Below are 72,089 nucleotides of genomic sequence, written 5' to 3'. Positions count from 1 at the left end.
TTCTTAGAGAGAGTTCTGGAATTCTAGGTACTCAGTGTGTGGTCTAAAAAGACAGTCATGCATTCTGTGAGGTCAAGCATTCTGTTTGAGCAAGCATCCCAGGTTCTTTGTATTCCTAAACTTGTGCATGAAGGTGCAGCCACAAAAGAATGAAAATAATATGGGATTATATAAAATTCAGAGCTCAGAATAGGGTCATTATATTTTAACTAAGAGGATGAGATGGTTGGATGGCATCACTGACTCAATGGACATGAGTTCAGGTAAACTCCAGGAGTTGGTGATGGACAGGGAGGCCTGGTGTGCTGCAGTTCATGGGGTTGCAAAGAGTTGGACACAACTGAGAAACTGAATTGAAATGAAATGAACTGAACTGAACTGAATTGAAGAGTCATACTGGGAAAAACTTTGACCAATGCAATAGAGAGATGAAAGACAAATTTTCCCCACTCATTTTCCTAGACAAATGGCTCTGAAATCCATAAATAATACAGCCTCTGAAATTCAGAAGTTAAGCAGACACTAAGATGCTTGCTACTAAGTTGTAGCTAGCTTTTATACACATATTGGCTCTCCTTTTTTTCCTCACTTCACTCTTCTTTTTCCTAACTTAAGCTTGCCTGTGGTTGCATTTCCTAATTATATTATAGCAGATATTTTTGCCTCAGGCTCTGCTTTCTTAGGCCCCAAGCTAAACAAATTTTAGGCAAAGAATATCATAATCACATTTGTTTCCTAATGAGTAAATGCATTCATTTAGCGATTTAGCAAATATTTCCTGAGTACCTTGTAGGATAAAGCCAATGTGCAAGGCACTAAAGATAAATAAACAAGACAGATATGGCCTTAGCTTCATGAAGTATATAAGATAAGGGGGAAACAGAGCGCTTAACTGTCAGTCATGATAGAATGTGGTGTATACTACAGTGCAAAATTGCAAGACTCCACTGGAAGCATAAGGACACCTAACCTGTGTTTCTAGGCTGGTAACAAGTTTCCCAGAGGAAATAAGAAAATCTCTTGATTGTAAAGCCTGATAATTAATGACTGTTTTCTTTCATCACCCAACTAATTCCCTTGCTTCTTCTCCATTGATATTTACCTTTTGTTACCTCTTCCAATGTGCCAAGTTCTCTATCTTCCATATCTTTTCTTTGATCTGCAATATGTTTGTGTCACCCCCAACACCTATTAAATAATTTCAGCTCTTCTCTTTCATCTCTAAAGTGTAGATAGAAGATCCTAGAACAGATCCATGGACAGAGGCCATGTGATAGAGGAAGTTGTGAGCCAACATAAAGAGTTTGAATCAGAAGGGTGAATGAAATTATAAGACTAGGTTTGCACTTAGGAAAGTATTTTGGTTGCAGTATAGTGGATGGAATGTAATGAGATTAGCCTGGATGCAGATAGAGCCATTGAGAAAGAACATTAAGCAAGATTAGAGATTATGTCTTTGGATGATGATTCAGGTAGCAAGAAAATGAGAACTGAAGATATTTGAGAAAGAGTATGATGGTTTCAGCTATAGGAGGAATAGTTGAAATAAAGGAGGAGACGTGAAGGACTGAAAAAAGGCTAATAGTCACACTCAGTTTGTGCCTTAGGATTTGGGGGAGTTAGATGTGGTTTACAGTGTCAGATAAAATAATTTTGCTTGCTAAATCTGATATTTCTGAGGTAGGGAACATGAGCTAGTAATTTTCTCTACCAGAATTCTAAGATGTAAAGATCCCTAAGAACTAAATTCAAAGTAGAAAATTTGGAGAGTTTGGGGTTCTAATCACTCATCACTATTGAGTTTTAGTTAGCTAAGGACAAAATAAATCAACAAAAATTAAATGTGGCCTCTGGCTAACTTATGGAATAGTATAATGTCGTGCACAGTAAGGTTCCCTATGACAAGCAGTGAGGACCTAAAACCAAAAAAATGGAGCAGCTTCTAATCACCTTTTCACTCCCTCGTCATTTTCCCCACCAGCTGCAAGTGTAGGCCTTAGAATCCACTTGCACTGAGTTAGATCTATAGAGAAAAGTACTTACCCTTTCAGTAGCAAGGAAAATGAGCTCTATTGCTGGAAAGACACACAGACAAAAAGACAGGCAGCTTATCCAGACGCGCACTTATCCAGAATCAGATTTTTGCTATAAAAAATCACTATAGTCATGATGTAGATAATACTTTAGTGGAGAAAAAGGACTGGAAGAAGAGGACTTTTGCGGCCACCAAGATGGTGTCCAGAATAAAATTAACAGAGCAGAGAACACTAGACAGATTTGGTAAGAGTAGCCTTAGCAGGACTCAAGGTCTGGCTTAGAGAGCAGAGAGATGTCAGCCACAATGCCAAAGCTGAGTTGCAAATGGGGGTGTCATTCACTGAGAAATGTAACACAAGAGGAAAAGTTTGGGATTGAAGGCTAGAAGTCAGTTCTTATGGGACATGATACATATAAGGTGCATTAGTGACAGGCAAATGAAGACACCCAGGTAATATGCTGTGTGATCGTGAACATGAATGTTTATGTGTACGTGTGTATGAGTGTATAGACTAGAGTATGTGTATATATATAAAACATATGCAGGAAGATATCTATGTATCTACCTATCTACAGAGAAAGAAATATCGAGTGAATGAGATAGTTCAAGTGATACATCTAGAAGAGTAGAAGACATTGTAAATTAGCATTGAATCAAATAAAATATTGAAACTTATTTCTCCATTTCTGCCTCTGGTGTAGAATCTGTTCAAACTGAAACTTGAATTCTTGGCCTTTAAAAAAGATATGAAAGAGCACACTTATGGCCAGTGAAGCAGAAGCAAAATTCAAATCTTCCCTTCCTTCCTTCCATCATAATGCCCGAAGCTTGCACACTGAAATATGGATTTCAGGACAAAACACACACAAAAAGAAAAAGAAACGTTGAGAAAGTGCATCAACCTTGTTCTGGCTCCCTCTTTTACTTTATATTATATAATAATAACACAACATCAAAACAACATACTCCTGTTACTAAAGCCACTGTACCCAAAATGTTTGTAAGGGGTAAACAGAACTGCTAGAAAGAAAAAATGATTGAAGCCCTAGGAAGGGATGAAATTACCCATAGAGAGTCATAGAGTAAGATAAGACGATCTAAAGCATAATCCTGTGGGAATCAATACTTAAGAAAGAATCTAAATAAATAAATATACTAAACATATATACTAAATACATATATAATATACTATATATTATATATATATATACTAAACAAAGAAGTAGGAAGAAGATAGTAGAAAGTGGTACAACTGAATCCTAGGGAAGCAAGACATGAAGTGGGGAAGAGCCAAATGGTGAAGAGAGCTTGAGAAAGGAAATTCAAAGAGTCATTTCAATGTATGAGTTAGTAGTCCACTGGTAATCTTGTAAAGAGCAATTCCGGTGAAATACAGGTGGTGGGAAGTCATTTCACAGTAGTTTAACACATATGAATGGATGGTGAAGAAATAGAGAAAAAGAATATTCACATCCCTTTCAAACATTTTTCTTTGAAGAGGAGAAGGAAGTCGACTGTTGGGCCCTGAGCATTGTTGAGGACTATAAATCTGTCACTGCTATCAGCCACGGTCTCACTTACTGTTTATCCGAAGATGTCTTATCATTAATGATGGAATTATGAAAGATGAGATACCTCTTCTATTAGAAAAGAAAGGATGTTAATTTCAGGTATACAGCAAAGTGGATCAGCTATATATATATATATCTTTTCCCATATAGGCTATTACAGAGTATTAAGTAGAGTTCCCTGCGCTATACAGTAGGTCCTTATTGGTTATCTCTTTTATATATACTAGTATGTATATGTCAATCCTAATATCCCATGTATTCTTCCCCCTACTTTCCCCCTGGTAATCATAAGTTTGCTTTTTTACATCTGTAACTCTATTTCTGTTTTGAGATATGTTCATTGATACCCTTTGTAAATCAATTATACCCCAGTGAAAACTAAAATAAATAAATAAATAAAATTTTTAGAAGGAGAGGAAAAGAGGCTATTGATGCTGCTCTGCTCTAAGATGCCACAGGAACCTGAAGACCTTCCTTTGTTTAGAATGTGAAGGGAGGACATCTGAGAAGAACACTGTGGAAGTTGGAGAGAAAAGTAGTATGAAAATTGAGATTTGAAAGACAATCTTGAAAAAAAAAAAGCTCCTAGGAATGGGAATGTGAATTTCTGTATGTAGTTGAGAAGCTGATCAAAATTAGAGGGCACATAATTATAACATCAGCTGTCTATATAATCACAAACTTTTCTCTATCAGCAAATACTCACTATCCTAAATATGGTGAAGAGGTGGCTGGGCCCATCTGAGTTATTGTTCTGCAGTGTTGACTGGATGGAAGTGCACACTGGGGGCAGTAATGTTTAGAATATTACAAGAAAGTAGTAGTTGTTGTCACGGAATATACTATAGTGATTAAACCGGAGAAGAAGGACTAATAAGAGATGTGGATGACAACAGAAAAAAGTTGAGAGATGATGCCCATTGAATCACAATAAGTTTAAAGAACAGATGCAGTGGAATGAAAGCTAGTGAGAAAATAGGATATATAATAGGAAGGAGAGCACTTTTAGTATGAAAAATGACTTAATTTTTTTTTAAAAAAGAAGAAAAGAAATATCTTTATAACAGTCCTGAGACAAGGCTATGGTTGTCTAGGGACTGAGCAAACCTTTCCAGTGCTTTCTATTCATAATTAATTGATAATTTGTTATATGATTTTTTAAAAAGCTAAATACAAGTGAGAAGATTTGAGCTATATCTAGATTGTTCTTATTGATACACACAAACAATTAAATAAATTATTTCCCAGAAGTGCTTAGTTACTAACTTACTAGTACTACTTCACAGGTTTTTAGGTAAGATACCTACTTTTAATTAAATGATTACTCTCAAATTGACTTGCAGATTTGCATAGATTCACATTAAACATTCATGAAAAACCAAGTGTTGGCTATGGATAACCTTGAAATAGCTTATTTGGCACCTCGTAGGAAAAACTGCCTGATGATTTTTTACTTGGATGTTTTATTGTCATAGAAAGACAGCACCAGATAACTGTCTCGCCAGTCCTTGGTTTCCTCCAACACTTCCTTCTAATTACTGATAAGCATAGTCAAATAGAGAAGCAATTTGAGCCCAGCAAGACTGTTACTCTTCTATCAAACCAAGTTCACTTAGGAATAATTGCAGTTCTGACAGCTGCTATAGCTTTCCTTCACCCCCTGCAGTCACCTCTCTAGCATCTAGCTTCTCCAGCATTACCAAAATGTATTATCTTTTAACGAGAAAAAAAAAATCATTGATTTGTGAAAATATAGCCAATCTAAGCTTGTTTGAGAGCCAAGTGTTCCTTTCCACCCATTGTGCTAAGTCACTTCAGTCGTGTCCGACTCTGTGCGACCCCATAGACGGCAGCCCACCAGGCTCCCCTATCCCTGGGATTCTCCAGGCAAGAACACTGGAGTGGGTTGCCATTTCCTTGTCCAATGCAGGAAAGTGAAAAGTGAAGGTGAAATCGCTCAGTCATGCCCGACCCTCAGCGACCCCATGGACTGCAGCCTTCCAGGTTCCTCCATCCATGGGATTTTCCAGGCAAGAGTACTGGAGTGGGGTGCCATTGCTTTCACCCTTTACACACCTAGTATTTTATCAACGTAGCTACATCAAGACCTACAAATTTTGTGTCAAGGAGGGAAATCCACAGGATATGCCTCCCTGACTTTTTTTTTTGCTTCTAATGCTTTGGAAATTCACAGATTGAAAGTAACCCCCACGTGTGCGTCCTACACCTAAAAACCAGTCACTCTTTCCATAAAGAAGCTAAAGGGATTGGTACTGAGGCTTGTGTCATTGTAGTTTGGCAAAGAATTCAACAAATATTTGTTGGCCATGTAAGCCCAATTTTGAAGATTTTATTCACATCCTGTGCATATTAGATTATGTTTCCAATTAAGGATTAAGTTTGAGACATCAAACACTCCTTCTTTGACCAAAAATAGTATTAAATTGGCAAGTGCTCTGATCTCTTTTCTGATGCAAAGAGGCTAAAGTGCGGAATCTAATTATTTATTGTTGTTTAGTCACTAAGTTGTGTCGGACTCTTTTTTTGTTGTTTGTTTTGTTTTGTTTTAATTGGAGGTTAATTACTTTAAAATATTGTATTGGTTTTGCCATACATCAACATGAATTCGCCACAGGTATACACGTGTTCCCCATCCTGAACACCCCTCCCCCCTCCCTCCCCGTACGATCCCTCGGGGTCATCCCAGTGCACCAGCCCCAAGCATCCAGTATCATGCATCGAACCTGTTTGTGACCCGTGGACTGTAGCCCTCCAAGCTCCTCTATCCATGGGACTTCCCAAGCAAGAATACTGGAGTGTGTTGCCATTGCCCTCTCCAGGGGATCTTCCTGACCCAGGGATCAAACCTGAGTCTCCTGCTTGGCAGGTGGATTCTTTACCACTGAGCCACGTGGAAAGCCATAGTATTTGCATTACATAGTAAATGTCTATACTGTAGCAGCAATGTTTTATCTACAGTGGTATATATAGAAGAGATTCATCTGTTTTTATCAGAGATTTTAATGTGTTCTAAGTGAGAACAAATTTAAAATAGTTTAATTATATGTCTGATTTGATGTTTGGAAAATTCTATTCTTGTAATAGTATCATACTATTGGGGTCCCCCTTTATTTCTGCCACTTCTCACTGGTGCTATTTTTATCAATTTGCTGTATTAGGTTCTTAGTACCCATAGCAAAGAATGTTTATTTGAATTTCTTCTATTTAGTACATTTATTAAAAGTTATTTTAAAAATACAATAACTTATAAGAAAGGCTTTGGAGTCTCAATATTTAAGACATCTTTAAAACCATAGATGTTCACTGACTTTTCACTCGAAACAATCTATAAGACAGCATTTTTACAGCATCAAAGGAATGCATTAAATGAGTCAATTCTTCTGTTTGGTGTAAGGGAGAATTTCTTTTTAATCAGACATATATAACCATATTAGTATTTCAGTTCAGTTCAGTTCAGTCGCTTAGTTGTGTCCGATTCTTTGCAACCCCATGAACCACAGCATGCCAGGCCTCCCTGTCCATCAACATCTCCTGGAGTTTACCCAAACTCACGTCCATTGATTTGATGATGCCATCCAACCATCTCATCCTCTGTCACCCCCTTCTCCTCCTGCCCTCAATCTTTCCCAGCATCAGGGTATTTTCAAATGAGTCAGAAATTTAGCAGTTAGTGTGTAGTAGAAAGAGAGGAAAGGAACAGGCCGAGCTGACTCCGTCTTGAGAAAGAAGGAAACTCCATCTTGCACTTTCAGTAAGATGTGCCTGGTAGCCATGGGGATAACGTACCTACAGCCGAACTGGCCTCCCAACTGATAAACACCAGATCCATACCAAGATTTCCCATCGCCAAAAGCAATGTGATAATCCCCTGTGTAGTCAATCCCCTCTGTAATCTTTATGGCGCCCATTGGTGTAGGCTACAGTGTATAACCAGCTGACCCTTCTGATTATGAATCATGGCTATAACCTGACTGTATCTCCCTTTAACACTTTCCAGGCTAGGTTTAAGGAATTTGGGAATGTGGGCTTGAGCAGTACACTTCAGGTGCATAAGGTGTTCACAAAAGTCAGTTGGGGTCCTTGGCTAAGAGGAGACTCTGCCGTGGGCCCACCAGTGTAATAAACTGCACCCCGCCATCTACATTGTCCTGCTGGGTGAGTTTGTCTCCAGGAGCGCGTGACTACAGCAGTAGTAGTAGTGTTAGCCCCTCAGTCCTGTTCTGACTGTTTGTGACCCCATGGACTTTATGTAGCCTGCCAGGCTCCTCTGTCCGTGGGATTCTCCAGGCAAGAGTACTGGAGTGGGTAGCCATTCCCTTTTCCAAGGGATCTTCCCGAACCCAGGTCTCGTGCATTGCAGGCAGATTCTTTGCTAGCTGAGCCAACAGGGAAGCCCAGCATGACCATATTATATGTACTTGAATAAATAGCAAGCTGTTTTAATACCTACAAGAAAAAAAAAAGAAAAAACCTTCATTTTACCTTTATAGATATCAATACGAAATCCTCATTTCCTGAAAATCTAAAAATTAATATAGTAAAAGTTAAAAATCTCTATCAACCTAAATGAAGGAAAGAATAGCTCCTCCCCTAGTCCTTTTGTTTGAGGTACTTTGCAAAGCAAATAAATAAAGCCTAAGCTCATTCTCTTTGTCTTTTCAGTCTCACTGCACCTGGAGAGATAAAACAGAGCTTTCAGCCAATACTCTCCCAAATTCCAGGAACAATCACTTTATTCTCAAGGGTCTGTAAGAGGGGTGAAGGGGCTTTAAGCTTTCTCACTCACAACTGTGATGTGAATTCATAAAGCTTACATCTGTTGTACTTGTGACTGAGCTTGCTCTTTGTTTATCAATTACCCATTTTAAAGATGCAAACTAGAAGGCAACATGTTGTAAACAAAATAACACAAATGAATTAGCCAGTTTACCTAAATCCTTCCCTGGGAAAATGCATGTGAAGGAAATAACCTACACAGAGTGATTGTTTTTGCATTCACATCATTATAGTACTCTGTGCAACCAATGAAAATGAATTAAAACTGTCACTGTAGTACATTAAGAAGTGCTCTCAAATTGTGTATGTCAGTGGTTTGATGCATCTGTAGAGGAAGCATATACCACATGAGAATATTCTCATTTCTCAGAGAGGTAAAGTAGCGTATTCCCAATTTTGTCATTTGGCCGAGAAATGAAATATTTTTTTTCCTTCTTTTTTGAATAGTAAGGAAAGCTCAAACAACACTTTTCTCAAAACAAAAGGTAAAGGCCCTTGTAAATCGTAGCTCTGCATTAGAAAAGAATTTGTATGAATCAGACATCAGCTATTTTAAGTGACTCTACATATTATAACATCTATATAAACTTTACATTTTTTGCCCAGTTCTCTAAAAAAAAAAACTAAAAATTATAATATAATTTTTTTCAGTTCAGTTCAGTCGCTCTTTGTCCGACTCTTTGCGACCCCATGGACTGCAGCACGCAGGCTCCCCTGTCCATCACCAACTCCCAGAGCTTGCTCACACTCATGTCCATTGTGTCGGTGATGCCATCCAACCATCTCATCCTCTGTCGTCCCCTTCTCCTCCTGCTTTCAATCTTTCCCAGTATCAGGGTCTTTTCCAATGAGTCAGTTCTCATCAGGTGGGCAAAATATTGGAGTTTCAGCTTCAACATTAGTCCTTCCAATGAATATTCAGGACTGATTTTCTTTAGGAAGGACTGGTTGGATCTCCTTGCAAGTCCAAGGGACTCTCAAGAGTCTTCTCCAACAACACAGTTCTAAAGCATCAGTTCTTCCTCACTCAGCTTTCTTTATAGCCCAACTCTCACATCCATACATGACTACTGGAAAAATCATAGCTTTGACTAGACGGACCTTTGTTGGCAAAGTAATGTCTCTGCATTTTAGTATGTCTAGGTTGGTCATAACTTTTCTTCTAAGGAGCAAGTGTCTTTTAATTTCATGGCTGCAGTCATCATCTGCAATGAGTTTGGAGCCCCCTAAAATAAAGTCTGTCACTGTTTCCATTGTTTCCCCATCTATTTGCCATGAAGTGATGGGATTGGATGCCATGATCTTAGTTTTCTGAATGTTGAATTTTAAGCCAACTTTTTGCTCCTCTTTCTCATTCATCAAGAGGCTCTTTTTCCAGGAATGGGCTTCATATAAAAGCATGTCACCTGCAATGTTTGCTATCTTGCCAAGACAGGAACTGACACACAAAGTTTAATCTATATTGGAGTTTTATTTGGTCATAATTACTATTTATAAATGGCTATTGAAGTTTTCATTTTATTATATGAAAACCATTTATTTCAGGAAATCATATAGAAATGGGTTTAATGTATTCATGCTTTGATAGCTAACTCTTTTTAAACTTGTTGCCATATTTCTCCTAAGAGGGTGTGCACTTTCCTCCCCCATTTTTTCCTGAAAGAGTTTATGTTTTAACTTAACCATCCACACATCCCACTGTCCTATAATAGAACTCTGGGTGACTCAGTGCATTCCTTCCTTACCAAAAGCAATTCATGACATAACTAATATCCCTATGGAAGCATTAAGAAAGACTTAAAAAGATGGAGCTGCTAAATATTTAATCTTGACTAATAGCTGCACTAGGGTAAAACAATTAGTGCATTTTTTGTCAGGGTTCAATCTACATGTTTGTTTTTAAAGAACAGTCTTTGTGAGCATATAATTTCTTTGTTACAGAGGTCATGGTATGGAAGTAGTGACAAAAGAGGGTTTCTTCTATGAAATTCAAGGCTATGAAATTCTAAAACACTTGTACAGATCAATTTGTTTTCATTTTTAGAGCTACTAATGACCTTGATCAAATTGGTGCATTTTAATAAAAACAAACGTTTTACATCAATAACAAAAGCATGAAAAGAATCATCATTCATGTCCATCCTAATTATTCTTTCCTAATTTGGACATGTGCTAATAATCTGACCTTTTAGAGTTGATGTTTTATTGCCCTAATATCTTATGACCTAAGAATATTGTTATCCTTTAATAAATCAAATGAAAGTGTTATTTTCTTGCCCTTTAATCCTCAACGTCATGTTTAGTGACTCAGTGTCCAGCTCTTTGCAACCCTTTGGACTGCAGCCCCTCAGGCTCCTCTGTCCATGGGATTCTCCAGGCAAGAATACTGGAGTGGGTTGCCATGCTTTCTTGGTAAGTGTATCATTATCATAAACTATTAATTATAAAATGAGACTGTACAGAGTGAGTTTTTTCAGTATAATAGATACAAATAATCTCTTACTACATCTATTTCACAAAAAATAGCCTCGTGAGGACTATTTACTGAAATGATAGCATTGTACTCTTAGGAAATTTATACCCTAGGCATATAGGTATGGACCATGGCAAATGTACATAGACAACATGTGTGTGTCTGTGTCTATAACAGCAAAGAGACTGCTTAAGCTACATATGTTTCAAATTTTTCTCTTGGTTTTCACTCTTCTAGAGTTGTGACTATTATATCTGTGTAGGGACCTAAACATGATGGAATATACAGGTTTATTGATCTAAGCAAAATTGTGCTCAGGGTGTCTGTTATAGCCCCATGGAGATAAGGAGTTTCTCTTTGAAAGTAATTCCTTTAGTGACTAACACTGTACCTGGAATCAAGGAATTTCCTACTGACTCTGCCAAAGAAGATGATGCAAGCTGAATCAAAAACTAAGGAAGAAGTATGAAGGAAGAATGGCAGATATAAAGCAGCTTGCCACAGTGTTCAGACCTCATGCTTCCAAGACACAGTGCTACCCTAAACAACAGATGACTTGTTCCCAAAAGTCAAAATAGTAGACGAGGGATATGCTCACAGTCAGAATCACACAGGGTTGAAATAAAATTCTGCTTTCCAAAATAGGGGGATGTATTTTAAAGGGTGATTTACCTTGTGAAAAATAAACATTAAATTGAAAAATAATGTTATCTAACATATTTTTCTTTCTCAGTAAAATGAAGCTTCTTGGAAGGAGCATTCTCATGAGCCTCTTGACCAATAAATGAAATTGTATTTTACTGAGAAACTTAGAAAAGCATAAGATTTACTCTTCACTGCATCATTTAAATTGCAGGAGTAAAAATAAATGATTCATTTTCAAGTGTTTGGGACAGCTAGCTGAAAGCTCTACTAAACATAAAAAATATAATATATTTGAATTATATTCACTGTCAAGGGAGTGTTGTCTGGAAGTTTCATATGTTAAATACGAGTTTAATTTGAGCATTTCCATTTTTCCAATTTAGGTTGAGATAAGTATTCTTATGACAATTTATGTTAATGAAGATAAACCCCAAAGAGTTTATTCAATGAACCTTGAAGCAGTGAGAGAGATGATGTCATAAGTGACATTGATTACTATTGCTTTCTCTGGTGTCTGGAATTTTACTGGTTATTTGTCTAAGTGCACAATAATTTTTAGTATTCCTGAATTATTTATTATATGAATGTTGACTTCAGAAATCTTTTCTGAGATATTGCATAGAATTTCACAGCAATACTCTGAAATCACATTGGAAATTGATACTTATATGCTGATCTATATGACTTCTAATACATTATCTCTTGCTGCCTCCAAACATTCCATTTAAACAAGCATTATAATACACTCAAAAGCCATAAAGGCAGTGACAGCTCTATAGTACAGAGTCCTCCTCCTTAAACACAGATTTTACAATCAAGACTGTATGCCTTCAAAATCAGCCACAGAGATTTTAGATCACAAATCACAGTTTTGTTGATGCTTACTGCAAGTGAGCGATTTAATAATGGAAGTAAACCACATGATTTTGCCAAGCGATAATATAATTTGTTGTTCAGTCGCTAAGTCATGTCTGACTCTTTGACAATACTTTATATAATGTTTGTCTAATACATAATATAACATATATTGAATATATATATATAACATTATAGAAAAGACATTTTATATATCAACTTCAGATTTTATAGTTGTAAAGAATCTAATCTAACTCTGTGGCAATTCTTTTTACTGTTATTACTTTTTTTTTTAAATAATAAAACAGTTGTCTTAAAGTAGAAGAGACTTTAATATCTTAAGAATGAATTTAGGGCATAAATATTTGATATTTTAAAAAAGCAAATAATATGCAGAGAGAGGCACTTTAATTTACTGGTATTCATTTCCTTAATTTTATCTTGCATCTATATTTACTTTCTACCTCACCCAACAAGATTTTCATTTTTCTTTGAGAAACAAATCTAGCAACTCTATTTTGGGTCCAAAAAGAGACCATAATTTCCATTAGAAAAAAAAAAAATGGGTTAAAGAGAGGGAAACAAAATTCTCAACAAAGTTATTCTTTTCTACTTTTGCTTCTAGGAAAAAAAAAAAAAACACTTCCTTTGCTATGTGATTTTGTCTATGAAATAGTCATCTTCAGCTTCTTACAGAATGAAAGGTTAGGGTAAAACCAATGTCCCCTCCCAAGAAAAGGGCCAGCAGCTGGTTTTGCTGGAAGCTCCACAACTGTGATTTAGGCTTCCTGTTTTATAAGACCACTGTGAGTCATGACATCTCCTATGGGTCCCGTGGGTCTCACAGAGCTTTCATTTCTACCTTGGTTTCTCTAAGAGCCTCTCTTTATTTACTGTTCCCGTCTGCTCTGAGAATCAGCACTTGGGGAGTTTGGCTTCCCTGCTTGTTCGGGCAGAACTGACAAAAGGAAGACCATTTTATAGATCTTGACAATTTTTGGACATCTAGCTGTGGATACTTGAGCTGTGAAACTGAATGTGTGTACTTACTTTGCAAAGCACAAATAAAAGCTGGTTCTCCAAATTGTCATTAAGACACCAAGATTTTCTAGTGAACTGTATTCTTAAAATATGGATAGTTTATCTTTTGAGAGTTGATGGTTGCTTTTATTTAGTAAATATCATTTCCTCATTCCATTTCTTTCTGTCACATTATTCAAGATAATAAATACTCTATGGCAGAAACTGTTCCTAAGGGAAGTCTGTTTAAACCCAATTGGGAAAATGTTGAACTTTATATATTCAGAAGCTCTCTATCACCCAACATTGTACTGTCTTGACTGATTCTTGTGAATTATGTGTTCCTTATACCTTAAAAAGGTGCTAGGCAAAAGTCTATTTGAGAGCATGTCACATTTCATGTATTAGGAAATCTAAACATTTTGCCAAACTTTGTTATTTTTTTTAAATATCAGACTTAACAAATATAGGTGTTCCCAGACAGGATGAAAATGTACAAATTCACATCTTCTATATTCCTTAGTTAGCAGCTTTTCTGGTCATTAAACATTCTTTACTGACCTTTATGCTTTTACCCTGAGTGTAAATGGACAGTGAACTGAAAAATCCATCATTTCCATGAAATAAATTAACTACGCAAATAGGAGTAAAAAACTCATGGATCATTATAGTGGTTCTTCTCCTTTACCTATGATGTAAATTGGTACTTTTGATTACAGTGTTGTGAATGATACATTCTAAAAGTAAAAAGAAACCAAATGCATGCATGCTAAATCCCTTCAGTCATGTCTGACTCTTTGCAACCCTATGGACTGTAGCCCTCCAAGCTCTTCTGTCCATGGGATTCTCCAGGCGAGAATACTGGAGTGGGTTGCCACACTTTCCTCCAGGGAATCTTCCTTACTCAGGGATCGAACGTGTCTCCTGTCTTTGGCATTGCAGGTGGATTCTTTCCGCTAAGCCACCAGGGAAGCCCCAGTAATCAGATCACCAACCAATCAAAAGAATAACTGTGCGTATGTGTTTACAGTAATATAAAGATTGAAACTGAAAACAAAGAAATGCTTTTGGAAGAGACCCTCTAGTCTTGTGAGCTAATTGCCTGCTACTGCCCTTAGCCTGTTTTTATAAGGTTTGGAAAATCACAAAGATGAAATTAAACATATAAGAGTGACCACGAACTACCAGGACCAAAGCCCAGGACTGGTGATATTCCAACAATTTGCAAATGTAGATTGATCTTATTCCCAATTTATAATTTTGCAATGTGAGGGTGAAACTGTTGTTTGTGGCAGAGAAATGCACTGAATATGAATCCAGAATATTAGAGTTGGGAAGAACCTTAGAGGTCATCTGATCTAACTCAGTGATAATTCTCGTTCTGCAAAGCCATATAAAATTGGCAGAAATGGTGCACTACCCAGGTGGCGCTAGTGGTAAAGGACCTGCCTGCCAATGCAGCAGGTAAGACATGTAGATTAGATCCCTGGGTCAGGAAGATCCTCTGGAGGAGGGCCTGGCAACCAACTCCAGTATTCTTGCCTGGAGAATCCCATGGACAGAGGATCCTGGTAGGTTACAGTCCAGAGGATCACAGAGTTGGACTCGACTGAAGCAACTTAGCACACACACAGGCTAACAGAAAATATTGCCTTGCTCTTAAATTTATTACTTATTCAAAAATTACTTTGAAACAGTTTCTCAGCATACCAACAGGTATCTGAACAGGTGCTAAAATTCGCTAGTCATTAGGGAGATGCAAATTAGAACCATAATGAGTTATGTACCTTACGCCTGTTAGAATGACTATGATCGGAAGACAAGAGGTAACCAATGCTGGCATAGATGCAGACTAGCTGGAACCTTTGTGCACTGTTGGCAGGAACCGTAACCTGGTGCAGCTACTGCAACCGCATGGTGGCGCCACAAAAAATTAAAAATAGAATTATTTTTAATCCAGCAATTCCATTTCTGGAACTATGGACAAGGGAAACAAAAACAACAACTAGAGAAGATGTATGCACTCCCATGTTCATAGCAGCATTATTTATAGTAAACAAGATAGGAAAACAAGTGTCTTCAATGAATGAATGGATAAAGAACTCATACACACACACACACATACACACAATGGAATATCATTCAACCATAAAAATAAGAAAATCCTACAATTTGTGGCAACATTGATGGACCCTGAAGACATTAAGCTAAGTGAAATATCAGACAGAAAAAGAAAAATACTGTGTGATTTCACTTACATGTGTAATCTAATTAAAAAAAAAAGAAACTGATGGAAAAATATATCTGATTGGTGACTACCATAATACAGAAAAGAGCATTGGTGGGAGGGGGACTTGAAATATGATAATAAAAATGTACAAACTTCCAGTATAAAATAAATAAGCACTATGAATATAATGTATGAGATGGTTAGACAGCATCACTGACTCAATGGATGTGAATTTGAGCAAACTCCCAGGACATAGTGAAAGACAGGGGAGCCCAATATGCTGCAGTCCAAGGGGTTGGAAAGAGTTGGACACGACTTAGAGACTGAACAACAACAATGAATGTAATGTACGACATGACAACTGTAGTTAGCACTACAGTTGCACCGTATACAACGCTACTTGCATTGTATATAGCAAGGTTATTGAGAGTAGTCCTTAAGAATTCTCATCACAAGGAGAAAAATTTTTTTATTCTGTTCTTCTAACTGTATCTAAATGAGATACGTGGGTGTCAACAAAATGTATTGTCGTAATATTATTTCACAACATATGTAAATCAATCCATGATTCTGTGTACCTTAAACTTACACAGTGATGTATGTTAATTATTTCTCAATAAACTTGGAAAAAAATTTTTAATAATAAAAAAACAGCCACTACCAAGTAGGCTCTCAACATGAAACATCCCATCAGTCAACCTCATTCCCAGCCTCCCTGGTGGGTTGCTCACTGGACAATATACAGAATAAAATTCAGCAGAAAAGATACTATAAATGGGCTCCACAGCATGCCCTACTCACTAAAGTTGATTTTTCCTCTATTACTGTTGAGTATGCAGCCTGCCAATACCTGTCCCTCCCGAAAATAACATTATTTCCTAGGAAGACTAGCCAACTAATTGCTGGCATCTTACCAACTTTGGAACCTTGTTTCCTGGGTAGCAGTGATATGTCCTTTTAGAAAAACACTTATTCTGGGCAGAGTTGTCTTCACTGCCTTTTGTTTTTCTGAGCATCATCACTCATGGACTTATAGAATGCTTTATTTACCAAAATAGTGGACTACACAAATATTGCTTCTGCTTAAGAAATGTGGCAAAGGGTTTAAAATCATAACATTCATTTAGCTTATCAAATAACCTCATTGCACAGAGATAGGTGACCTGATAGAATAATAGAATAAAGTTCTGAAAACTGTTACAATGCAACTAAGAGAAAACACTGCAGTGTTTGGAGTGTTGTCTGATTGGATACAGTATATGCTTTGATTCACCAAGAAATGTGTGGAGCAGATCCTCCCACAGGCAGAGCACAAAAATCTCAGAACAAGGGTTGGCAGTAGCTGTTTTCACATCTGGATCTAGTAACCCTCTTGAAGAATCCTGGGTTCTCATTCCTGTGACTTTGAGCTGTTAGTTCTCAGGGAAGTTTTCATGGAGGGTCACAGCAATGTTGCCATTGAATTGGAAGTTGAGACTGCCAAGAACTTCTCTTGGTATAGGACGAACTAGATAAAGGAAAGATGACCTGTTGTATTGTAAGGCTAGGGTAATTAGTTCTGTAAATAAATCTACTACTAAGGAAAAATAAGGTCACTACCACACAATGGGTCAAGAAAAATTATGTTTTAAACCCAAGGTATTTATTAGGGCACCTCTGCAACTTCCAATCCACCAGGAAAACCTAATGGAAGACTGTAGACACTGAAGACTACTAAAGACTTCAAACATTAAGAGTTCTCTTTTAGGTTAAGAGTACTGCCTTTCCCATCAAAATTGGTTTCTGAATATCTTACAAACTGGGAGTTCCTAAAGAAGAATGAGTGATGGGAACAAGGAAGAAGCCAGAATACATCTTACAGAACTCTCTGCTTCTGATGTTCTTTCACAAGATGTTGTGTCTCCTCCAAGAAGTCCAGCTCCCACTGAGCAGTATTTGTTGTAGATGTTGTAGATGCATTGCTTTTGATTCCAGTGATAAACTTAGCTCCTTTATTTCCAAATATTATGGTGATCTCCTCCTATGAATTGCTAATCCCCAAATAAACACACTATTTACTGTTATGCTTTTAAGGTCTCGATATTTTAGGACTATCTGTGGCTGAGGTGGTAAAAAATCTGTCTGCAATGCAAGAGACCTGGGTTCAACCCGTGGGTCAGGAGGATTCCCCCAGAGAAGAGAATGGCAACCCACTCCAGTATTCTTGCCTGGAGAGTTCCATGGACAGAGGAGCCTGGTGATGTCAGTCCATGGGGTCACAAACAGTCAGACATGACATTAAATTTCACCTCAGTTATTCAGCACACTCTGAAGTATTCCTTTCTGAAATTTTACTGATAAAGATTTAGAGGTAGGAGCACTCTCATGTTCTTTAAGCAAAAAACTCAATTCTTTAACTTTATCCAGTGGCATCCGGTCCCATCACTTCATGGCAAATAGATGGGGAAACAGTGGAAACAGTGGCTGACTTATTTTTCTGGGCTCCAAAATCACTGTGGATGGTGATTGCAGCCATGAAATTAAAAAACACTCACTCCTTGGAAGGAAGGTTATGACCAACCTACACAGCATATTAAAAAGCAGAGACATTACTTTGCCAACAAAGGTCCGTCTGGTCAAGGCTATGGTTTTTCCAGTGGTCATGTATGGATGTGAGAGTTGGACTATAAAGAAAGCTGAGTGTGGAAGAATTGATGCTTTTGAACTGTGGTGTTGGAGAAGACTCTTGAGAGTCCCTTGGACTGAGAGGAGATCCAACCAGTCCATCCTAAAGGAGATCAGTCCTGGGTGTTCATTGACAGGACTAATGTTGAAGCTGAAACTCCGATACTTTGACCACCTTTTGTGAAGAGCTGACTCATTTGAAAAGACCCTGATGCTGGGAAAGACTGAGAGCAGGAGGAGAAGAGGGACGACAGCAGATGAGATGGTTGGATGGCATCACCCACACAATGGACATGTGTTTGTGTGGATTCCAGGAGTTGGTAATAGACAGGGAGGCCTGGCGAGCTGCAATTCACGGGGTCACAAAGAGTCGGACATGACTGAGTGACTGAACTGAACTGAGTGCCTTACAGTTGGTACTGGCATTCTCCTAATATATCGTTGGCACTTTGATTCACATTTTCAAATGGCCTTTTTGTATTTGCTGACTTGGTAGGGAATACTGAAGGGGCAGAAGATGAGTGGTAGGAATCAGAAATCAAAACCTAACTTCAAGCCCAGTCTTTAAAAGTGATGATTATAATGATTCTGCAGTTACATAGAAAACTACTTAAGATATAATACTCAAGGGAATAAAATAACCAAAAAGTTAAACATATCGTATGATTCCAACATAAGAATTAGAATTCCTTAAATAATACTTAAAGTATTTAAGTAATGAAACCAAATGGTATACTATGGCAAGAATGTAATAGAATTATGGATATTATTTCATACTTTGATTTTCAAATTTTTTCTATGTATCATACTACATTTTAAAATATTTTTATCAAAATACATCAATAAAGGCTTTCAACTTTTCAGCATTTTCATATGCATAACATATCTGTATTTATTTGTATAAGTATTTTTTTGCTCTATTATTTTAGTTTTCTTAAAAAGATTATAAGTTACAGGCATGGTTAAGTCACATTGGTTATAACGTTTTATTTATACTATTTTGTTTTCATATAATTTGAATAAATTCTACTCAGTGTTTAAAATATCAATAAACTTGTTGTTGATAGCATAGTTATTACATCATAACTAGTTGTAACTATTGTTGTCTGAAATCTTGAATCTGCAGAATTTTAGCTATAGACTCTATATTTTACAAAAAAATTCAAAATTTCACTGCTATGTATTCTTGTAGATAAGAATTTAGAATAGATTCTATGAAGAATATATCTTTTATTAGAAAAAATTAAAAACATCTTTAGCTTTGAGAATGATTTATTTCCTTCAACTACCGTTTGTAGTAATTTAGATTTTCATAATATAAAAATAAAAAATATAATTCCCTTTGTTTCGAATAAATTCAATATAAACATAATAATACAGTTTGAGCAATGTACTGTTAATTGGAGCAATTATAAGTAGCTATTATATTTTAAGAATGTTATCTGAATGTGTGTTCACTGTATATTAGGCACGGTGGTTTACTTCGTGGTGTGTGTGTGTGTGTGTGTGTAGTCTCTAACTTGTGTTTGATTCTTTGAGACTCTATGGACTATAACCCTCTAGGGTCCTCTGTCCATGGGATTTCCTAGGCAAGAATATTGTATTGGGTTGTCATTTCCCTCTTCAAAGGATCTTCCCAACACAAGGATTGAGCCCACATCTCCTGCATTGCAAATGGATTCTTTATTGCTGAGTCACCAGGGTAGCATTCTTCTAAATATTGCATAAAGGAAATAAAAAGATCAGATATTTTCATAAAAGGTTAAATATCTATAAGAAATTAATATTAAAATATATTCTTGTGCCACTAAATAAAGTACCCATCAAATGCAAATTCACCTCCTTCTAGAGATGGCATTCAGCCAAATTGATATTCAAATTCTAGCTTAATATTCATAATAAATATTAATGTATCTATGAAATGATAAATGATAGAGAAATAAGATATGACCACATGCTGCTTATTGGCATTTGGTAAGCTACAGAATAAACAGCCTAAAAGTCATTACTTACAGTTCCTTTCCCCATCATAAAAACACACAAAATACATATCCCAAGTATAATCAAAGTCAAAAGAATTTCATAATATTAACTTACAAAACTCACAATTTTAAACTTGAAATTCAATTATACATCTTCTTCCTGTGTTTCTCCAAGACTGTTTTAGTTTATATGAGCAGTTAAAATTTTGACTGTTTGAACACTTTTTCATCCCAGAAGATTCTATATAAATAATTTCCATATTGGCAGCATTATATTAAATGCAAATTTTTGGAAAACTAAATTATTGAAGAAATATGATGCTAAGACATGGAGAAGGAAATGGCAACCCATTCCAGTAAGTATTCTTGCCTAGAAAATCCTGTGGAAAGAGGAGCTTGGCTGGCTACCGTTAATGGGGTCACAAAGGATTCAAACATGACTTAGCAACTAAACAACAAGAACAACGCTAAGATAAATACAATGTATATCCTAACTATTTGCAAAGTAATTGTAGTTTCCAATACCTTGTCATTTATATGGATATTATTTCTTTTTCTTTTGGTTCTGTGTACTTGCTTTACTTTGCATTTATATTTTTAATTTTTTTTTTGACTGTTAAAAATAATCAGTATTTCAACTTTGTCTTATAGTCTGAGTTGACAGCCTGGAAATTATATTGGTATACTTTTGCTTTGTTTGTAGTCAGTTGACTATTTTCAAACATAATTCTCTGAAGAAACCAAATTCATCTCAAATTGAAAATATATGTTTGGAGCCACATATAAGTGAAATAATATTCTTCTGTGTATTACTGAGTGACAAACCAGTTCAAAACGTAGTGGCATAAAATAGCAGCTGTTGGTCAGAAATGTAGATAAGACCCTGCGGAAGCAGCTTGTCTCTGTTCCATGATGTCTAGGCCCCAAGCAGAAAGAGCAGCACTGTCTGGATGATGTTGATTTCGTGATGAAGGATGCCACTGTGTAATTCATGTTACTGGGAAAAATCCACCTTCATTGGGGAGGGAGCATATGCATTATTCCGGCAGGAGCACTGCTAGCTACTCGATCACATCTTAACATCTGTATTTTTAAATCTCTCCAGATAATTCTTAAAACTACAGAGACTTGAAGGCTACAGTTCTAGGCTCAAACTCTAATACAGTATTGTAAAGTAAAATAAAGTCAAAAAAAATAAATAAAATAATAAACAAACTAAAAAGAAATCACAGATTGTATTTTAGAAAGCATTTCTTTGAGCCAACTCCATTTGCTATCTAAATGATATCCACCGATTCATGAGTAAGCCTTTGACAACAAAAACAATAACACACAAATTATAAATCTTCCAGAATGGAAAATGATGACTGGTGTTGATTTCCATACTCACCTCTCAGATCAAACTGGCAATTACCAAACAGCTCTCAGTGCACTAGCGGTTTTCAGAGGGAGAAACTGTGTGTGTGTGTGTGTGTTTAAACAAACATTTATTTGTGGCTATGTACTTTAATTGCAGCTGCTTATTCTTGACAAGTGGTTGTTCAACTGAAAGGCGGAGGAAGGGTTGCAGGGATGAAGAGTGTCCAACTCTCTGAGAATGTGTAACGTAGAAATGTAAAGTATTCCTCACATTGAATAATGATGATCTAATGAAAGAGACCAGTGGTGAGATTGTCCGCATATTGTTTGGTTATCATTAACAAATCACATTACTTCCTCTTTCTCAGTAGCAATCAGTCTCCTGAAGCAAACTACATGGTAAATTCTTTTGACAGAAGAAAGTTCCTTTTCTTCATTTCCTCCTTGACTCTATAATGAAATCCTAATGAATACTAAAGGTTTCTGTGAGTAGTATGATAATCGTCTATTGTATTACTGATTGAAAAGAACTTGCTGCATATTCAGAGAGATATAAAGGATCTGATTTTCAAACAAATAGTTTTGATAGACAGATTCAGGACAAATCTAAATTGTATTTAATTATGCTACTGTGCAGTGTTTTTATAATGCTTTTTCACATGTCAAGTTAATATCTTTAAAATCTTTAAGAACTATTCTAATGTGTAAAGTCTATTTCCTGATTAGCTACATCCATTTTAATATTATTTCTACATCTTAGCACTCTGGGAATAATGACATAATGGTAATTTGGGAAGTCAAAATATTGTCCTAAATTAAACCTTTAGGAATAACATTTTGGGACATGTATGCTTACAGGGAGAGGTGGTCTTCTAGATTAATTTGATGGCCTTTCTAAGAATTAAAATATTGTTTTGTTTTCATGCACACAATTGCCTAAAGGTTTAAACTCAGTTTTGTAAAGGAAACACATACATATTGTGAAAAATGTGCTGTTTCAAGTATGTTTATTATAGCATCCCAGCCTAATAAATGGCTTGCTATAGCCAAGAGCTTGAGGCCCCCAACCTGAACACATGTACCAACACTTCATCATGTGTGATCACTGTATCTTTACATCATTAACAGAGAAAAATATGAGTGTATTCAAGAAGTTTGACCTAGAAGATGAAACAGAAGTGATTTTTAAAATTTAAGTTTCAAAATAAACTCAGTTGAAACATTATTGCTATGTGGCACACAACATGTGAACTAGTAGTTAACTGAAAATTTTGACTTAATTGCATTCTGTGTCTTGACAGTTCAGTAGCCTCAAAATGTAATTTTCTTGGGACCTACCTGGTGGTCCAGTGGCTAAGACTATGTGTTCCCAATGCTGTTGGCCCAAGTTTGATCCATGGTCAGGGAACTAGATCCCACATGCCACAACTAATGATTCACATGCCACAAACAAGAGCCAGTACAAATAACTAAATAAATTAAAAATATTTTTAAATGAAATTTTCTTGAATTATTCACCTTTTGGTATTATTTTCATTTTTTCTTATTTGCTGTTTTAATGCATATGGTATCTATGACTAAAAATATCTTTGGTTCCCCCTTAGCCTGGCATGAAAAGCTACCTTTTTTCCCAAACAGTCAGAAAACTTTAACAAGACTTGGTGAAAAAATAAAATAGGACAAGTGAGTAATAAAAGATTTTTCATTTGGGCTACATAATATTTTTGTTGTTGTTCAGTCACTAAGCCATGTCCAGCTTTTCGGTAACCCATGAACTGCAGCACACTGTCCTTCACTATCTCCCAGAATTTGCTCACACTCATGTCCATTGAATCAGTGAGGCCATCTAACCATCTCATCCTCTGTCACCTCCTTCTCCTCCTGCGCTCAATCTTTCCCAGCATCAGGGTCTTTTCTAATGAGCCGGCTCTTGATATCAGGTGGCAAAAATATTGGCTCTTCAGCTTCAGCATCAGTCCTTCCAATGAATATTCAGGGTTGATTTCCTTTAGGATTGACTGGTTTGATCACCTTGCTGTCCAAGGGATTTTCAAGTCTTCCCCAGCAACACAGTTCAAAAGCATCAATTCTTTTGTGCTCAGCCTTCTTTATGGTCCAACTCTCACATCCATACATGACTACTGGAAAAGCCATAGTTTTGACTGTACAGACCTTTGTCATCAAAGTGATGCCTCTGCTTTTTTAATACGCTGTCTAGGTTTGTCACAGCTTTTCTTCCAAGGAGCAAGCATCTTTTAATTTTCCAGCTAGTTACCATCCACAGTGATTTTGTAGCCCAAGAAAATAAAATCTGTCACTGTTTCCACTTTTCCCCCATCTGGTTGCCTTGCAGTAATGAACCAGGTGCCAGGATTTTCATTTTTTGAATGTTGAGCTTTAAGCCAGCTTTTTTCGCCCTACTCTTTTACCTCCATCAGGCTCTTTAATTCTTCTTCTCTCTCTGCTATTAAAGTGGTATTATTTTACTATTTCACATTTGTTAGTTTCTTTAAATTGCAAAATGAATAATGTTGAACTTTAGTTCAGCTATTGATATAGTTTATCAATACCTTTTTAACTTGGTTTTGTGAATAATCTACTATCTTGAAATCACAGGTCATTCATTTAAAGTTTTTTATTTTTATTTTTTTTTAATTTTTTGGTTGCATTCTGTGACATGTGGGACATTGGTTCCCTGAGCAGGGATCAGATCTGCACCTTCTTCATGGGAAACACAGAGTCTTAACCACTGAACCGCCGGGCTATACCACACTTAAAGTTTTAAGTGGCGTATCTTCTGTGATTACTGTGATTTGATTCCAAAACTGACAAATCCTAAGGTTGATAGAATCAATATAGGAAAAAATGCATATAATGTTCTTTTCAAAACCATTTCTTGTAAATTGTCTTACCAAATTTGTATACTTGTGAAGGACATGGCTGACTGTGGTCCATAGGGTCACATAGAGTCAGACATGATTGAAGTGACTTAGCACAGGCACATAGGACAAAAACATAATATACAGCAACAAATAACTATAAGGTACACTTTGAGGAAACAATGGTATCTCATACAATTACTAAGAATGGAGTTAAAATGAGCCCTCTCAAGTTGGTCTTGGATTTTGAAGGGGTAAAACTCAGTATACAAATACATTAATTATCAGATACTCATGAAAGAAGAGGTTAATCATCTTTAAAACATCTTTAAAGGTGTGTCTGAAAACTACATAAACACTGAAATATAATCAAGGTGATGTGGGAATACTCTCCTACAGTCATTGCTAGAAAATGATTGCAGTTAAACAAGGTGGAATCCAATCCATTATGTTATACACTGTCAACGGAAAGAAAGTATTTAGAGTTAAATACACGAAAATATAATTTAGAGAAGTGAAAATACAAATAATAAAGTTTCAAGTTCATATAGTAACTTAACAATTAAAACAATAATTGAAAGGTTGTTGCTGAACCATGAAAGACACCGGGATTCTTGGCCTCTGGAGGAGAAGAATTCAATCGGGGGCCAGAGACGAGGCTTGATTGCGCAGAGCTTTTGTGTAATAAAGTTTTATTGGAGTATAAAAGAGATAAAGAAAGCTTCTGACATAGACATCAGAAGGGTCAGAAAGAGTACCCTTCTGCTAGTCTTTAGCCAGATTTTATATAGCTACTAAGTGTAAGTAAGTGTTAGTTCCCCAGTTGTGCCCGACTCTTTGCAACCCCAAGGACTGCAGCCCCACCAGGCTCTTCTGCTCATGAGATTTTCCAGACAAGGATACTGTAGTGGGTTGCTATTTCCTTCTCCAGGGGATCTTCCCGACCCAGGGATCGAACCTGGGTCTTCTGCACTGCAGGCAGATTCTTTACCGACTGAGCTACAAGGGAGGACTTTATAGCAGTCTGCTAATTGAAGAAAGGAAATGTCTCAAAACTCAGAGAATGGCACCAGGCCCCTCACCCACAACATGCATTTTGAGATAACGTTGGCACTGGGTGAGTCATCCCGGGCCACAAAAGAATTGACTTGAATCTTGAAGAAAGGCAGATTTTGATACAAATATATAGAAGAACAATATATGAGTAAAACATACCAGTTTGTCAAGTTGGTTTTGAGCCTTTAGGTGGAAAGACTTGAAGACAGAGTCTAGGGTAAATACATAGTACATTAACATAGCTTAAGACAAATATTTCCATTAAAAAAAAATGCATTGGTTAGCTCAAGATTTGAGAAAAATTAAGTTCAGATGGAATCAGGTGTCATTATGGCAACAGAGAATTTTAAGAAAAACCTCTTTTTAAATTTATATAGAGAAGGAAAAAAAATAAGACTAGTTTGTTTCCTCCTACTGCTGGAGAGAGAGAAAAATCTTCTGGCACTTGCAGCCTATTTCCTCCGTTTGGAGATCCCTGGCCTTCCTGCCTGTTACCCTCTCATAATGAGATCTCTTTTTTACCTATCAAATTATCAAAGGTTATTAAAGAGTAATATCAAATGTTTGCAAATATTCAACAAGGAAATTTATCTCATGCATTTCTGGAGGAATGCAAATTTTTGCAACTTTTGAGAAGCTATTCTATGAGTGTCCTAAAGATGTATGATGACAATAAAATATATAAGTAATAATAGTGCCAGGGGAGTGTAATCTCTTCCGTTCTGTCTCATCTCAACAAAAATTTGAAGCGACGGACGTTAAAGCCCTTGGCGCATCACAGCTCTTGAACAGTCCGTGTCATAGTTCTTGGACAGATCAGTTTTATTTAGAAAATAAAGAAAAATACATCCTCAAAGCATGAGGGCATTTCGACCCTGAAGATGCGAAGAGAATAGAGACAGACAGACAGAGACACAGAGAGAGAGAGAGAAAGAGAGTGTGTGCGCGCGTATGAGAGAGACCCCCCCCCCCCCCAACCCCGGCCCTTTGGCTCCTCTTTTTATGTGTTTTTCCTCCCCCAGGGCCTGTCCTATGTTAACTGGGCTAGCCAGGAGTGCGGTTTGTTCTACCCAAGGTCCTCACTCCAGTCCTGGGACCTTCCTTTGTTCTATTTTCACGGGCTTTTCCCTTCCTTGTCTTTTAGCCACCGCCATTCTGGACTCCTTTTTCCTATTCTAACTACCTAACAATAGTATCAAAAATAAGAAACTTTACAACATGTTAAATAAGAAAAGCAGTGTGTAAAAATATGCACGTGTTGTTCAATTATGTTTTCTGTTACATTCATCTTTATGCATGGAAAAAAATGGTAGAAGGTATTACTAAAATGCTAAAAGTTGTATTTATATTCTGAAATTGCAGTTAATATTAATTATTACCATATAGAGGTATTATATGGGCTTCCCTGCTGGCTCAGATGGTAAAGAATCTGCCTACAATGCAAGAGATGGGGGTCAAATCCTTGGGTCAGGAAGATCCCCTGAGGAAAAGGCTACCCACTCCATTTTTCTTACCTGGAGAATTCCATGGAGAGAGGAGTCTGGCAGGCTACAGTCCATGGGGTTACAGTCAGGCATGACTGAGCAACTAACACACACACACACACACACACATATAAAATGCTTAGGCAATAATGACTTACATTTGCTTGGTATTCTTTACTGACAAGTTTCCAAACTTTATGTAGATGTCTGGGACTCTATTTTTTTTAATAACAATGGTACTATAATTTAATCATATTGTTGCAAATAATTATGGTTCTTCTCTTTTACTGTTCATTCTAGTTTGGGGTTTGTTTTTTTTTTTCTTTCTTTCTTTTTTTTTGGGGGGGGGGGGTATAATAACCATCCAAAAATTTATTGGCTTCAAAGTACAATCACATATGAACTCACTTTTCTGTGGGTCAATAACAGGCTGAGCTCCAACAGGCAGTACTTAATTCAGATCTCACAGTGCACACACACATAAATGCAGCTGCAGTTTTATTTGGAGTGTGTATGTTCTAGTGGTATGCCTTACTTGTATGTTGATGGTACTGGTAGCTAGTAGGTGATGGCAGTCAGCTCAGGGTGACAGAGTTAACTAGAACTGATGTCTCCAGCAGGTTAGCCTGGGCTTAAACACAGTAACAGTTACAGGTTTCTACAGGAAGCAACTTTAAGTTTCTGCTTATATCACATTTGCTATCATCTTATTGGTTAAAGCACATGGCTCAGAATCATCATGTAAAATTACTAAACAAGGACATGATTTTAAGGAAGAATAGACAAAATTAGGTACCATTACTGATAAAATGTACCATACTCTTCAAATTTACTTCATATATACCACGAATTACATATTCATTATTCTGTTGACACATATTTAAAGGGGTTTCTGGATTTGTTGCTATCAATGCCATAATTAGAAATGCTTTTATGTATGTCTCTGTTCATAGGCACAATAAATTCTTAGAACTCTAACTAAGAGGGGAATTGCCAGAGAAGTATGCAAATGGTCAGATGTATGAGATAATACTATCTCTTCCCCCAAGTATGCTCTCACTGGCAATGGGCAGGACAGAAAATTGAAACACATCATCACCAACAGCCATTGCAGTTGAAAAAAATAAGATTATTTTGTCTTCAATGTTTAAAAATAACAATTAAATTATAATATAAAAGGATAATTTTACTTATATAGGAATACGCTTTGTAAAACAGAGGATATGAATGTTAAAGTATATAATTGTTTGCTCAGTTATTATTTATTCATTCACAAAGATCTATTAAGTATATAACAGAACACTGGACAAAGGTATATATTTTTTAAAAAGTAAAGCTCCTTGCCTTCAAGAATGTAATGGTTAATTTTATGTGTCAATTTGGCCATAGGACACCTAGATTAAATATTATTTCTAGGGTGTGTCTATTAGGGTGTTTCCAGATGAGATCAGCAATTGAATACAAGGCAAATTTCCTCCCCTATGTTGAGTGGGCATCATCCAATCCACTGAGGGCCTGAATAGAACAAAAACTGGAAGAATAAAGAATTTATCCTTTTTGCTTCCTATTTGCTGATTGGGTTAGAACACCTCACATTAAAGTCTCTAGCCCTCATAACGGTTATTTTTAGAACCACTTTGACAACGATTTTATTCATGCTGTTTCCAGGAGGAGGACTTGCACCACCTTTCCTGAGTCTCCAGCTTGCAGATAGCAGATAGTAAGACTTCTTAGCTTCCACAGTCACATGAGCCAAAGCCTCATAATAAATCTCCATACTATGAGTTCTGTTTCTTTGGAGAACCCTGACTAATGTAAAGAGCTTGTGGATTTAAGCATTTTGAAAAACTAAACATTGACAGCAACAGCTGACACTTACACAGAACTTTCTCTATATCCGATGTATAGTATAAATACATACACACAGACATATCCACACTCAGGTATTGTACCTGAATATCAAAGATCTAATATATACAGTAAAGAGACTAATGAAAAAAGAAATTCTTATAAATTAATATTTAAGGTCAGAATGATACATTTTGTAAAGCAACATAAGTATGATAAGAATTAAGGAAAATGTCCTGTGCTTAGAAGATAGAATTAGGATATAAGTGTGGAAAAGAAAAAAAAAAAAAGAGCTGAAGACAAAATGGAGAATAATTACCAGGAAAGTTCAAAGAAAGATTCATAGAAACATTCCTTGTAAATTATCTCTGTTTTGATTATCTGATAATTCTTATTCTGTCACATGGATTACAGAGCTAGAAGAAAGGTGAGGGGAAAAAAAGAAGTACCAGACACTTAAATTATAACCCAGCAAAAAGGTCAAAGAAATGCTAGCTAACACTTTACTTCTTAGGGTAGATGAAATATAAAAAGAACTAAAAGCTCAAAAAGAGAAAAATCAGCCTTTGCCATGTAAGGGTCAAAGTTAAATGGGTGCCCAGAGGAATAATTTAAAATGTCTTTCTTTTATCAAGCACAAAGAAAATTTCAGAAATAAAGCTTAATAATACAAATAGAAAACAGCCATCAGCATGACTCAGTGTTCATTTTGTGGGCTTGCTTCATCTGTTGTTATGTTTTCCAATCAGTTATAGTGTTAAATATCACCCAGCAGATGAGAATTCAGTGGAACAATTCCAACTGACTTGAAATTAGTCGTGATAATGAAGAGAAAGAAGCTTCTGGACAGATCCCAAGCTTCATTCATCTGTAAGTTCTAAATTTTTGAATCAAAACTTTGTAAGGGCTAAAAGCGCTTTTAAAAAGAAGAAGCATATTTCACAATTTAAAAAACTTACCTATTGCTTGTATAATATAGATACAGAGGAGTAACAAAAAGTTAAATCATAGGGGTTGGAAAGAGAAATGAAAAGGAAACATATCTGAATATCTGTGCAGTGACCAAATATCTAATTTTCTCCATATAATGCTTGTACCAGTCAGTGTAAGCCAGCTTCACCAATAAAACAACTCTGCCACAATCTCAGTGGCTTAAACTATAAAAGCTTATTCTCCTGTGCATGTCTACTAAAGGTTTGCTGAGGTTTCTGCTCTGTGTGATCCTTATGATGAAACTCCTACTAGAACACTGCCAGTAAGCAAGACAAGAGAAACAGAAGGTTGGAAATCATGCAGGTAACATATAACATTTTTGCCTATATTTTATTGGCCAAACTAGACATATGGCTACACCTAACTTCTCAAGAACGGAGACATGCAATCCAATCGAGAGCATAAGAAGAAAATAGAAATACTTGCTGGATAAAAAGAGCAAACCCCACAATGCTCATAAAACCCATTTCAGTGATGAAACTAAGCCTCAAGGAGGTCAAATAACTACTCAATGACACTTGTTAGTAGAATGAGCAGTTTTGAAATCCAGGTGTTTCTTTTTTTTTTTTAAATAAATTTATTTATTTTAATTGGGTGTTTCTGACTGAAGAATGTGAATTGAGAAATGGGCAGGATGAATGCTTGATTAATTTAATGTTACAAAGCCCTCGGTACTGGAAGTTGCCCTGTCTGTGGAAGAGCAACATCACCTAAGAATTTAGTAGAAATACACAACCTCAGCCTCACCCAAGATCTTGAATCAGAATCTGCCTTTTAATAAGGTCTCTTGGTAATTTGCCTCAAGAGAAGTGCTGTCTTAGTCTCACTGGAAATAACCTATAGCTGTCCCCTGCTCCAAGCATGCATCTATCACTTAGGAATTATAATACCTCCCCCCAAGTTTCCCATCACCAATACCCAAGCATTTCTGGGACTCCTATGTAGGAATGTGATGGATACACCAGTCTCTGCTCAACAGTAATACTCGTCTGTTTAAACTCCCCACAGTCTCTCTCCAGGCACAGTGAACTCTCTTTCCCGCCTCTGCTAGCCCTCAGGATAACACATAAGTCCTATGTTCTGAGCTACAGCTGAGGAAATGGGTAGAGTGGACCTCTCTGGAAATCACATCACAAATAACTAACTGGGCCTATAAGTAGCACTGCTTATGCCCCAAATCAAACACATTCATATATGTACACAGTTTCTACAGCCAACACTTTGCAAATGACTCAAGATCAATCTATTAACCCAATATAGAAAATGGTGAAAGGATGACAGATAACTTTCTCTCATCTCTGTTGTGCTCATAGCTCTCTTTTATCTTCCTAAGAATATCAGCCCCAAAGAACTACGCACCATACATCCACTTCAGCCAAAAAAATTAAATTCATACATACTAGTAATCATGTAAATAACACTTGGCATAAGGGGAACTTCAGATCAGCAGGAATTATCTCTTATAATTAACATATCATATCTAAGATACTAAATAGAAAATAATCATTTTGAATCAGTCTAAAGGCTCTCTTATTTTGATAAGTGGTATTGCTTCATACTCCTTTCTACTCAAATAATTAGCATAGAGAATGTTATCCTCAAGTGTCTTGGAATCTTTCTGTTGTTAAAAATTGGACAACAGGTCCCAAATGGAGTGCTTATGCTAAGTCTCACATGGCCACCAAGACTTAATTACAATTTTTGCTCTACCAGAAATATAATTTTAAATTAATCAACTAGGAATTGCCTGATCTGCACTAGTTAAATAATCTACTTGTTTAGACCCCTGCCACTCCTAAAAGAAAGTAACTTTGTCATAATCAATCACTTCTGTGCCTGCCAGAAGCCAGCATGAGAAACTCTGCCCATGGCAAAGGTCATGAGGAAGGAGGCTTCAGCATACGAAAAGGCGGGATCGAGCCTCAGGAAACCCCCTGTTCTCGAGCATCAACCCCCAAAACCAGAGTCTACCTACCTTATTGTTTCATGCTCTCACCTACACCTAGGACTTTATGGGGGGCTGTTCCTCACTGGTTCTCTCGGAGAAGGAGTAAACTTGCAGCTCCAGTCAATAAAAATTCCTGGGCGGGACGAGGATGTCTCAGGTCAAACGTCTCTGCTGGCAGACTAGCTTGTGTGACAGGATTATCCACACTCCTGCCACTATGCACATGATTGTTTACTACCTCTGAACCATAACCAGCACAGAGAGTTTGGAGAATTTTGAAAATCTTAATTGGCTCGATAAAGGACAGAAATGGTATGGATCTAACAGAAGCAGAAGATATTAAGAAGAGATGGCAAGAATATATAGAACTGTACAAAAAAGATCTTCATGACCCAGATAATCACGATGGTGTGAGCACTCATCTAGAGCCAGACATCTTTGAATGTGAATACAAGTGGGCCTTAGAAAGTATCACTGAGAACAAAGCTACTGGAGGTGATGGAATTCCAGTTGAGCTGTTTCAAATCCTGAAAAATGATGCTGTGAAAATGCTGCACTCAATATGCCAACAAATTTGGAAAACTCAGCAGTGGCCACAGGACTGGAAAAGGTCAGTTTTCATTCCAATCCCAAAGAAAGGCAATGCCAAAGTATGCTCAAACTACTGCACAACTGCACTCTTCTCACACGTTAGTAAAGTAATGCTCAAAATTCTCCAAGCCAGGCTTCAGCAATACATGAACCGTGAACTTCCTGATGTTCAAGCTGGTTTTAGAAAAGGCAGAGGAACCAGAGATCAAATTGCCAACATCCACTGGATCATGGAAAAAGCAAGAGAGTTCCAGAAAAACATCTATCTCTGCTTGATTGACTATGCCAAAGCCTTTGACTGTGTGGATCACAAGAAACTGTGGAATATTCTGAAAGAGATGGGAATACCAGACCACCTGACCTGCCTCTGGAGAAATCTGTATGCAGGCTAGGAAGCAACAGTTAGAACTGGACATGGAACAACAGACTGGTTCCAAATAGGAAAAGGAGTAGGTCAAGGCTGTGTATTGTCACCCTGCTTATTTAACTTCTATGCAGAGTACATCATGAGAAACGCTGGACTGGAAGAAACACAAGCTGGAATCAAGATTGCTGGGAGAAATATCAATCACCTCAGATATGCAGATGACACCACCCTTATGGCAGAAAGTGAAGAGGAGCTAAAAAGCCTCTTGATGAAAGTAAAAGAGGAGAGTGAAAAAGTTGGCTTAAAGCTCAACATTCAGGAAACAAAGATCATGGCATCCGGTCCCATCACTTCATGGGAAATAGATGGGGAAACAGTGTAAACAGTGTCAGACTTCATTTTTCTGGGCTCCAAAATCGCTGCAGATGATGATTTCAGCCATGAAATTAAAAGACGCTTACTTCTTGGAAGAAAAGTTATGAGCAGCCTAGATAGTATATTCAAAAGCAGAGACATTACTTTGCCGACTAAGGTCCGTCTAGTCAAGGCTATGGTTTTTCCAGTGGTCATGTATGGATGTGAGAGTTGGACTGTAAAGAAAGCTGAGTGCCGAAGAACTGATGCTTTTGAACTGTGGTGTTGGAGAAGACTCTTGGACTGCAAGGAGATCCAACCAGTCCATTCTGAAGGAGATCAACCCTGGGATTTCTTTGGAAGGAATGATGCTAAAGCTGAAACTCCAGTACTTTGGCCACCTCATGAGAAGAGTTGGCTCATTGGAAAAGACTCTGATGCTGGGAGGGATTGGGGGCAGGAGGAGAAGGGAACGACAGAGGATGAGATGGCTGGATGGAATCACAGACTCGATGGATGTGAGTGTGAGTGAACTCCGGGAGATGGTGATGGACAGGGAGGCCTGGCATGGTGCGATTCATGGGGTCGCAAAGAGTCGGACACGACTGAGCGATTGAACTGAACTGAACTTTCTCATTGTTGAGTCAATGATTGCCACAAGGCCTCCATATCCTTAGGCACCTGGGAATATGTTAATGTATTTGGGATATAGAAAAGGAAATATAGTAGTTTTTGATGTTAGCAATACTAGACTTTTTGAGTTAATGAATTTTCTCTTTTGTTATAGATCACTGTGCTTTGTTATAAATCACTATGTCTTTGCTATGTAAAAATGTAACTTTATCACTATCTTAAGACTAAATAGATCTTAAGGGGAACATTGGTGAAGGGTTTTCATTTGTTGGGCTGATGTTTGCTGCCAAATCTCCATATTCCCTGCCCTTAAAATGAATATAACTAGATGGGATAAAGATGGCGGAGGAATAGGACGGGAAGACCACTTTCTCCCTCACAAATTCCTCAAAAGAACATTTCAACGCCGAGCAAACTCCACAAAACAACTTCTGTAGGCTGGCAGAGGTCATCAGGCAACCAGAAAAGCAGACCATTGTCTTCAAAAACAGGTAGGAAAAAATATAAAAGACGAAAAAGGAGACAAAGGAGGTGGGGAGGGAGCTCCGTCCCGGGAAGGGAAGTCCGTCCCGGGAAGGGAATTTTAAGAAGACAGGTTTCCAAACACCAGGAAACACTGTCCCTGCCGAGTCGGTGGCGAGTCTTGGAAACACAGAGGGCAACATAACAGGAAGGAAAAATAAAGAAATAATTAAGACCAAGAGATTACAAGCCCAACAGTAACTCCCCCAGCGGAAAAGCGGCACAGATGCCTGCATCCGCCATTGGGAAGTGGGGGCAGGGCAGGGACGCGCGGGAGGCGCGGGCTGCAGTGCTTTGTAAGAATCGGGCAGGAACGCCCCACACGCAACCAGAACGATCTAACTTGGGCTAGCAAACCAGACTGTGGGATAGCTACCGCCCGAAAAGCTCGAACATAAGACACCGCCAGGACCGAGCACAGAACAAAGGACGGAACGGAAAAAGCCGGCTGCAGACCATCCCCCGCCGGGGACAGGCAGCCAGAGCCATAAGGACTGGAAAGGGGCAATTGCAGACCCGGAGAGACTTTACTTACCTAACTGCAAGCAGGCCTCTTTGCTAAGACTTCTGGGGGTGCTGGACACTCACAATCTGCCTCACGGGGGACGCCAGCGGTCCACCCAGAAAGCTGAGCAGCAGCGGCAGAAAAGGTGACACGCCGTGGCGATCGCGCTCGCCAAACTCCTGAGCTACTCGGACCTGGGAAGGGCACAAAACGCAGTCCCAGCCGAATCTGTGCCTCTGAGGGCGGCCTGAGCGGCTTGGACGGGGGAAGTGCACGCAGCCTAGGGCCGGCCCCAGACGGTTCCCGGCTGAGCATCGTAGAGCCGGAGCGGTTTGTACGCCGCAAGAAGGGACAAGTCAGGTGGGGCTGAGACACTGTGCACACGACAGTGCTATTTGTTTGCAGCATCCCCCCTCCCCACAGCGCGACTGAACTAGTGAGCCTAAAAAACCAGCAAACAGAAGAAGTTAAACAGAGGGAACCACCTTGGAAGTGATCCCACACGGCCCAAAACATCAGAGAACGGCCAGATATATTTTTAATAATTTTAAAATCATTCCTTTTTTTTTTTTCTTTTTTTTCTTCTTTTTTTCTAACTATTTTTTTAATTGTTAAGTCTTCTATTTATCCTATAATTTTTATTTCTATAACCTACTATTACTATTTAAAAAAAAAAAAGACTTTTTTTTTTTTTTTTAAGGCAAACACCATATATAGCCTTTGGATGGTTGTTGGTGGTTTTTTGGTTTTTTTTGGTTTGTTTTGTTTTTATGTTTGTTTGTTTTTTAAATAATTCTTGTGTGTTTTTTTTCTTTCTTCCTTTTTCCTTCTGCTTCTTTTCTTTAATATTGTATTTTTTAAAATCCAACCTCTACTCTAGATTTTTAATCTTTGCTCTTAGGTTTCTGTTGTCAATTTTGTACATTTAAAAACCCAAACTTCACTACCCAAGTTTACCTGAGAGCGAGATTACTGGCTTGACCACTCTCTCCTCCTTTGGACTCTCCTTTTTCTCCACCAGGTTGCCTCTGTCTCTTTTCTCCCCCATCTCTTCTCTATGCAACTCTGTGAATCTCTGTGTGTTCCAGACAGCGGAGAACACCTAAGGAACTGGTTACTGGCAGGATTTGTCTCTCTCCGTCTCATTCCTCTCTCTTATCCTCCTGGTCACCTCTGTCTACTTCCTCCCTCTCCTCTTCCCCGTATAACTCCGTAAATACCTCTGAGCGGTCCAGACTATAGAGCACACATAAGGAAGTGACTACTGGCTAGCTTGCTCTCTCCTCTTTTGATCTCACCACATCTAATTCCAGTTACCTCTAACTACCCCCTCCATCTTCTCTTCTCCTTGTAACTCAGTGAACCTCTCTGAGTGTCCCTCAATGTGGAGAAACTTTTCATCTTTAACCTAGATGTTTTATCATCGGTGCTGTATAGATGGAGAAGTCTAGAGGCTACTGTAAAAATAAAACTGAAAACCAGAAGCAGGAGGCTTAAATCCAAAGCCTGAAAACATTAGAGAACTCTTGAATTCAGGGAACATTAAGCAATAGGAGCTCATCAAATGCCTTCATACCTACACTGAAACCAAGCTCCACCCAAGGGCCAACAAGTTCCAAAACAAGACATACCACTCAAATTCTCCAGCAACACAGGAACACTCCCCTGAGCTTCAATATACAGGCAGCTCAAAATTATTCCAAAACCCTTGATGTCTCATAACCCATTACTGGTCACTCCACTGCACTCCAGAGAGAAGAAACCCAGCTCCACCCACCAGAACTCCAACACAAGCCTCCCTAACCAGGAAACCTTGACAAGCCACTGATAAAACCCCACCCACAGTGAGGAAGCTCCATAATAAAGAAAACTCCACAAACTACCAGAATATAAAAAGGCCACCCCAAACCCAGCAATATAACCAAGATGAAGAGACAGAGGAATACTCAGCAGGTAAAGGAACAGGAGAGTTACCCACCAAACCAAACAAAAGAGGAAGAAGTAGGGAATCTACCTGAGAAGGAATTCCGAATATTGATAGTGAAAATGATCCAAAATCTTGAAATCAAAATAGAATCACAGATAAATAGTCTAGAGACAAGGATTGAGAAGATGCAAGAAAGGTTTAACAAGGACCTAGAAGAAATAAAAAAGAGTCAAAATATGATGAATAACGCAATAAATGAGATCAGAAACACTCTGGAGGCAACAAATAGTAGAATAACAGAGGCAGAAGATAGGATTAGTGAAATAGAAGATAGAATGGTAGAAATAAATGAATCAGAGAGGAAACAAGAAAAACGAATTAAAAGAAACGAGGACAATCTCAGAGACCTCCAGGACAATATGAAACGCTCCAACATTCGAATTATAGGAGTCCCAGAAGAAGAAGACAGAAAGAAAGATCATGAGAAAATCCTTGAGGAGATAATAGTTGAAAACTTCCCTAAAATGGGGAAGGAAATAATCACCCAAGTCCAAGAAACACAGAGAGTTCCAAATAGGATAAACCCAAGGCGAAACACCCCAAGACACATATTAATCAAATTAACAAAGATCAAACACAAAGAACAAATATTAAAAGCAGCAAGGGAAAAACAACAAATAACACACAAGGGGATTCCCATAAGGATAACAGCTGATCTTTCAATAGAAACTCTTCAGGCCAGGAGGGAATGGCAAGACATACTTAAAGTGATGAAAGACAATAACCTACATCCCAGATTACTGTACCCAGCAAGGATCTCATTCAAATACGAAGGAGAAATCAAAAGCTTTACAGAGAAGCAAAAGCTGAGAGAATTCAGCACCACCAAACCAGCTCTCCAACAAATTCTAAAGGATATTCTCTAGACAGGAAACACAAAAAGGGTGTATAAACCCGAACCCAAAACAATAAAGTAAATGATAACGGGATCATACTTATCAATAATTACCTTAAACGTAAATGGGTTGAACGCCCCAACCAAAAGGCAAAGACTGGCCGAATGGATACAAAAACAAGACCTGTCTATATGCTGCTTACAAGAGACCCACTTCAAAACAAGGGACACATACAGACTGAAAGTGAAGGGCTGGAAAAAGATATACCACGCAAATAGAGACCAAAAGAAAGCAGGAGTGGCAATACTCATATCCGATAAAATAGACTTTAAAACAAAGGCTGTGAAAAGAGACAAAGAAGGCCACTACATAATGATCAAAGGATCAATCCAAGAAGAAGATATAACAATTATAAATATATATGCACCCAACATAGGAGCACCGCAATATGTAAGACAAATGCTAACAAGTATGAAAGGGGAAATCAACAATAACACAATAATAGTGGGAGACTTTAATACCCCACTCACACCTATGGACAGATCAACTAAACAGAAAATTAACAAAGAAACGCAAACTTTAAATGATACATTAGATCAATTAGACCTAATTGATATCTATAGGACATTTCACCCCAAAACAATGAATTTCACCTTTTTCTCAAGTGCTCATGGAACCTTCTCCAGGATAGATCACATCCTGGGCCATAAATCTAAACTTGATAAATTCAAAAAAATCGAAATCATTCCAAGCATCTTTTCTGACCATAATGCATTAAGATTAGATCTCAATTACAGGAGAAAAACTACTAAAAATTCCAACATATGGAGGTTGAACAACACACTTCTGAATAACCAACAAATCACAGAAGAAATCAAAAAAGAAATCAAAATATGCATAGAAACTAATGAAAATGAAAACACAACAACCCAAAACCTGTGGGACACTATAAAAGCAGTGCTAAGAGGAAAGTTCATAGCAATACAGGCATACCTCAAGAAACAAGAAAAAAGTCAAATAAATAACCTAACTCTACACTTAAAGCAACTAGAAAAGGAAGAATTGGAGAACCCCAGAGTTAGTAGAAGGAAAGAAATCTTAAAAATTAGGGCAGAAATAAATGCAAAAGAAACAAAAGAGACCATAGCAAAAATCAACAAAGCCAAAAGCTGGTTCTTTGAAAGGATAAATAAAATTGACAAACCATTAGCCAGACTCATCAAGAAGCAAAGAGAGAAAAATCAAATCAATAAAATTAGAAATGAAAATGGAGAGATCACAACAGACAACACAGAAATACAAAGGATCATAAGAGACTACTATCAGCAGTTGTATGCCAATAAAATGGACAACGTGGAAGAAATGGACAAATTCTTAGAAAAGTACAACTTTCCAAAACTGAACCAGGAAGAAATAGAAAATCTTAACAGACCCATCACAAGCATGGAAATTGAAACTGTAATCAGAAATCTTCCAGCAAACAAAAGCCCAGGTCCAGATGGCTTCACAGCTGAATTCTACCAAAAATTTCGAGAAGAGCTAACACCTATCCTACTCAAACTCTTCCAGAAAATTGCAGAGGAAGGTAAACTTCCAAACTCATTCTATGAGGCCACCATCACTCTAATACCAAAACCTGACAAAGATGTCACAAAAAAAGAAAACTACAGGCCAATATCACTGATGAACATAGATGCAAAAATCCTCAACAAAATTCTAGCAATCAGAATCCAACAACACATTAAAAAGATCATACACCATGACCAAGTGGGCTTTATCCCAGGGATGCAAGGATTCTTCAATATCCACAAATCAATCAATGTAATTCACCACATTAACAAATTGAAAAATAAAAACCATATGATTATCTCAATAGATGCAGAGAAGGCCTTTGACAAAATTTAACATCCATTTATGATTAAAAACTCTCCAGAAAGCAGGAATAGAAGGAACATACCTCAACATAATAAAAGCTATACATGACAAACCCACAGCAAACATTATCCTCAATGGTGAAAAATTGAAAGCATTTCCCCTAAAGTCAGGAACAAGACAAGGGTGTCCACTTTCACCGCTACTATTCAACATAGTTCTGGAAGTTTTGGCCACAGCAATCAGAGCAGAAAAAGAAATAAAAGGAATCCAAATTGGAAAAGAAGAAGTAAAACTCTCACTGTTTGCAGATGACATGATCCTCTACATAGAAAACCCTAAAGACTCCACCAGAAAATTACTAGAGCTCATCAATGAATATAGTAAAGTTGCAGGATATAAAATCAACACACAGAAATCCCTTGCATTCCTATACACCAATAATGAGAAAGTAGAAAAAGCAATTAAGGAAACAATTCCATTCACCATTGCAACAAAAAGAATAAAATACTTAGGAATATATCTACCCAAAGAAACTAAAGACCTATATATAGAAAACTATAAAACACTGATGAAAGAAATCAAAGAGGACACTAATAGATGGAGAGATATACCATGTTCATGGATCGGAAGAATCAATATAGTGAAAATGAGTATACTACCCAAAGCAATTTACAAATTCAATGCAATCCCTATCAAGCTACCAGCCATATTTTTCACAGAACTAGAACAAATAATTTCAACATTTGTATGGAAATACAAAAAACCTCGAATTGCCAAAGCAATCTTGAGAAAGAAGAATGGAACTGGAGGAATCAACTTGCCTGACTTCAGGCTCTACTACAAAGCCACAGTCATCAAAACAGTATGGTACTGGCACAAAGACAGACATATAGATCAATGGAACAAAATAGAAAGCCCAGAGATAAATCCACACACATATGGACACCTTATCTTTGACAAAGGAGGCAAGAATATACAATGGAGTAAAGACAATCTCTTTAACAAGTGGTGCTGGGAAAACTGGTCAACCACTTGTAAAAGAATGAAACTAGATCACTTTCTAACACCGCACACAAAAATAAACTCAAAATGGATTAAACATCTAAATGTAAGACCAGAAACTATAAAACTCCTAGAGGAGAACATAGGCAAAACACTCTCTGACATAAATCACAGCAGGATCCTCTATGATCCACCTTCCAGAATTCTGGAAATAAAAGCAAAAATAAACAAATGGGATCTAATTAGAATTAAAAGCTTCTGCACAACAAAGGAAAATATCAGCAAGGTGAAAAGACAGCCTTCTGAATGGGAGAAAATAATAGCAAATGAAGCAACTGACAAACAACTAATCTCAAAAATATACAAGCAACTTATGCAGCTCAATTCCAGAAAAATAAACGACCCAATCAAAAAATGGGCCAAAGAACTAAATAGACATTTCTCCAAAGAAGACATACGGATGGCTAACAAACACATGAAAAGATGCTCAACATCACTCATTATCAGAGAAATGCAAATCAAAACCACAATGAGGTACCACTTCACCCCAGTCAGAATGGCTGCGATCCAAAAATCTGCAAGCAATAAATGCTGGAGAGGGTGTGGAGAAAAGGGAACCCTCCTACACTGTTGGTGGGAATGCAAACTAGTACAGCCACTATGGAGAACAGTGTGGAGATTCCTTAAAAATTTGCAAATAGAACTCCCTTATGACCCAGCAATCCCACTGCAGGGCATACACACCGAGGAAACCAGAATTGAAAGAGACACATGTACCCCAATGTTCATCGCAGTACTGATTATAATAGCCAGGACATGGAAACAACCTAGATGTCCATCAGCAGATGAATGGATAAGAAAGCTGTGGTACATATACACAATGGAGTATTACTCAGCCGTTAAAAAGAATACATTTGAATCAGTTCTGATGAGATGGACGAAACTGGAGCCGATTATACAGAGTGAAGTAAGCCAGAAAGAAAAACACCAATACAGTATACTAACACATATATATGGAATTTAGAAAGATGGCAATGATGACCCTGTATGCAAGACAGGAAAAAAGACGCAGCTGTGTATAACGGACTTTTGGACTCAGAGGGAGAGGGAGAGGGTGGGATGATATGGGAGAATGGCATTCTATCATGTATACTATCATGTAAGAATTGAATCGCTAGTCTATGTCTGACGCAGGATACAGCATGCTTGGGGCTGGTGCATGGGGATGACCCACAGAGATGTTATGGGGAGGGAGGTGGGAGGGGGGTTCATGTTTGGGAACACATGTAAGAATTAAAGATTTTAAAATTAAAAAAAAATTAAAAATAAATAAAAATTTAAAAAAATGAATATAACTAGCATATAGGAGAAATAAGTATTAACCTTTAAGATTAATCAGGTTAACCTTAGGTTAATTAAATTCCTTTCTTAGTTGTAACCCACTACACCCTCACCTTACAGGAATGCAACTTTATCTGCTACCTTCAGAGGGTGGAGCCTGGTTTAAGAAAAAACACCCTTGGAAAAAATAAGTTTTCTGGTTAACTGACCATTATCAGAAAGAAAGAGTCATAAAATGTCAGCAGGCCTCATGGCCAGAAGATGATGTAAAACCCCTAAGACCTTTTTTTATATACATTTATGTGAAGCACCTGATTTTGATAAAGGTCAGGACTGCTGACCCTTGCATGACTTTAAAATTTCCATTTGTCTCTATGTGTAACAAAAGGTATATAAGCAAACCTAAAAAATAAAGAAATCAGATCAGTTTCTGGAAAGACTGATTCCCTCGTGTCATTCTTTCTTTCCCTGAATTCCCACCTAGAGCGTGGGTGCTCACCAAGCCTACTAATTTTGCCCTGGCTTTTTAAGATCCACTCGAGAGGGAGCCCAAGGAGGGGCACCCTCCGATATTCAAGTGGGCGCTGGTGGCCCAACGTAGATGGCGCAAATTCCTTGTCTTGGAGTTTTGTTGGTATCCCACGTAAACCAAGTTATTCAGCCTCTTTTTCTCCACTAATATTTCCTACTACACTATCCGTTTCTAATCTCTCTGTATATCTGTAATTAAATAAATTTTTTCCTAGGACGCCAATTCCATCTCCCCTTCTAATTACCCTGGATCCACTGGGGCTGGACCCTGGCATTTGCCCAGTATAACTTCCTTGTTCTTGCTTCCTTCTTCCTATTTTTGTACCGCTTCTCATTTTGTACAGCTTCTCAGAACTCCTTTCTATTTTCTAGTTTCAACATTATCTCCTTGAAATTTTTTTAGTCCGATAAAAACCCTTAAAAGTCTTAACATGACTCATAAAGTTTATCTTTTAACATTGCTATTGTGCTAAGTCACTTCAGTTGTGTCTGACTCTTTGTGACCCTGTGGACTATAGCCCACCAGGCTCCTCTGTCCATAGGATTCTCCAGGCAAGAATATTGGAATGGGTTACCATGCCCTATTCCAGGGCATCTTCCCAAGCTATAGACAATAATAAATAAAAACTTTAAAGAATAAAGAATAAATTCCTTAAAGAATAAAGGAATAATGATAGAGAATGAAAAAGGAAACCCTCAATAATAAATATACTCCCAAAGGACAGAGTGTACTTCATGAAATATAATCAGACTTGGGTTTTCCTAAATAAGACTGCCCTTGTCCATTAAAATTATCAATAATTGTGCCGTGAATGAACCTTATTGGCTACAATACTGCCACTGTGGAAAACTTTCCCTTATTCATTTTAGAGCCTAACTCCTCCTGCTACAAATAATGATTGGGTGATTTAGCTACTAAGTCATATTCTACTCTTGCAACCCCTTGGACTGTAGCCTGCCAGGCTCCTCTGTCCATGGGATTCTCCAGGCAAGAATACTGGAGTGGATTGCCATTTCCTTCTCCAAGTGATTGGGATGCCTACCTAAATATAACATTTCTCAAATCATGTGAATAAGTGTTAACCAATGGCATGTGAGCAACTTTAAGGTCACATTCTTAAAAGGAAGCTACTTGTCTTTCACTTATTCTTTTCACCCTTCCTAGGCCTAGGAAATAGCAACAACTGGAGTGGTCACCTTAGATCCAGGGATGGAATCTCTGCTGACAATGTAGAAGCACCTCTTCCAAATCCCACTATGTACAATCCTAGGCAGCAGAGATGCAAATCTTCTGTCATGATTAAGTCACTGCTAATTGGTCTTTGGATCCATATTTAACTAATACAACCTATCATAAACATTATTTTCAGCAAAATCTAGCCTCTTATACAATACCTATGTTACTGAAGATACTGCTTTGCCTGTTGAGTGAGAACTAGAAATAACACAATTATTAGAAAATAACAGAAGAAAAAGACAGCTGTATTTAACTTTAGAGAGGTAGGGAGTTTGGGATTGACATGTAAACATTGCTATATTTAAAATAAATAACCAACAAGGAAAAAAAAATATTAAGTGGGATCATACAGTTAAAAAAGGTAAATATTCTTATTTTTAAAAATTAATTTGGAAGAGTTTAAAATTTTCATAGATATAATATCAAATTTACTTGCAAAATATTTTGGATGAAGTATGAAACGCTCTCGATGTCTACACATTTTATGTTTTTATTCTATTAAGTACAGCATATGAATTGTCCTATTTCTGCAAATAAACTCATCATTTCCCCTGGTTCCCAGCCATCTTGCCAGGCTTGCTTCCTCCCTCTTCTGCCATTATGTTAGTCTCTTCTTCCTTTGTTGTAGAGCCTCTCATATGAATTTCTTCTCTTTTATGTAACTGTTGTATCCAAATCATTAATACTTCTTCCAGGGTTCTTGAAACTCTCTAAGTGGCTATTGCTGCAGCTGCTTCTAACCCCTTGTCCTTGTATTCTACCAGCTCAAAACTTCTGAAGAAAAAAAAAAATTATATCTTCCTTGTGCAAGTCATTCTTTTGAAATCCTTTGAAAAGTTACCATATAAATTTCAAACTTCTTCAACATTTTGTTTAAGCTCCATCCATTGTTATTTCCTAAGTACAAAACACATAGTCCATTTTCTCAGTCCACACTCTCCCTAAAAATTGTTTTTCATACAAAACCTCCTAAGGCCTATTCTTCCTTCAAAGCTTACATCTTGGACTGCCCTTTGTTTAAGATCATCAACTCTCCTGGGGGCTCAGCCTCTCTTCTGAATCCGTTTGTATGTTTTAGTTGCTTAGCCATGTCTGACTGTTTGTGACCCCATGGACTATAGCCCACCAGGCTTCTCTTTCCATGGAATTCTCCAGGCAAGAATACTGGAGTAGGTTGCCATTTCCTTCTCCAGGGCATCTTCCTGACCCAGGTCTCCTGTATTGTAGGCAGGTGATTTACCATTGAAGCTACTAGGGAAGCTTTATCTGTTGCAATAATCTGGACCCTCTACTGTATCTTCTCTTTCAAGGGCCACCAGAAAACACTAATCAATTGAAATAGATATCTAACCTACTGCACAGGTGGCACCGTGCTTCACAGTGGGAATTCAAAAAGGAGATATAATAACTGCTCCATCTGAAAGGCTCACAGACAATTCGGAAAGACCCATCATAAAAATTTAAAAAGTAAATACAAGTTTACACAGAGCTCCTAGAAGTCAGAATTCAGACACATTTAAGGCTGTGGCTCTTACTCCAGTCTCTGAGATTTATCACCTTATTTTGTCATTCTTCTCCCCAAAATTAATTTGTTTTAAAAATACTCCAAGAACTTGAGAGGGGAAGAAGAAGGCAGAGGAGTAGGTGGACATGGAGTATAACTCTCTCCACAGATACATCAGAAATAAACCTTCAGACACAGAAGTGCATGCAGAACAGTGGCTGACAGTAAACAAGAAGAACTAACCAGTGGAAAAGAATATATAGAACCATGCAAAACTCGGTAGGTTGAAGGAACTGGGGGAAAAAACAGGAGTGTTAGTAGGACTGGACCTGACCTCAGTAGGTGGGGGAATTGAAGCCATGGTCCAGTCCCCATATCAGTGTAATTGTCTGAATCAGAGGAGAAATATTTAAGGCTGAGAGTGAAAGAACTGGTCTCTGGCAGCCTAAATGGAATAAGAATCAGACAGTCCTTGCCGCAGCCACACATACCTGACAGGGATGCAGGTCACCTGGAAGATGCAGTGGCTGGGAGCTAGACTTTAGGGATTGTGGAGTGATCCCAGGGTGAGGGCTGCTGTTGACCGTGGAGAGACGGATCGAGGGGATGTGAGAGAGGAGACTGTGGTGGGAAATGCCTGTGGAGGAGAGCCGGGCAGCCATGGAAGCAAGGTGATACTGCTGAATCACACGTAGGGGGTGGAGCCATTGCCATAGCCTCTCTCGCCACATACCAGCATCAGCAGCTGAACAATAGAGAGGCTGGCCCATCAACCCCCTGCTGCACTGATCTACAGAGCAGGACCCCAGCCAAGGGGGCCCCTCTATGTGCCTGACACACTGAACAGCAGAGAAGGACCCCAAGCAAAAGAGGCCTCTAAGTGCCTGAATGGGTGGAACTACAGAGAAAAACTGGCCAAAGAGGCCTTCTGATCGCCAGCTAAAGGGGCTTGAATAAAGACTCTGATAGGGCCATAGCTAAAAAAACAAACAAACAAACAAACTAGTCTGATAGGGCCATAACTCCTGCAGCGGAGGCAGTCTGTCCCTGCACGTTTGGTGCTGCCCAGGGTCCCCGCAAGCCAAGCAGCTGTGCCACCTTCACGCTCAATTCTCACTGGAGCAGAGTTTTGTGTCTATGTGTGCAGGGTTGCTTCAGTCATGTCCAACTCTTTGTGACCCTGTAGACTGTGGCCTGCCAGGCTTTTCTGTCAGGGACGGAGGGTCTCTATGCAAGAGTATTGGAGCATATTGGCCAATACTGGTCACCATACCCTTCTAGAGCACTATATTTCCTGCTGCCCTAGCCACCAACTCCCCTGAGTACCTGGTGCTGCCAGAACCCCTGTGACTCAAGCAGCTGCACCACCTCCACACCTGGCCCTCACAGGGGCAAGCCCAAGCCCTCCAGGATAGCCTCAGGAGCAAAGCCTAGTGGAGGATCCACATGTATAGGTGGAAATAAAATCACAATTTCAACCCAGGGGCAGTGTAGCTAAGGAAGAAGACCCAAAACTTTCCCACTACCTATACAAGCTGCAGATCAAATCCACACAATCAACTAGGCAGACTCTGCGTGTATGGAATATATAAGAAGTCATTGAGAGCTCCCACAAAAGAAAACCCACTAGTTCTGATAGCTTTGGACATTAGAGGCAAGAACACACAGGACTAGGACCAGATTAGAACCTGAGCTGTGCCCACAGCAGGTCCAGAGATCAGTGCAATGTTGGAGAGCATCCTACGGAGGTGAGGTGGACTGCAATTACCTGTGAGGAAAAGGACTCTAACAGCAGTAACTCAAGAAAAACATATATTATTCTTATGGTTTGACTTGTTCTGTAGATTCTTTGTATTTTCTTTCTTTCTTTGCCTTTTTTTTTTTTTTTTTTGGTCCTTTCTCCCCCCTCTGTTCTTGTAGTTGTCGATTTTATTGACATTATGAAATCTAATTAAGCTTTTGAGCTTTTTTCTTTTTTTCTCCTCTGCCACATTTTCTACTGTTATAAACCTCTGCCTCTATGTTGCACTTTTGCTGTTCTGTGGAGTTTTCCTTTTTTTTTTTTTTAAATTTTGTCTTCTTTTTATTTTAATTTTTAAGCCTATTATTATTTTTTACACATTTATTCCTTTGTTTGCTTTTCCTACTGTTCTTTTCCCTTTGCAGTTAATCTTTAATGTATATAAATCTATTTCATCTATCTATATTTAACTTTGCATATCTGTTCTTTTTTCTTTTCTTTCTTTCCTCTCAACATATGTGTTAGTTTTGTTTTCGTTACTTTATTCAATTGGTACCTCATTTTAGTTTGGTTTCCCAGTTTGTGCTTCAGTTAGTTTTGTTCTTAACTGCTAGGTATAATTTTTGGTTTCAATCTATTGTGCTTTATCTTTGTTGGACTGTTTTGATTTTGTTTATGGGTGTATATGTATATGTGAATATTCAGTCACAATTTCTACGGTTGTTATAAACCACTGCCTCTACGTTGGGCTTTTGCAGTTCTATGGAGTTTTTCTTTTTTCTTCCTTTTTTCCCCCTTGTATTTCCTTTCTCTTTTTTATATTTTTAATTTTTAAACCTATTATATTTTTTCTACATTTATTCCTTTGCCTTTCCTACTGTTCTTTCCCCCTTGCACATAATCTTTAATGTGTATAAATCTTCCTCTACCTCTATCTAACTTTGCATATCTATTATTTCTTTCTTTCCTTTCCTCCTAGCATACATGTTAGTTTTGTTTTCATTGCTTTATTCCTCACTTGGCACCTTTGTTTAGTTTTGGTTTGCAGTTTGTGTTTCAGTTAGTTTTGTTCTTAATTGGTAAATATAATTTTTTATTTCCTTTGTTCACCAGATCAAGCTACTGTACTTTATTTTTGTACTTTACTTTTTATTTTGACTTTGCTCATGGATATATATATATATATAAATGTTTATTCCATTATTTTAGTTATTATTTGCCTGATTTTGTAACTGCCATTTGTCTGGGGTTTCATCTTTGGTTTCTGGTTTTAGGTTATTTGTTACCCTTAATGCTATAGCAAACCACTTGTGGGCTCTTATTTCCTGACAAGAGGTCAGGCCCTGAGCCTTTGGAGTAGTAGCACTGACTCCAAGAACCTAGGCTACCAGACAACTAACCATAGCAAATATCAAATAATGAAAACAGTGAGAACTCACACAAAGGAAACCACTTGAATACAAGACCCAGCATTACCCAACCACCTGTAGCACCCTGTGCAAGACCCCTCATTTAAACAACAAGCAAAGCAAAAATATAAACCCAATCACCAGGAGACAGGATTACCACCTCACTCAGCTTGGCCCATCAGAGGAAAAGCAAACAAATAAGCAAGAACAACAACAACAACAACAACAAGGCACAAATATCACCCTATATGAAGCTCACACGAACCACTGGACCAAATTTAGGAGGGCAGAAACCAAAAGGAAGAAAGAATTCAACCTTGAAGCCTGGGTAAAGGAGAACTCAAACACAATAAGTTTTTTAAAAAATTAATGAAAAGCCAGAGAAATACTATAAAAATGAAGAAACAAACTAGAAATACAGAAGCCCAAATAAATGAAGAGGAAATAGGCAAACTACATGAAAAAGAATTCAGAATAATGATAGTAAAGATGATCAAAAACCATGAAAACAAAATGGAGAAAATGCAAGAATCAATTAACAAAGACCCAGGGGAATTAAAGAATAAACATACAGAGACAAACAACACAATTGCTGAAATTAAAAATACTCTAGAAGGAATCAATATAAGAATATCTGAAACAGAAGAACAAATCAGTAAGCTGGAAGATAAAATGGTGGAAATTACTTCTGAAGAGCAGAATATGTAAAAAGAATGAAAACAACTGATGATGCTCTCAGAGACCTCTGGGACAATATCATACACACCAACATTTGAAGTATAGGGGTCCCAAAAGAAGAAGAGAAGAAATGGTATGAGAAAAATGTTCAAGAGATTATAGTTGAAAATTTCCCCAACATGAAAAAGGAAATAGTCAATTAAGCCCAAGAGGCACAAAGATTTCCACATAGGATAAACCCAAGGAGAAACATGCCAAGACACATACTAATCAAACAAACAAAGATTAAACACAGAGAAAGAATATTAAAAGCAGCAAGGGAAAAGCAACATGTAACATAAAAGGGAAATCCCATATGTTCGACAGCTGATCTTTCAGCAGAAACTCTTCAGGCGAGAAGGGAATGGCAGAATATATTTAAAGTACTGAAAGGGAAAAACCTACAACCAAGATTATTGTACCCAGCAATGATCTCATTCAAAATGGATGGAGAAATCAAAAGATTTTCAGACAAGCAAAAAGTTAAGAGAATTCAGTAGCACCAAACTAGCTTTACAACAAGTCTTAAAGGGATTTATACAGTCCAGATATACAAGAGAAGAAAAAGATCTACAAAATCCAACCCCAAACAATTAAGAAAATGGCAATAGGAACATATATATCAATAATTACTTTAAATGTAAACACATTAAGTGCATCAACCAAAAGACACAGGCTGGCTGAATGGATACAAAAATAAGACCCATATAATATGCTGTCTACGAGAAACCCACTTCAGACCTAAAGATATATAGACTGAAAGTGAGAGGATGGAAAAATATATTTCGTGCAAATGGAAAGCAAAATAAAGCTGGAGTGACAGTCTTCATATCAGAGAAGTTCAGTTCAGTTCAGTTCAGTTCAATTCAGTTGCTCAGTCGTGTCCAACTCTTTGTGACTCCATGAATCGCAGCACGCCAGGCCTCCCTGTCCATCACCAACTCCTGGAGTTCACTCACACTCATGTCCATCGAGTCCGTGCTGCCATCTAGCCATCTCATCCTCGTTGTCCCCTTCTCCTCCTGTCCCCAATCCCTCCCAGCATCAGTCTTTTCCAATGAGTCAACTCTTCGCATGAGGTGGCCAAAGTACTGGAGTTTCAGCTTTAGCATCATTCCTTCCAAAGAAATCCCAGGGCTGATCTCCTTCAGAGTGGACTGGTTGGATCTCCTTGCAGTCCAAGGGACTCTCAAGAGTCTTCTCCAACACCACAGTTCAAAAGCATCAATGCTTCGGTGCTCAGCCTTCTTCACAGTCCAACTCTCACATCCATACATGACCACTGGAAAAACCACAGCCTTGACTAGATGGACCTTAGTCGGCAAAGTAATGTCTCTGCTTTTGAATATACTATCTAGGTTGGTCATAACCTTTCATCCAAGGAGTAAACGTCTCTTAATTTCATGCCTGCAGTCACCATCTGCAGTGATTTTGGAGTCCAAAAAAATAAAGTCTGACAGTGTTTCCCCATCTATTTCCCATGAAGGGATGGGACCAGATGCCATGATCTTCTTTTCCTGAATGTTGAGCTTTAAGCCAACTTTTCGCTCTCCTCTTTCACTTTCATCAAGAGGCTTTTTAGCTCCTCTTCACTTTCTGCCATAAAGGTGGTGTCATCTGCATATCTGAGGTTATTGATATTTCTCCAGGAAATCTTGATTCCAGCTTGTGTTTCTTCCAGTCCAGCATTTCTCATGATGTCCTCTTCATATAAGTTAAATAAGCAGGGTGACAATATACAGCCTTGACGTACTCCTTTTCCTATTTGGAACCAGTCTCTTGTTCCATGTCCAGGTCTAACTGTTGCTTCCTGACCTGCATATAGGTTTCTCAAGAGGCAGGTCAGGTGGTCTGGTATTCCCATCTCTTTCAGAATTTTCCACAGTTTATTGTCATCCACACAGTCAAAGGCTTTGGCATAGTCAATCAAGCAGAAATAGATGTTTTTCAGGAACTCTCTTGCTTTTTCCATGATCCAGAGAATGTTAGCAATTTGATCTCTGGTTCCTCTGCCTTTTCTAAAACCAGCTTGAACATCAGGGAGTTCACGGTTCATGTATTGCTGAAGCCTGGCTTGGAGAATTTTGAGCATTCCTTTACTAGCATGTGAGATGAGTACAATTGTGTGGTAGTTTGAGTATTCTTTGGCATTGCCTTTCTTTGGGATTGAAATGAAAACTGACCTTTTCCAGTCCTGTGGCCACTGCTGAGTTTTCCAAATGTGCTGGCATATTGAGTGCAGCACTTTCACAGCATCATCTTTCAGGATTTGAAACAGCTCAACTGGAATTCCATCACCTCCACTAGCTTTGTTCATAGTGGTGCTTTCTAAGGCCCACTTGACTTCACATTCCAAGATTTCTGGCTCTAGATTAGTGATCACATCATCATGATTATCTGGGTCATGAAGATCTTTTTTGTACAGTTCTTCTGTGTATTCTTGCCACCTCTTCTTAATATCTTCTGCTTCTGTTAGATTCATACCATTTCTGTCCTTTATCGAGCCCATCTTTGCATGAAATGTTCCCTTGGTATCTCTAATTTTCTTGAAGAGATCGCTAGTCTTTCCCATTCTGTTGTTTTCCTCTATTTCTTTGCATTGATTGCTGAGGAAGGCTTTCTTATCTCTTCTTGCTATTCTTTGGAACTCTGCATTCAGATGCTTATATCTTTCCTTTTCTCCTTTGCTTTTTGCCTCTCTTCTTGTCACAGCTATTTGTAAGGCCTCCCCAGACAGCCATTTTGCTTTTTTGCATTTCTTTTCCATGAGGATGGTCTTGATCCCTGTCTCCTGTACAATGTCATGAACTTCATTCCATAGTTCATCAGGCACTCTATCAGATCTAGGCCCTGAAATCTATTTCTCACTTCCACTGTATAATCATAAGGGATTTGATTTAGGTCATACCTGAATGGTCTAGCGGTTTTGCCTATTTTCTTCAATTTGATTCTGAATTTGGTAATAAGGAGTTCATGTTCTGAGCCACAGTGAGTTCTTGGTCTTGTTTTTGTTGACTGTATAGAGCTTCTCCATCTTTGGCTGCAAAGAATATAATCAATCTGATTTTGTTGTTGACCATCTGGTGAAGTCCATGTGTAGAGTCTTCCCTTGTGTTGTTGGAAGAGTGTGTTTGCTATGACCAGTGCATTTTCTTGGCAAAACTCTATTAGTCTTTGCCCTGCTTCATTCCGCATTCCAAGGCCAAATTTGCCTGTTACTCCAGGTGTTTCTTGACTTCCTACTTTTGCATTCCAGTCCCCTATAATGAAAAGGACATTTTTGGGGGTGTTAGTTCTAAAAGCTCTTGTAAGTAGACCTTAAAATAAAGAAAATTACAAGAGATAAGGAAGGACACTACATAATTATCAAGGGATCAATCCAAGAGGAAGACATAACAATTGTAAATATCTATGTACCCAGCATAGGAACATCTCAATACATAAGACATAGAAGGAGAAATTGACAGTAACACAATGATAGTAGGAGACTTTAACACTCCACTCACACCAATGGACAGATCATCAAAACAGAAAATTAGTAAAGAAACACAAGTCTTAGACAATACATTAGATGAGATTGGTCTCATTGATATCTTCAGGACATTCCCTCCAAGAATTCTTCGATATATGCAAATCAAACAATGTGATATACCACATTAACAAATTGAATGATAAAAACCATATGATTATCTCAGTAGATGCAGAAAAAGCCTTTGACAAAATTCAGCACCTATTATGATTAAAATTCTTCAATGGACATAGAAGGAACCTATCTCAGCAGAGTAAAGCCCATATATGGTAAGACTACAGCAAACATTATTCTCAATGGTGAAAACCCAAAAACATTCCCTCTAAGATCAAGAACAAGACAAAGGTGTCCACTTTCACCACTATTATTCAACATAGTTCTGGAAGTCCTAGGTACAGAAATCAGAGTGGAAAAAATAAATAAATAAAAGCAATACAGATCAGAAAAGAAGTAAACCTCTCATTTTCAGATGACATGATACTGTACATAGTAAACCCTAAAGATAGTATCAGAAAATTACCAGAGCTAATCAGTGAATTTAGCAAAGTTTCAGGATACAAAATCAACATATAGAAATCACTTGCATTTCTACATACTAACAATGAAAAATCACAAAGAGAAATTAAGAAATCAATCCCATTCACCATTGAAACAAAAGTAATTAAATATCTAGGAATAAACTTACTTAAGGAAACAAACAAACTGTACACAGAGAATTATAAGACACTAGTGAAAGAAACCAAAGATGACATAAACAGATGGAGAGATATTCCATGTTCCTGTGTAGGAACAATCAATATTGTGAAAATGACTATACTACAAAATGCAATCTACAGATTCAAAGCAATACATATCAAATTACCACTGGCATTTTTCACAGAACTAGAACAAAAAAATTCACAATTCATATGGAAATACAAAGACCCCGAGTAGCCAAAGCAGTCTTGAGAAAGAATAATGGAGCTGGAGAAATCAAGCTTCCTGACTTCAGATTATACTACAAAACTACAGTCATAAAGACAACATGGAACTGGCACAAAAACAGAAACATAGACCAATGGAACAAGATAGAAAGCCCAGAAATAGACCCATGCACCTATGGGTACCTTATTTTTGACAAAGGAGGCAAGAATATACAATGGGGCAAAGACAGCCTCTTCAATAAATGGTGCTGGGAAAACTGGACAGCTACATGTAAATGAAGGAAATTAGAACACTTCCTAACACCATACACAAGGAAAAACTCAAAATGGATCAGAGGTCTAAATGTAAGGCCAGAAACTATAAAAACTCTTAGAGGAAAACATGGGCTGAGCACTCGATGACATAAATCAAAGCAAGATCCTCTATGACCCACCTCCTAGAGTAACAGAAATAAAAACAAAATAAACAAGTGGGACTGGATTAAACTTAAAAGCTTTTGCACAGCAAAGGAAACTGTAAGCAAGGTGAAAAGACAACCCTCAGAATGGGAGAAAATAATAGCAAACGAATCAACTGACAAGATTAATTTCCAAAATATACAAGCAGCTCATACAACTCAACATCAGAAAACCAAAAAACCCAATCAGAAAGTGGGAAAAGGACCTAAATGGACATTTCTCCAAAGAAGACATACCTATGGCTAACAAACACATGAAAAGATACTCAATATCACTCATTATTAGAGAAATGCAAATCAAAACTACAATGAGATTTCACCTCATACCAGTCATAATGGCCATCATCGAAAAGTCTACAAACAATAACTGCTGGAGAGGGTGTGGAGAAAGGGAACGCTCTTGCACTGTTGGTGGGAATGTAAATTGATACAGCACTATGAAAGACAGTTTGAAGATTCCTTAAAAAACTAAGAATAAAACCACCATATGACCCAACAATCCCACTCTTAGGCATACACCCTGAGGAAACCAAAATTGAAAAAGACACTTGTATCCATTGTTCATTGCAGCACTCTTTACAATAGCTAGAACATGGAAGCAACCTAGATGTCCATTGACAGATGAATGGATAAAGAAGTTATTATACATATACACAATGGAATATTACTCAGCCATAAAAAGGAACACATTTGAGACAGTTCTAATGAGGTGGATGAACATAGAACCTATTATACAGAGTGAAGTAAGTCAGAAATAGAAAGATAAATATCATATTCTAATGCACATATACAGAATCTAGAAAAACGGTACTGAAGAATTTATTTAAAGGGCACCAATGAAGAAACAGACATAGAGAATAGACTTACGGACATGGGGAGAGTTGAGGACAGGGTGAGGTGTATGGAAAGAGTAATGTGAAAACTTACATTACGTCAATAGATAGCCAACAGGAATTTGCTGTATGGCTCAGGAAACACAAACAGGGGCTCTGTATCAACCTAGAGGGGTGGGATGGGAGGGAGACAGGAGGGAGGTTCCAAAGGGAGGGTACTATGTATACCTATGGCTGATTCACGTTGAGATTGAACAGAAAACAACAAAATTCTGTAAAGCAATTATCCTTCAAAAAATTGTTTTAAAAATACCCAGATAACTTATATTTAAACCTCTTTGAATTAATAAACCTTAAAAGACTAATACCATTTATGATCTCTATGTTGGATAAACACGCCTCTCCCAATTTTCATTCAAATTTTATCTGTTTCAGAAAAGAAGATTTTTTTTTCATGTGTCTGAATGAAAAGTGTGATGATTTCATGGTTTCTGTATTATCCTTAGGTAATAAAAAATCCCATAAGCACATTAAATAACTATTGTCCTTTGTGTTAATAAAAATATTCATTCTCAAATAGGAATCAACATTCTAAACCTGAATTCAAATTGAAACTTCTCTCTCACATAACACCTGGGAATCACTGAAAGCAACATGTAGGCAAAAGGAGTAGGACATAATTTTTCTTCTCTGCTTCTACACTTCGTTCTTCCAGTTCATCTCTTTGAATTTGGTGAGCAAAGTTTCTGAACCTGCCCACATCAAAACAGAGCAGTGGGTAGAGAGACAGGAAATCTCTTAACTCTTTCAGTCGGGTGGATTTAATGCTAACTTTCTCCTTGCTACTTTTGTGGGTTCTTTGTAAATCTTGTTCATTATCCTCACACTCAAAGTTTCTTGACCCACAAAGGTATGCTACATGTTGATGTTAATTTACTTCCTTTTCATTTTTTTAGAAATCGGGGCTCTACCTCTAGCTTCTCCTTTCCTGAATTCAGTTCATATATCTAGGAATGTGTTTGCATATGACCCACACTAGTCTTCCTTACCCATCTTCTATATCTGGGAAATGGGAGGAAGCATTCATTCTTTGATCAGACAAATGATCAGTTCAGTTCAGTTGATCAGTCATGTCCGAATCTGTGACTCTGTGACTGCAACGTGCCATGCTTCCCTGTCCATCACCAACTCCTGGAGCTTCCTCAAACTCATATCCACTGAGTCAGTAGTGGCATCCAGCCATCTCATCCTCTGTCATCCCCTTCTCCTCCTGCCTTCACTCTTTCCCAGCATCAGGGTCTTTCCAATGAGTCAGTTCTTTGCATCAGGTGGCCAAATTATTGGAGTTTCAGCTTCAGCATCAGTTCTTCCAAAGAATATTCAGGACTGATTTCCTTTAGAATTGACTGGTTTGATCTCCTTGTAGTCCAAGGGACTTTCAAGACAAATGATGGGTACAGGCTAATCCCAGCCTAAGGAGATCACTGGCCCTTCTCTCGCCAGCCAGATTTCTCAGGCATGTGTGAGACGCTGGTCAGTTGTGTTGCTTTAATTCAGGATATCAAGCTCTTGCAGTTAGGGTGGTCAGATTAAGCAAAGTAAACTACAGACATCAGTTAAATTTGCATTTCAGATAATCAATGGATATTTTTAGTATAAGTATGTCCCTTGGAATATTTTGGACATACTTTTTTACTTAAAGGTCATGCAATGCTTTGTATTTTATCTGGAAACTACTCCTAGTAGTTCTGGTGATTATCCTCACACTGTTTTGACCTAAAGTGAGGCGGGGACTCCCCAGCCCTTTACTCTGGGGGTGAATCTCTTAGTTCAACTTTATACAAATAAATAATTTTCACAAGTCTTCTACTAGTCTCCATTTTTTAAAATATTTTAGTCAATCTTAGATATGATAACCTTTCTAATATTTCCTTTGAAACTTTGCATTTTTTTTTTCCTTTGACCTCTCTGTGAAGTTTGTGGGATTTTAATTTCCTGACCTGCGATCAAACCTAGGCCTGCAGCAGTAAGAGCAGGAAGCCTTAACCACTGGACCTCCAGGGAATTCCCAGAAATTTGCATATTGATTTGGTGGGATGCTGTGTCTGACTCTTTGTGACCCTATGGACTGTAGCCTCCCAGGCTCCTCTCTCCATGGGATTCTCCAGGCAAGAATACTGGAGTGGATTGCTGTGCCCAAGGATCGAACCTGTGTCTCTTATGTCTCTTGCACTGACACGCAGATTCTTGACCACTATCACCACCTTTCATAGGGATGCACGGTTAAAAGGATACTCATGTATTGCTGGTAAAAATGTTAATTGCTGTAACCATGTTGGTTTGCAACCTAACAAAATCCTTAAAATAAAAATTGCATACACAATTTGGAGACTTTTCCTGAGAATCATTATATACATATAAAATGACACTAGTATAAAATGTTTCATAACAAGTATATCCTAGCAGTATTGGGTTGTAGAAGCAAAATATTTTTAAAAAATCAGCAAAAATTTAATCAACATCAATAGAGGAATAACTGAATAATTTATGGTACAAATCTCACTCTGAAATATTAAAAAATAATAAATTAGAACTATTCCAAATGATTTGGAGAGATTTTCATAAGCTATAGCTGAAAATTTTTAAATTCATGAACAAGTACATATTTCTGAAAATAAATGAATTGCCACAGTAGGGATCTCTATTTCTAATTTTACCTATAATTGCAGAAAAAGGGAGAAAATAAGAAAGACTACATGTAATTGTGTCTATGATGGATCGTATCAGAGTTGCAGAATCTGGTGGGAGGAAAGATTTTTTTTTTCCTAAAAATAAACTTCTCTTTTCCAGTGTAAAATTTCTACTTTCAAAAGCTCTTTTACAAAGTATTGATCCTTTCTGTTAAACCAAACCTAGATCTAGCCTTTATTATTGATTTTAGCATGCAAACTTTTACCCTAAGTCTTCAGGCTAACTTTGCTCAATAATTAACACAGTTTAAATACCACAGACAGTAGCTTTAGTCGTTTATAGGTACACATGCTAACCAAAAAAGAAAAGAAATAGTAACTTTATTGTAAATCTTAAAAGGCAACAAGTTTATTTTTAGGGAAGCAATAGTAAACAGAGAAAATATCAGTCATCCAACAAGGATTCCCTCAGTTTGCTCCTATGGAACATGAATTTACAAACCTACTAATGTAGCCATATGATGTTTTCTTCCCTCCTGTTATATTAGAAGCAATGTCATCTCTCTTTTAGCACAGCTGTTTCACCGGTGCTTTGAGATCTATTCACTGTTGTGTTTCAAGGTGGCTCATATTGACGATTGCTTCTAATCCCTATTTATGAAACTGGATCCCCCTCTCTGGGATACAATTACACAAACCGTGCTTCAGCCCCATATTTGCCTCTAGCTTATCACCATACTCTTTAGCTTTCATCTAACTTCTAGAAAGAGCTGTTCATAGTTTCATCTCCTTTACTTTGGCTCATCCTTCTTCGGTCTATTCCAAAATGGCTTTCCTTTTTTTTCTACCGTGAAAATTTATCTCACCACTGACCTTAATATCATGGGAGTCAATAAATATTTTTCTGTCCTCATCTGTAGTCCACTCAATTATTTCTATTGTCTCTGATATTTTCCTTCTCTTCTTGGTTTCTATTGCATCAGCCTCTCTTGGTTTCCCAATTATTAATATATTTCTGTTCTCCCTCTTTTTTCTGTTCTCTTTTAATCTCACTTATGTTCATTCTTTTAGTCCTTCCTAGTTAATGTTGCAATTTCTCAAGATTCAGAGATTGGTATTTCTGTGGTAGTCCAGTGGTTTGCCTTCCGATGCAAGAGGTGCAAGCCTGATCCCTAATCAGGGAGCTAAGACTCCACACGCCTCTTGGCTAAAAACCAAAAGATAAACAGAAATAAATTTGTAATAAATTCAATAAAGACAAAAATAATTCATATCAAAAAACTTAAAAAAAGACATATCTTTTCTTCTAATTCTGTCTCTAAAAATGTATATCCATAGCTATAGTCATCATCCAAGTGCTGACTCTCATTTTGCATCTTTGTAGTTGCAGCTAGACCTCTCCTCAGGATCATACATCCAACCACCTTCTCAGCATCTTTACTTGGATATCAAAAGCATTCTGAACTCCTCATACCTGTGATTGAGCACATTATTCTCCTTCAACCTTGCTTCTCTCCCACTGATGGACTGTGGCACAGTTATCCTCTAGAGGCAAAGCCAGAAACCTCACAGTGATTCTTATTATCTCCTTTCTCTGATCTTCCCATATTTAATTGATCATTAAATCCTTTAAGTTAGTCATCTAAGTTAGTCATGCATACATCCATATTGCTATCTCCTCTGTAATCAGCACTCATCTAAGCTATTCTCCTTTTTTTCTTGGACAATATTCATAATAAATATAAAATTATTATTATTACTGTTATTATTCAGCCTACCAATCACTTTTCTTTTATTGGTTTTGGGTCTTCTCCCATCATTCTCTAAACAGTGAATTTTCCAACAGCAAATTTGATCAGATCACTTTCTTAAAACTCTTCGGCAACTTTGCATTGCCCTTAGGAGTAAGTTTTTAACATTTCTTCATAAGCCCTGTGTGATCTAGATCTTGTTGTCATCTTCAGCCTTACCATTTTGATCTTCTTTTCCCGGGGAGATATTTTTAAATCTCACAACCTAAGTGAAGCTGGTTTATTTTATGTCTTATGGAATTATATTTCCTCCCTCCTGAGTACCTATTTCAGTTTTAATTGAATATCTATTAACAATTTGATCTTTTATTAGTAACCTCCATTAGAATGAAATTTTAATTTTCTCATCATTGCATTCAAGGTCCTAAACATGGCACATAATCAGCATGAAAAATGTTTATTAAATAAATGAATAAAAATGCACACAGAATAATACAGTGTGTGAGAGAATAAATTCTAGAATCAGACACACTGAATTTCACCTTCTGATTCTTCCCTTGCTAGTTGTATAATCCTAGGCAATTTATTTTTCTCCTAGTGTCCTCATCCTTTCTAAGGATAGCTATTTTAAAATATCAATAGCCAATATAAAGTAAGGACATTATACTGGGCTAAGTACTTTCATATGCATTATCTCTTTTAAAATTAATGTCATGAGGCACGTGTTAATATTATCCTGAATTTAGGGGTGAGGAAACAGAAAATTAAACAACTTTCCCAAAGTCATATAGGGGTTAAATGGAAGAGATATAAGTAAAACTTAGGATTCTTTGATACCAAAGTCCATGTTCTAAGCCTTCTTACTTTAGCCACCCTTTTCCTCACACTAATCTACTGTGTGGCTCCCTGAGCTTACATATACACTGCTTAACACAGTGTCTGATACATAGTATATCCTCCAGCAATAGGCTTACTGTTTTCCTCACCATTATTGTTATTATTAACATAGATTATAAGACCTGGGAAGTAAAAATTATAGATTCTCATTTCCCCAGAGAACAAATTTATGTGACCATGACAAGTCCTTGTCAATTCCATCTGCTACAGAGCTGCTGGCTCACACATCAGAAGGTAAAGCCTTCTTCCTCATCTCCAAGGCCCCTCCCTGCATGCTTCACACCTAAGAGGCCTGCCCGATATCTCCAAAGAGAGCAACTCAGGGGGAGACTCCACCTGCCAGTGCAGGAGACATGGGTTCGCTCCAAGTCAGGAGGGTCGCTTGGAGCAGGAAACAACATCTCACGCCAGTATTCTTGCTGGTACAAACCCATGGACAGAAGAAACTGGCAGGCTGCAGCCCATGGGGTCACACAGTCAAACATGACTGAGCACATGGCAGCCTTTTACGGCCTTGCACTGCCTCGGCATTCGGGGCCTAGCTCAGTTCACTTCAGTCACTCAGTCGTGTCTGACTCTTTGTGACCTCATGAATCACAGCACGCCAGGCCTCCCTGTCCATCACCATCTCCCCGAGTTCACTCAAACTCATGTCCATCGAGTCGGTGATGCCACCCAGCCATCTCATCCTCTGTCGTCCCCTTCTCCTCCTGCCCCCAATCCCTTCCAACATCAGAGTCTTTTCCAACGAGTCAACTCTTTGCATGAGGTGGCCAAAGTATTGGACTTTCAGCTTTAGCATCATTCCTTTCAAAGAACACCCAGGGCTGATCTCCTTTAGGATGGACTGGTTGGATCTCCTTGCAGTCCAAGGGACTCTCAAGAGTCTTCTCCAGCACCACAGTTCAAAAGCATCAATTCTTTGGTGCTCAGCTTTCTTCACAGTCCAACTTTCACATCCATACATGACCACAGGAAAAATCAAAGCCTTGACGTGCCTCAAAGCTGTGCTTACGACAAGCATACCGACTCGCTTACGTGAGAGGTTTTCTTAGACTGTCTTTTGAGTGGAATGATGGAGAACATAGCTGGGGAGCCTATGCTCCCCTCCTCAGTCCCTAGGACTTGCACCTCATTTACATGGTGGCAATTCAGGAACAGGCTGGGTAAACCATTGACAAGGTGTATTTTTGTGTTTTTATCTTGCTCAAATCAGCTAAATAAATAAAGATAGCAATATTAGCTTTCTGTTTAGGTAGAATATAAGGTACTAAAACTTTCCTGGGAATTTTATTGCCCTTAAAGAGCAGCCAAAATATGTTTATTTTGAACTATGAAGATGTGTAAAAAGTCTGGAGTTCTGAATTTTAAAGAGCTCTCTTGTTGACTTTTTTCTAATATATCAATACATTCTCTAATCTATCAGTATATACAATACACCATTTTGCAAATAATTGCTTGAGTAAGCACAGGAGAAAAGAATAAATACCTCCTTCCTGCAAGGCTGTCTTTTAGATTAGCCAGAATAACTTAGAAACTTATAGTCTTATTTTTTCTGTTCTCATGAAAATAAAGTTTTTCCAGAAATATTTTCAAACACATTGTTAATCAAGAGAACTATGAAATGAGGAAATCTGTAGACATCAACAGAAACTAATAAAAATGGCTAATAGTTCAAACTCACCTGAACTTTCAAGGGTACAGAAACATTATATAATGGATAATGTACAGCAGAGTCATCAGAATTAGATCATGAGAAAGCCACAAGGTATCTTGAATACATTTGATCACAGAAAACATAGTCACTGTGATTTATCAACCATGCCGATGAATATCTTATTCATCTTCAGAATTTTTTAAATTATAGAATTAAACTCCAGTAAGGTGAAGTTGCTTCTCCAAAATATACTAGCCAAATATTAAATTATTTATTTCTAGAGTCAAAATTTCTTAATACATTTTTCATTACCTAGTTCCAAAATTATTTTCCCCAACAACCAAAAACTTGTTATTCTTCAATAATGTTATAAGAAAACATTAAATATTCAGGTTTTCAAAAGAAGCACATGTCTTGCCTATATTAAATGTTTCATTTAATGATTCACAGAGAAATTTAATCTATCACAAAGCATTAGACAACCTAACAGTAATTTCTGAAGTGTGCATGCATTTTCTTAACTTCTATTTAACTTTTGAAATGCAATCTGTAGAAAACCATGGAAAATTAACTCTATCTCAGGCAATAATATAAAAATAGAATAGAGTCTTATAAAGCTTGCTCTCTAAATTACATTATAATAATTAGTAGAGCCTAAGTATTTTATCATGGCTTAGAACAGGAATTTGTCCAAACATATTCTATAGCATCTACAAAACAACCAGGGATAATTTCCAACTTCTGATAACATTATAGGTCACAAATTCCCCTTCCTCCTCTCAAATCCTTACTGGTATAAAGTATATAAAAATTGTGGTTATAACTAATATATATATATATATTTTTAAATACACAACTACATTTGTACAAATGTAAGAAAAATCTCTCAGTTTCCCAGGTGGTGCTAGCAGTAAAGAACCTGCCTGGCAATGCAGGAGACATAAGAGATGAGGATTCAATACCTGGGCTGGGAAGATCCCCTGGAAGAGGGCAGGCAGCCCACTCCAGGATTCTTGCCTGGAGAACCCCATGGACAGAGGAGTCTGGTGGGCTATGGTCCACAGGGTCGCATAGTCAGACACAACTGAAGGACTTGTCATACATGCACACATTTCTCTAGAAACCAAACACCAAAGAAGAAGCAGAAAACCACAATGACATGAATGTTAACATGAATTACAGGAATCTCTTTTGTTAATAAGAAAGGACCTTGTATTTAAGTTGAGGGAAAGGGGAAATAGCCAATAAGCAAGGAAGGAAGAATGAAGGAAAAGGAGAAAAAATTAAAAAGGAAGGAAGGAAGACATCAGACTATGATAAATCAGCACATAGAAAACTCAAAGAGTAACATGACAGAGAGTGACTGGATGGCTACTTGAGACTGGATGGTCAGAGTCTAAACACGGTAATGTTTGCCGAGAAACTCATAATATAAAAAGAGATAGGTACCAAAAAACAAGAAAAAGAGAATTTTAGGCAGAGAAAACAATAATATCATTATCTGTAATTAAATTGTTAAAGAGATCATAGAAGATTAACTAAAGAAAAATTTTCAAAAATATTTTAATTTTAAAATTATGTTTCAAAAATCAGAATGTGTAATATAATGCACTTCTGTTGAAAGAGGCATATGGAATTAAATATATATATATATGAGAATAGACACACTGCTTTAGATGGGATTTGTTGTTGTTGCTAAGTCGTGTCTGACTGTTTTGGGCCCTATGGACTGTGGCCTGCCAGGCTCCTCTGTCCATGGGATTTCCCAAGCAAGAATACTAGAAAATGAAAGTGAAGTCACTCAGTCATGTCCAACTCTTTGTGACCCCGTGGACTGTAGCCCACCAGGCTCCTCCGTCCGTGGGATTCACCAGGCAAGAATACTAGAGTGGGTTGCCATTTCCTTCTCCAGGGAATCTTCCCAACCTAGGGATCGAACCCAGGTCTCCCGCATTGCAGGCAGACGCTTCAACCTCTGAGCTACCAGGGAAGCCCTAAAAATACTAGAGTGGGTGCCATTTCCATCTCTAGGGGATCTTCCCAATTTAGGGATAGAGCCTACATCTCCTGTCTTGGCAGGTGGATTCTCTATGGCTGATCCACCAAGAAAGCCCTTAAGTGGGATTATATCAAGCCCCAAACCTTCTATACAGTTTAAAAATATATTAACAAAATGAAAAGGAAACCTACTGAAAGGGAAAAAATATTTGCAAACCCTTTGTTATATAAGGGGTCAATATCCAAACTGTATAAAAAGCTCATTAACTCAATGACAAATTAAAAAAAAAAAAAACCTAATTTAAAAATGGGAAAAGGAACTGAATAGACTTTTTTCCGAAGAAGGCATCCAAATGGCTAACAGTTACATGAAAAGATCTCAACATCACTTATCATCAGGAAAATGCAAGTCTAGACTACAAAGAGATATCACCTCACACTTGATAGAATGGCTAAGATCCAGAAGACTAGAGATAAGACATATTGCTGAGGATGTGGAGAGAAAGGAACACTTGTCTAATGTTGGTGGAATGTAAATTGTTTCAGTCACTATGAAAAATAATGTGGGGGTTTTTCAAAAAAATAATTATATTTGAACAATAAACTGTGGAAAATTCTGAAAGAGATGGGAATACCAGACCACCTGACCTGCCTCTTGAGAAACCTGTATGCAGGTCAGGAAGCAACAGATAGAATTGGACATGGAATAACAGACTGGTTCCAAATAGGAAAAGGAGTATGTCAAGGATCTATATTGTCACCCTGCTTATTTAACTTATATGCAGAGTATATTATGAGAAATGCTAGGCTGGATGAAGCACAAGCTGGAATCCAGATTGCCAGGAGAAATATCAATAATCTCAGATATGCAGATGACACCACCCTTATGGCAGAAAGTGAAGAACGATGAAAGGGAGGGAAAGAGGAGAGTGGAAAAGTTGGCTTAATGCTCAACATTCAGAAAAGGAAGATCATGGCATCTGGTCCCATCACTTCATGGGAAATTGATGGGGAAACAGTGGAAACAGTGTCAGACTTTATTTTTGGGGGCTCCAAAATCGCTGCAGATGATGACTGCAGCCATGAAATTAAAAGACACTTACTCTTTGGAAAGAAAGTTATGACCAACCTAGACAACATATTAAAACAGAGACATTACTTTGTCAACAAAGGTCTGTCTAGTCAAGGCTGTGGTTTTTCCAGTGGTCATGTATGGATGTGAGAGTTGGACTATAATGAAAGCTGAGCACCAAAGAATTGATGCTTTTGAACTGTGGTGTTGGAGAAGACTCTTGAGAGTCCCTTGGCCTGCAAGGAGATCCAACCAGTCCATCCTAAAGCAGATCAGTCCTGGGTGTTCATTGGAAGGACTGATGTTGAAGCTGAAACTCCAGTACTTTGGCCACCTGATAGGAAGAGCTGACTCATTGGAAAAGACCCTGATGCAGGGAAACATTGAGGGCAGGAGGAGAAGGGGACGACAGAGGATGAGATGGTTGGATGGTATCACCAACTCAATGGACATGAGTTTGGGCAAACTGTGGGAGATGGTGATGGACAGGGAAACGTGTGCTGCAGTCCATGGGGTCAAAAAGAGTTGGGTGTGACTTAGTGACTGAACAACAACAAAAACAAAAGAAATGAAAAGAGGATATCAAAAAGATATTTGCACTCCCATGTATAAGCACATAGTCAAGATATGGAAACAACCTAAGTCTCCATCAGAGAAGGATCCTGTCATTGGCAACAACATGAATGGAGCTTGAGGGCATTGAGCTAAGTGAGATAAGCTGGAGAAAGAAAAATACCATATGATGTCATTTACATGTGGCTTCTAAAACAGCCAAATTTATAGAAACAGAAAGTAGAATGATGGTTACTCGGGCATGGGAGAATAGGGAGGGTGTTTTTCAGGGTACAAACTTGCAACTAATAACTAAGTTCTGGATATGTAATGCACAGCACAGCATCACATTAACAATACTGTATTATAAACTTCAAATCTGCTAAGAGACTAGATCTTACTTGTTCTCACTACAAAAGAGAAATGATAATTATGTGACATAATAGAAGTGTTCACTAATGTAACATGGTAATCATATCATAATATATAAATATATCAAATTAACACATTGTATATCTTAAACTTACATAATTCTATATTTTCAGAATCAATTATATCTTAATAAAAAACTGACTATATCTGGGATGAAATTATGGGTAATGATTACATTACTTTTGTTTAACTGTATTTGTTAAGTTTTTACCTGTATTATTTTGAAATAAGGAAAAAGTTAATATTAAGCAATTAACATCTCTTTATCTGATATTATTGAAAGACCACTGCGATTAGTGCAGTCCATTACATTTATCCATTCACTCATTTGAAACACCATAGCCTTCATTTCAAAATGTCAAACTGTTCCCTGACAACATTTTTGAGGTAAAATGTACTAAATTAAGCTCATAGGAAGAAGGAAATAGATATGCTCTAATCTGTTATTTTTATTAGTTATCCACTTTCTGTTCCTGATTCCCATACTAAGCTTTCCAGAACTTGATCTCAAGTTCTGTATAATTAGCCCCAGTGACTCAGAACAAGATGAGGTAGGAGTCTCACCACCAGCTGTTTTAAGGCCATGTCACCAAGGCTCACAAATGATGATCATTAAGAATTTGCCTCAGATGTCCTAATAGATGCCTTTTATTTTCAGAATCAAAGCAAATCTACAATTACTGGGGGAAGGATGGGCTCAGGTTGATTGACACTAGAAAACTTGGTAAAGAAATACAGTCTTTCTCTATTCCCCTCGGGGGAATACAGCTGGTGTGAGATCGTTCCCTCTCTCTAGTCTAAAATAACACCTTGACCCAGTCTGTTGCCTAAACCTGCCTCTCTCATTCCCATAATATACTCAGGAGTCATGTTTACAGAGTACTGACAAAATTGCAGAGAGACATATACAGCAACATAGAGAACGTTATTTTCCTAGATAAAGGAGACTATTTGCTACTGGCAAGATTACTCACTCAGAACCATAGTTCATTGCTGCTTTCATGGGCTTCACCCAAGCTTAGGAAATGAGCAAGTCAGGGAAATAATAAGTCTAACAGCTGACAGAATCTCTACAAAAATGGCATCGTTCATCATTGACAAATGGTTTGTTTTTACCCCTTGAGTCTTTCCTACACAATTCTGTACTGAGTTCTGTTCTCAGGAATATTAAAGCATGCCTATTGCCTTACTTGAGGTTCCAAACCGATATCCTTGCTTCCTTGGGGTGGTAAAAACAAGTTAGACCCTCACAAATGCCACTTCCTCATCTTGGCTATACATATTTTCTTTCCCAACCACTTTTGCAGTTAGGTTAGAGTCAAGATGCCAATAAATCATGAGCATACATCAGATGCATCTTTTCCAATTTCCAAGGGCAAGCCAGCTTCCTTTCTCTTCTCAGGAAATGCAGACTGGACATGTCCAGCCTCCCCATGGCAGGATCTTACATCTCAAAGTCTCTTGGAAAAAAATTGCTCTGGACAGACTCCTGATACACTTCAGATTTAAAGAAACTGAAAGAAATAAACTCTTATGATTAATGTGTAGGCTACTAGCTTTAGGGGGCAGGTTGTACACAGCAGCCTTCATTAATTATGCAAATACACTCTCTGAGTTTTCTCATCTAATCTAGAGGCAAAAATATATACACTCTAGGGTTATTGCTGCCAGGTCCTAGACGTTATGGAAACTCATCCATTCCTGTATAAGACACATGAGCATTGTTTTTAATCACGGATACATAAAAACATACCTGTAAAATTAACTGTTTAGACAGCATTGTTGGAAAAATACAGGTAAAAACCAAAATCCTCTTTTAACTCTCTAAGTCTACCTACAAACACGGTAGAGAAAGAAAACAAGTTTGTTATTAAATAAGCTTTAAATCAGAGTATAATACTCATCTCATATAATCCTCTAAGAGATTGCAAAGAGGTATCACCCGTTTATATAGCTGAGCAGATACAACTTTTTACATACATGTTAAGATAGGAAACGAGTCTGCAAGAGGACTTTGGTAGCACCATTTGTCACACATAGTTATCCTAGTTTACCTGGTAGTTGGGATGAATATCTCTATTAGCTAATTGGCTTTATAAAAAAAAAAAAAAGAAAGAAAGAAATTCTCCTATCTTTATAACAGGAGGTGATTTTGCACTTTTGAACAAGTCCGTGGAAGCTGTGTTTTATCCTCCCCATGAGACTGAAAGAATCTATCTCCCTGGTTGTTTACATTTCAAAGAGATGATTCCAGGCCCTGGAGAAAGACTACTTCCTGGGCTGTCAAACTCATAAAAGTCTTATTTAGCTATTTAAAAGCTTAAATATATTTCTAAGAAAGGAAGCAAAAACTTACCAGTTTTCTAAAGTAAATGCTTTAAGAAAAGACAGTTGAATGCAATCTCTTCCCTTTTTTGCACAGGGGAGCATTAAGGCTTGTATTTTTCATTTGCATTTGTCTTTCACCTTTCCCAGTGAACTGATTCATTTGTTCTCAATTGGAAGCCAGGACTCCACATCCTTCTGGAAGTAGCCTCTGAGATCAGACCTAAACGTAATAGATTCATCACTGTCCACAACAATTCCCCAGAAATAGATGTGACAGGCACATGACAGCCCCTCCTTGACTAAAATGGCACATGTCCTGTGGTAGGAGTGGGGGGGATGGAGTCACAGAGCAGTCTGATGGAACAGAATGTAAACTCATAATCTAATATCATTAAACCAAACCATTTTGAGAATTGCTGGTATCAGGATACTAGAGTTGAGAGAGAATCTCATGTCCATCAGTCAAGACTTATTTGACTTTGAGAAACAGAAATCCAACACCAATCATGTGTTGAATCCAGGAAGGGTTGAACAAATAAGACACAGTAATGTCTGGGGTGCAGCTGTCTAGATTCATGATCTGTCTGTTTTGTCTCTTTTATTGCAGACTGATATTTCCATATCAGTGAAGAGTGGGGAAGAGGCATAACTCTCAAGCACACATAAGGCAAATCAAGGCCAAGGTGAGTGTCTGACTGATTTAACAGGTAAAGATTCAAGGAGCCAATTTTTGATTCAGTTTGCTACTTACATGCACAGTGAAAAGGAGAATAAGCCAAACGTTCCAACTCCCCAGGATTTTTGTACCATAGAGCAAAACTTAGCAAAACACAGAACCCTGGAATGAAAGGGGCCAGAATGACTGCAGTGTACCTTGTGGATACCCCTTGTTAAAAAGCCAATTCTAAATTACTGATACTATTCAGTATTCCTACATCCTGCTGCTCTGTTCCAGGGGTGCCACGCCCCATCAGAGACAGGGAGAGGATGAGAAACTGTCTCATAACAACCTCCCAGGAGGAAGATAGAGTCAGAGGGAGATTGCCATGGATCAGCTCCTTTCAGGCCTCCCATGCTCTTTTAACCTGGGAGAATCACAAGGAATCTGTCAACTTGGATTAGCTGAGGGTCAAGCATTTATTTGAATACAAGGTCGTACAAACATGTGAAGGTCATCAGGGCACTGCCGTGGAGCCATTGCCCAGCAGTAACCACTCACAAGTCCTGTTTTTATAAAAATCTTACATTCTCACTCATTTCAGGGAAACTGATTTACAGACACACTGTATAAGTTCATGTTTTAAAGAAAAATCCTAGAAAATGCACTCATTGACACAACGTAAATTAAGTGCTCACATTTAGATTAACCAAGAATCACTATGGATATATTTTCCTATTATTTAAAGGGAGCTGGGGGAATACACACACACACACACACACACACACACACACACACACATAATGTATGCATATGTGCTAAGTTGCTTCAGTTGTGTCCAACTCTTTGTGACCCTATGTGCCATAACCGACCAGGCTCCCCTGTTCATGGGATTGTCCAAGCCAGAATACTAGAGTGGGTTGCCATGCCCTCCTCCAGGAGATCTTCCCGACCTAGGAATTAAACCCCGTCTCTTGTGTCTCCTGCACTGCCAGGCAGATGCTTTACCACTGGCGCTACCAGTGCTTTGTCATCAACACAGTAGAGGATTCCTAGGAAGAAGATTCAGTGAAAAGACAGTAATTCAAAAGTATAATGTTAAATTCATTAAAATTATGAAGGATACTTTTCTTATTGTCTCATAGTTTCACTAAGGCCCCAAAATTGAGAACCATTGATAATCGATCATTCCTTCATCATCTTCTTAGAGGTACTAGATAAATCTCCACAGAACCTGAAAATAGGTAGCCAAATCTAATCTTGTGATTCCAGCCGATTCTACTTTCAATCTATGCAAGAGTTCCTAAAACATTTGCTGAACAGAAATAGACTCAGAGGATCCTTTGAAGTAACTTGTTAGTTTTAATAACATCTATGGGACTTCTCTCTCTTCAAATGCTTCCCAGCTCAGCAGCCAAATCAGTAGGTACCCATAAGAACCATCAAAGAGGTAAAGTTTGACAATCAGCAGGAGACATTGCGATGTCACTTTCCAACCGGAAAATTACTGAGTTCTTGAACCTCATAAACTCTCCAGTGCTGGGACAGAGTATGACAGAATTTTTCCAAGAGTCTAACTTGAGTCTTTGAAGTTTGGGCACCAAAGAGATTGGAACTTGGCTTTCATCCAGAGAAGTCTGGGGTGGGAGACTGTATGAAAAGGACTACAGTGGGAGCAGCCTGCCTTTCTCTGCTGGCTGGGCAACAGTGACTATGTCTAATCAACCTAGTGCAACTGGGGAAAAAAAAAAAAAAAAAAAAACTGGAGAGGGCTACCTGTTATGTTGAAGAGGTATACCCTTGGAAGGCAGGAGCCAGGATGGGTAAGAGGTTGACAAGAGAGTATGGCATTCAAAGAACAAATTGAGCAGTGTTCTGTGAGACATCTCTGAAGAGACCAGAGGTACCCCAGGAGAAAACAAGGTTGAGGTTTCAAGAACAGAAGGTATTAATTGGTAGTACCAATGGTCCAGTAACTTGAAAATCTTTTTGATCATAACCTATGGTATGAAATATGCTTTATATGGCAATTCCATATAGACATGTGTGCACACATACACACACACAGTCCTGTGTAGAGAGGAAGAGAATTAAAATTACACAAAATAAAGCTTATCCTTCTTGCATAAGATGCAATCTGAAATCTAATTCAGTCTGTGCTCTACAAAGTTGTTCAGTTCAGTTCAGTCGCTCAGTCGTGTCCGACTCTCTGCGACCCCATGAATCACAGCACTCCAGGCCTCCCTGTCCATCACCAACTCCCAGAGTTCACTCAGACTCATGTCCATCCAGTCAGTGATGCCATCCAGCCATCTCATCCTGGGTCGTCCCCTTCTTCTCCTGCCCCCAATCCCTCCCAGCATCAGAGTCTTTTCCAATGAGTCAACTCTTCACATGAGGTGGCCAGAGTACTGGAGTTTCAACTTTAGCATCATGCCTTCCAAAGAAATCCCAGGGTTGATCTCCTTCAGAATGGACTGGTTGGATCTTCTTGCAGTCCAAGAGACTCTCAAGAGTCTTCTCCAACACCACAGTTCAAAAGCATCAGTTCTTCGGTGCTCAGCCTTCTTCACAGTCCAACTCTCACGTCCATACATGACCACAGGAAAAACCACAGCCTTGACTAGACAGACCTTAGTCAGCAAAGTAATGTCTCTGCTTTTGAATATGCTGTCTAGGTTGGTCATAACTTTTCTTCCAAGGAGTAAGTGTCTTTTAATTTCATGGCTGCAGTCCGCCATCTGCAGTGATTTTGGAGCCCCCCAAAATAAAGTCTGACACTGTTTCCACTGTTTCCCCATCTATTTCCCAGTTGTTATATGTCCATAATTGATCAAATTCAGTATATAAATACAGCCTCTAGGTGCCAGAGGAGAAAAACAGGTGGAAAAGAGGTGTATCAAGAAGAATGGTGAAGCAGACCTTCTTACCTGTTGTTAATCTGCTTGAATTCAGTCTTTGCAATGGACAAAAAAGTGAAGTTTACGGTTTTATATTTGATTGCAATTTTCTACATCTGTTTTAACAGCCTGGCATGCTTGGGAGAACTATGCTGTCTGCCTGACAGGGATGAGCAAGGGAGACTGACCTAACCTATTTGAAGAGTTGAGTCAACACATACAATGAACTTAGTTTCATAAAAATAGTTGCTCTGTTTTAGTCTGGATGCTAGCACTACCCCAAAATTCATGTATTAAAACCCTCCACCCCAACATAATAGTAAGTGGAGATAAGGGACTTTGAGAGCGGATTAGAGCTAGATAAGATCATGAGGGGGGAGCTCTCAAGATAGGATAAATAGCCTTATAAGAAGAGAA

Source organism: Budorcas taxicolor, chromosome 5 (assembly GCF_023091745.1).
Source record: "Budorcas taxicolor isolate Tak-1 chromosome 5, Takin1.1, whole genome shotgun sequence".
NCBI lineage: Eukaryota > Metazoa > Chordata > Mammalia > Artiodactyla > Bovidae > Budorcas > Budorcas taxicolor.
This window is presented reverse-complemented; position numbering follows the sequence as displayed.